Source organism: Vigna umbellata, chromosome 4 (genome assembly GCF_029865625.1).
Source record: "Vigna umbellata cultivar VRB3 chromosome 4, Vumbellata_1.0, whole genome shotgun sequence".
Classification (NCBI taxonomy): domain Eukaryota; kingdom Viridiplantae; phylum Streptophyta; class Magnoliopsida; order Fabales; family Fabaceae; genus Vigna; species Vigna umbellata.
In genome coordinates, this window is record NC_142168.1 from 28,762,646 (window position 1) to 28,832,295 (window position 69,650).

Genomic DNA, 69,650 nt, shown 5'->3' on the forward strand with positions numbered 1-69,650 from the left:
CAGTGTGGAGATTTATGTGTATATGTGTGTGTGTCGAACCTCCCTACAAGGTGCAATAAGAAGAGAAAGAACATGAAGGTCCATTGCTCTAGAGATCCACCCATTCTAGCTTCGTTTTTCTAGCTTCGTGCAGTTCCGGTTAGTCATACATAATTCATAAAGAATTCATTAACTTATCAACATTAAGAGAACTATGTATTATCAATAAAACAAATTCAAAAGCAAGACAAAACCTTATTTAGCAACATGCTTAAGCTGGAGGAAGTCAAGGATATATAGTTTTTTGCATTGAAAACTTCTAATTTTGGTGGAAGTCATCATCCAGGATGCAACTAGACCAGGAAAAAAATGTGCTGGAATCTCCTGATTTTGCCCATACCCACTCCGTCGTATTAGTACCGGTAAAATGAAACAAGTTAGGTATCGTGGCAATCAAAGCAATGCTAATTGGTGAGGGAACACTTTTACATGACAAGGATAAGCTTTCGAGTCCTATAAGATTTTGAAACAACAGTGGCAATTCTTTAATGGAAAGGCCTTGCACTACAATTTTCTTTATGTTTCCCATCTTTCCTAGTATTTCTGGAAATTTCTGAAGATTGGAACAATATGAAAGTTTTAGCTTTTCAAGAGTGGGCAAGTTGAGAGGTGGAAAACTCATAAGCTTGATGCAACCTTCCACATTAATATTATAAGTTTACTCATAAAACCAATTGAGTCATGTGTTGGGAATCCAAGTGTGAGTCCAAGTCCCACATTGGATAGAAATGAGAAAGTAGAGCAGTATATAAAGATGAAAGACCCATTAACTCATTGCCTTAAGGTTTTGGGTAAAGAGTGGTGTCGATCCCTTACATAGTTGGCTTAGATGTTATTGGTGTTTGTGTAACCCACATGGAACCTAAGACATGTTAGTATTTTAAGGTTGTGAAAGGAATAGTTGATGGGATAGAGAAAATGTAGACATAGTGGAATGTAGAAGTATAAGTTGGAAGAAGTGTTGTAGTTGTCTTTAGTTGTAGTAGATGTTGGCTTACATTCTTTTTTTGGCTTCATTTCAAATGGTAGATGTTGTCTACATCTTGCATCAAATGATAGAGTTCATGGCATAGAAGGCTTTACATTCTCTTTTACCGTAGTCTAACCTTTTCCCTCTTTTATGATATTTAATCAACTTTAATAAAATACCAAAAATGTAAAGCCTTCTATGCCTAAAACAGAAAACACAAAGGAATTAATGAAACTGATCAAGGAGTACTCACAATCAGACATAAATGACAAGTCTATTGTAGGAACTCTTATGAGTGAGCTGACTACCAAAAAGTTTGACTGGTCACAGCCCATACAGGACCATGTAACTCGAATGAGAAATATAGCAGCAAGATTGAAGTCTATGGGAATTGAGGTAAATGAGTCTTTTCTAGTACAGTTCATCATGAACTCTCGTCCTCCTGAATTTGGCCAGTTCCAAGTGAACTATAACACTCTTAAGAATAAATGGAACTTTCAAGAAATCAAAGCCATGTTGGTACAAGAGGAAAGGAGATTGAAGAAAATGAAAGATCATTCTATCCATCTCACAACTCATGAAGGTGCTAGCTTCAGTAAAGCTAAATCAGGAAAGAAGAACAAGAAGGACAAATCCCAAATGAAAGTGAATAAGGGCAATATCCAGAAGGACCAGAAATGTTTCTTTTGCAAGAAAGTAGGTCACTTCAAGAAAGATTATCCAAAAAGAAAATCTTGGTTCGAAAAGAAAGGTACTTTTTATGTTTCTGTAAGTTTTGAAGCAAATATAATTGAAGTGCCTAATAATACCTGGTGGTTGGATTCTGGAGCTACCACTCATGTTTCTAATATTATGCAGGGATTCCTTTTCATCCAGGCCATAAAAGGAACTGAAAAGTATTTATATATGGGAAACAAAATGAAGGCACGGATAGAAGGAATTGGGACTTACATATTGATTCTAGACACTGGTTATTGTCTGAATCTTGAAAAGTGTCTCTATGTTCCTGGTTGTGCTAGGAATTTAATTTCTGTTGCAAAGTTGAATTATTTAGGTTTTAACTTTAAGATTGAAAATGGTGTTTTTTATTTGTATAAACTTTCGTACTATTATGGTTCTGGTACATTATTGGATGGTTTATATCGTTTAAATCTTGATGTTAATTTTTCTAAATCCATGTTTAATGTTGAACATGTTGTTGATAGAAATTGTGGTGCAGGAAAAGAATGTTCTGCTTTCTTATGGCATAAAAGATTAGGTCACATATCCAAAGAAAGGATGTGTAGGTTAGTAAAAAATGAAATTTTACCTCAATTGGATTTTGATGACTGGGATGTATGTATTGATTGTATTAAGGGTAAACAAACAAAACACATATCAAAATATCCCGCCACAAGAAGTAGTCAACTTCTTGAGTTAATACACACTGATATTTGTGGTCTTTTTACATTAAATCCTGGAGTGGTGAAAAATATTTTATCTCCTTTATTGATGATTTCTCACGTTATTGTTATATATATCTATTACATGAAAAATCTCAATCAGTGAATGCCGTTGAGGTGTTCATAAATGAGGTGGAAAGACAATTAGATAGAAAAGTAAAATTGGTGAGATGTGATAGAGGTGGTGAATATTATGGTAAAATTGATGAGAATGGACAATGTCCATAATACTTTCTTTCTACGAAGTCTTTGTTGTATCACTGAAATTCCTCTCTGCACACTTGCTAAGCTGATGTCCTTCTCTCCAAGCAATCGAATTATAAACTGCTAGAGAAAGGGTTGTTTTTCCTAACCCTCCCATTCAAAGGATCCCTATCATGTGGACAACATCATCCGATCCAACATCCAAAAGTTTCTTGACTTTCAGCACCTGTGACAGTAGGCCAACTGGATTATTCGCAACATCTAAAGCAGTACCATTAATCACCCTGGAAACCCGTTCAACAATTCTCTGAATAAACTTATACTGGTATTCATCCCTGTTCCAAACATTAAAGTGTAATTAAGCTAAACTAGAAGCATTGTATCCATGTCTTTGATACGTATACTAATTTTCAATGAAATAAAATGATTGGTAAGGTGGGTACCCATCTCTGAAGTAATAGCCAGACAAATCCGCAACTTGACGCAGAGCCATCTTCCATTTATGTAACTTCTCCTTCTGCGCTTTGAACCTCTTTGGAAGCTCAGCCAATCCTTTTTCATAGCTACCTTTCTGACGTCTGACATAAGAAGGATACACATTATAAAACACTGGTATAACTAACAGCCCTTTACTCTTGCAGTGAAGGATGGTTGCAAGTTCATCCAAGCAGAAAAAGGAAGAAGCATAGTTGTGAGAGAGCACAACGATGGCGATCCTAGACTCTGCAATTGCTTTCTGAAGTACTGGTAATATTTCCTCTCCTTTTTTAAGTTCCTTATCGGTGAAAGTGTGAATTCCCATGTTACAGAGAGCTTGGTAGAGATTATCAATGAAACCATAACGCGTGTCTTTCCCTCTAAAGCTGAGGAACACATCGTACGTGCATCTACCTTTGATTCCTGTTGAAAAGAAGTTATCATCAAGGTCGCAAGACAAGGCCGAAAATAAATCTACCTTTGAAGGAACCATTGAGCCTACGTTATCTTCAGCATCTTCTGATTTTACCCATTTCCACCCCTTTGAATTAGTAGAATCAAAATAATACAAGTTAGGTATCGTGGCAATGATACTTGATAAGTGAACATTTTTACATAACAAGTATAACTCTTCGAGTCCAATAAGATTTTGAAAGGACGGTGGCAATTCTTTAATGGGAAGCCCCTCCAATTCAAGTACCCTTATCTTTCCCATCTTTCCTAGTATTTCTGGAAATTTCTCAAGATTGGAACAAAATGAAAGTTCTAGGCTTTTAAGAGTGGGCAAGTTGAGAGGTGGAAAACTCATAAGCTTGATGCAATGTTGCGCATGCAATATTTTAAGTTTATTCATAAAACCAATTGAGTCGTGAACTGCAACTAAACTCTCACACCAGTTAAATGAAACTTCCTCCAAATTTCCGACAACAGACATATCGGGTGTCTGTGTTAAAAATTTGCACCCGTCAAATTTCAAGACAGTTAGATTCTCGAACTTCTGCAAAGAAAATAAAGAGAAAACAAGTTGAGATATTATATTGTTTTTAATAATTTACAAGATGAGAAAAACACTCTTTAAGCTTGCCTTTGATGAGCCAAGGAATCCAAATGACGTAAAATGACTGTGCGGTAACATGCAAGTCAAAAGTTTGCTAGAATCAAAATTTGATGGTAAACAATTTGAAGGATATCCATGCCATTCCAGTACTCTCAAACTTTCCGGAAAATAGTTGGGACCTTTGGAAAATTTAACATTTCTAATGATAAGTATTTTAAGGTTTTTCATCCTTCTGAAGGCGTTGGCATTCCATTCTAGAGTTTCTTCTTTCTCAGACATAGACAACAAATCCAGGCATATGATTTCAGTTTCGCTAGTTCCCTGTTGATGCAAAAGTCACATTCACTAATCTAAAAGATTCACGTGCTAAGAGAACTACGAAAATTGTTAAGAGAAAACAAAACTATGATGTGAGCAGATGATATAAAAACATTAAATCAAGCTAAGAAAGCATAAATCATGGATGAAGCTTACTTACTTTGTTGTGTTTTAAAACATGAAGGATATCTTTCGCTAACCATAATCTCCTGCGCTTCCCTGGCTCTTCGGGTGATTTTTGCCGGTCAATATGTCTACCCATGTCCTCAATCAAGTCGTGCATTTCAATTTCACCCCAAACTTTTATGAGAGATTTTTCAACCAACACCCCAATATGATGTTTCATGTTGTTATCATAAAGAACACCAAGTATACTTTCAACTTCTTTCAAACTACTTCCTTTGAAGCAACATGCGATGTCAAGAAAGACATTTTTTTCTTCTTCCCCCAAACCATCAAAGCTTACTTTAAGTATCTCTAAAATTTCACCGTTTGGAATTCTTTTGTAATGTTCAATCGCAGACTCCCATTCTTCTACACTTTTTCCAACTAAGTTGGAACCTATTACTTCTAAAGCCAATGGAAGACCAGAAGCATAAGTTACTACACGTTTCAACACGTCCTCGTAACTTGGATCAACTTTTTCCCTTTTGAAAGCATTCCATACTAGCAATTGAAGAGAATCATTCTCATTCAATTCCTCCACCTCATAAGTTCTTTCAATCTCATGAGATTTTAGCAGTTGTTCGTCCCGAGTGGTAATGATAACTCTGCTGCCGGGACCAAACCAATCAGATCTTCCAGCAAATGCTTGTAACTGCTTTCTGTTGTCAACATCATCTAGAATCAAGAGAACTTTCTTTCTACAAAGTCTTTGTTGTATAACTGAAATTCCTCTCTGCACACTTGCTAAGCTGATGTCCTTCTCTCCAAGTATTTCTGAAAGAAGGACGGTCTGGAGGTGTTTTAACCCATGTTTATTAGATTCTTCTCTTACGTTTTGAAGAAAACATGATTTATTAAAATCAGCAGCAATCAAATTATAAACTGCTAGAGAAAGTGTTGTTTTTCCTAATCCACCCATTCCATGGATCCCTATCATGTGGACAACATCATCCGATCCAACATCCAAAAGTTTCTTGACTTTCAGCACATGTGACAGTAAGCCAACTGGGTAATCCGCAACATGTAAAGGAGCACGATTAATCACCCTGGAAACCCGGTCAACAATGCTCCCAATAAACTTGTACTGGTATTCATCCCTGTCACAAACATTAAAGTTTAACTATGCTAAACTAGAAAACCATGTCTTGATAGGTATACTAAGTTTCAACAAAATAAAAAGATTGGTAAGGTGTGTTGGAATATAAATTGATTTTGTATGTTGGGCCTAAAAGATAAAAGCCCAATATTAGCAAAGGCCCAAATAGCATTCTAGAAAATCCTATATAGAAGGATTCTAGAATGTTCCACAAAAATATCTAGAGATGCTTATCCATAAGATATCTCTAGATAAGTTTAGAATTATAGGAATGTTTTAGAAAGTTCTAGAGAATAAATTATAACCCTTAGATGAATGTTGTGGTGGCAAGATCCTAACCATTGGTTAAGGAGGTGCCATTAGTATAAATAGGGGATGATTGTATCATTTGATAACAAGCCAAAAAAGTTTAGAAGCACTCAATACAAGCCTTTCCTCTTCTCTCAAAATCTTCCAACCTCTCCCAATCTTAAACACTTCCTTCTAGCCTTTAAAGTTTTTCCCAACAAAGTGGTATCAGAGCCATAAGATCTTCATAGAAATGGCAAATACTGGAGTTCCCTTTCAAGTCCCAATGCTCACTAAGAGCAACTATGACAATTGGAGCTTAAGGATGATAGCTCTCCTTGGTGCACATGATGTCTAGGAGGTGGTCGAGAAGGGCCACATTGAGCCAGAGAATCTAGAGAGTCTTTCTCAAGCTCAAAAGGATAACTTGAGAGACTCAAGGAAGAGAGACAAGAAAGCTCTCTGTCTAATCTATCAAGGATTAGATGAAGATACTTTTGAGAAGATTTCTGGAGTCAAGTCAGCCAAGGAAGCATGGGAGAAGCTTAAGATCTCTTACAAGGGAGCAGATCAAGTCAAAAAGGTACGTCTTCAAACTTTGAGAGGAGAGTTTGAAGCTTTGCATATGAAGGAAGGTGAACTAGTCTCTGATTACTTTTCAAGAGTTTTAACGGTTACTAATAACCTAAAAAGAAATGGTGAGAAGCTAGATGATGTAAGAATTATGGAGAAAATTCTTAGATCATTAGATCCAAAGTTCGAACATATTGTCACCATTACCGAAGAAACAAAAGACTTGGAGGCCATGTCAATAGAGCAACTTCTTGGTTCGTTGCAAGCTTATGAAGAAAAGAAAAAGAAGAAGGAAGAAATCACGGAGCAAGTCCTCAAGGCACACGTTGATTCAAGAAAAGAAGAAAATACACACAACCAATCAAGGCGAAGTTATAGTCAAGAACAAGGACGAGGGCGTGCATATGGACGTGGACAAGGACGAAGGCCTAACAACAATAACCAAAGAGGAGAAAGCTCTAACAGAGGTCGTGGGAGAGGAAATCCGAATTCAAGGTATGACAAGACACGAATCAAGTGTTACAATTGTGATAAGTTTGGACATTATGCTTCTGAATGTAGAGCCCCTAACAAAAATAAAGTCGAAGAGAAAGCCAATTATGCTGAAGAAAGGTGTCAAGAAGATGGTACCTTGCTATTGGCTTACAAGGGCCAAGATAGAGGTGAGGATAATCAGTGGTACCTGGACAGTGGAGCAAGTAACCATATGTGTGGGAAAAGAAGCATGTTCGTGGAGCTTGATGAATCAGTAAAAGGAAACGTGGCTTTTGGAGATGAATCAAAGGTGGCGGTGAAAGGAAAAGGTAATGTCCTCATCCGACTAAAGAATGGAGAACATCAATTTATTTCCAACGTATATTATGTGCCAAGCATGAAGAGCAACATCTTGAGCTTAGGACAACTCTTAGAGAAAGGTTATGATATTCAACTTAAGAATAATAACCTTTCTATAAGAGATAATACAAGTAGGTTCATTGCAAAGGTGCCAATGACAAGAAATAGAATGTTCGTGCTCAACATTCAAAGTGATGGCCCACAATGTCTTAAGATGTGCTACAAAGACCAATCATGGCTTTGGCATCTTCGATTTGGCCATCTTAATTTTAAAGGATTAGAGTTGCTCTTCAAGAAAGCAATGGTGAGAGGACTGCCTCATATTACTCACCCCAACCAAGTTTGTGAAGGATGTCTACTTGGAAAACAATTTCGATTGAGTTTCCCAAATGAGTCGGACTCAAGAGCTCAAAAGCCATTAGAACTCATACACACAGATGTGTGCGGACCAATCAAGCCAAGATCACTCGGTAAGAGTAATTATTTCCTTCTCTTCATTGATGATTTTTCAAGAAAAACATGGGTATATTTCTTAAAAGAAAAATCAGAAGTGTTTGAGAACTTCAAGAAGTTTAAAGCCCATGTTGAGAAGGAAAGTGGCCTTCTGATCAAAGCTTTGAGATCCGATCGTGGAGGAGAGTTTACATCAAAAGAGTTTCAGAAGTATTGTGAAGACAATGGAATCAGACGACAGTTGACAGTGCCAAGATCCCCTCAACAAAATGGAGTGGCTGAAAGGAAGAATAGAACTATCCTGGAGATGGCAAGGAGCATGCTTAAAAGCAAGAAACTTCCAAAGGAGTTTTGGGCTGAAGCTGTTGCATGTGCAGTCTATCTGACCAACCGCTCTCCAACAAGAAGCATTAGTGGAAAAACACCACAAGAAGCATGGAGCGGAAGAAAGCCAGGTATTTCTCATCTTAGAGTCTTTGGAAGCTTAGCTCATGTGCATGTGCCAGATGAGAAACGAAGTAAGCTTGATGACAAAAGTGAAAAATACATCTTCATTGGTTATGACGCCAACTCCAAAGGGTACAAACTCTACAATCCTGATTCAAGGAAAACAATCATCAGCCGGAATGTAGTGTTTGACGAAGAAGGAGAATGGGATTGGTCGACAAACTGTGAAGATCATACCTTCTTCCCGTGCATTGAAGAAGAGGATGTGGAACAACAACAACAACTGCAAGAGGCACCTGCTACTCCACCTACTTCACCAAATACAATCATTCAAGATGATGAAAGCTCAAGTGAAAGAATGCCACGTTTCCGAAGTCTCCAAGAAATTTATGAGGTAACTGAAAATATAGACAATGTTACCTTATTCTGTCTATTTGCAGATTGTGAGCCCATGAACTTCCAAGAAGCAATTGAAAAGAAGAGTTGGAGAAATGCAATGGATGAAGAGATCGAGGCAATAAAGAAGAATGATACTTGGGAGCTAGCCTCGCTTCCAAAAGGGCACAAAGCAATTGGTGTCAAGTGGGTCTACAAAGCAAAGAAAGACTCCAAAGGAGAAGTTCAGAGATACAAAGCGAGATTGGTGGCGAAGGGCTATAGTCAAAGGGCTGGCATCGACTATGACGAGGTATTTGCTCCAGTTGCTCGACTAGAAACTGTAAGACTTATTATATCATTAGCAGCTCAAAATAATTGGAAGATACATCAAATGGATGTCAAATCCGCCTTCTTAAATGGAGTTCTTGAAGAAGAAGTCTACATTGAGCAGCCACAAGGATATGAAGTCAAAGGTGAAGAAGATAAAGTCTTGAAATTAAAGAAGGCTCTTTATGGGTTGAAACAAGCCCCGAGAGCTTGGAATGTTCGGATTGACAAGTACTTCAAAGAAGCGAATTTCATCAAATGTCCATATGAGCATGCACTCTATATCAAAGCTCAAGGTAAAGATATTTTGATTGTATGCTTGTACGTCGATGACTTGATTTTTACAGGGAACAATCCAAGCATGTTTGAGGAATTCAAGAAGGATATGACAATGGAATTTGAAATGACCGACATGGGGCTTATGGCATATTATCTCGGAATTGAAGTAAAACAAGGAAACGAAGGAATTTTTATTACTCAAGAAAGCTATGCCAAAGACCTCCTCAAGAAGTTCAAGATGGATGATGCTAATCCAGTTGGTACTCCTATGGAATGCGGCATCAAGTTGAGTAAGGATGAAGAGGGAGAAAAGGTAGATCCAACCCTCTATAAAAGTCTTGTTGGAAGTTTGCGCTATTTAACTTGTACAAGACCGGACATTCTCTATGCCGTTGGAGTCGTGAGTCGGTACATGGAAGCTCCAACAACTACTCACTTCAAGTCTGCGAAGAGGATTCTTCGATATATCCAAGGTACGACAAGCTATGGCTTATACTACTCCATTTCTAACGATTACAAGCTTGTTGGATATAGTGATAGCGATTGGAGTGGAGATATGGATGACCGAAAGAGCACAAGTGGATTTGTGTTCTACATGGGAGACACAGCCTTTACTTGGATGTCCAAGAAGCAGCCTATTGTCACTTTGTCTACATGTGAAGCAGAGTATGTAGCTGCAAATTCATGTGTTTGCCATGCTGTTTGGCTACGCAACCTATTGAAGGAGTTAAGCTTGCCACAAGTGGAGCCGACAAAGATTTTCGTAGACAACAAGTCAGCAATAGCATTAGCAAAGAACCCAGTCTTCCATGATCGAAGTAAGCACATCCACACTCGTTACCATTACATTAGAGAATGCATCAGCAACAAGGATGTGCAAATGGAATATGTGAAGACACATGATCAGGTAGCAGATATCTTCACCAAACCGCTAAAGAAAGAAGTCTTTATGAAGTTGAGAAGTTTGCTTGGAGTACAAAATCAAGTTTAAGAGGGGGTGTTGGAATATAAATTGATTTTGTATGTTGGGCCTAAAAGATAAAAGCCCAATATTAGCAAAGGCCCAAATAGCATTCTAGAAAATCCTATATAGAAGGATTCTAGAATGTTCCACAAAAATATCTAGAGATGCTTATCCATAAGATATCTCTAGATAAGTTTAGAATTATAGGAATGTTTTAGAAAGTTCTAGAGAATAAATTATAACCCTTAGATGAATGTTGTGGTGGCAAGATCCTAACCATTGGTTAAGGAGGTGCCATTAGTATAAATAGGGGATGATTGTATCATTTGATAACAAGCCAAAAAAGTTTAGAAGCACTCAATACAAGCCTTTCCTCTTCTCTCAAAATCTTCCAACCTCTCCCAATCTTAAACACTTCCTTCTAGCCTTTAAAGTTTTTCCCAACAAGGTGGGTACCCATCTCCGAAGTTATAGCCAGACAAGTCAGCAACTTGACGCAGAGCCATTTTCCATTTATTTAACTTCTCCTTCTGCGCTTTGAACCTCTTTTGATGCTTAGTCAATGCTTCTTCATAGCTACCTTTCTGATGTCTAACATAAGAAGGATCCACCTTATAAAACACTGGTATAACCAAAAGCCCTTTACTCTGGCAGTGAAGGATGGTTGCAAGTTCATCCAAGCAGAAGGAGGAAGAAGCATAGTTGTGAGAGAGCACAACGATGGCAATCCTAGACTCTTCAATTGCTTTCTGAAGTGCTGGTGTGATTTCCTCTCCGCTTTGAAGTTCCTCATCATCCATGAAAGTGTGAAGTCCCGTGACACACAGAGCTTTGTAGAGATTACCAGTGAAACCATAACGCGTGTTTTTCCCTCTAAAGTTGAGGAACACATCGTACGTGAATCCAGGGGAACTTGGAGTTGCCATTAGAACAATGTCTGGAGTGATAATTGTGAGCGTGTTGGGACTCTAAATGTAATCAAACTTGGAATACACATCAAATTCCAAGACTGAATTGTACATTAAACGCGTGGGTCCACTGAATAATATTTTAGAAAGTAAAAAATAATTTATCTCGACTTTAAATATAGGTCTAGAATAGTAATCAAACTAAAAATCCGATCATAGCAGCAGGACCACTGAACCTTGAGTCCGTGTTCATGTTAACATATAATCATTTTTCAATCTTTGACAAACTTAAATAATATTTAATAAAATGCTCTTGTCATTGCTTTTAAACTTTGTGTGGAACTTTGACCACATTTTTGTACTAGAATGTGATTCAAATAGCATATGAATTACGGATTACTGAATTTGTTTTAGTGAGTCCTCTACAAATAACTCTTTAGTGACCCACTTTGGAAAAAAAAAAATTTAATACTAATTTGGTTTCAGTATTTATTCAATTTAATTTTAATTTTTTTAATTTAACCTTAATTTTTATCAATTTTATACAATTTGATTTTTTTATTAATAAAATAATTTTAAAAAATACCATAAAATAATATATGATTAAAAAAAGGGTTAAATATGTTTTTAGTCCCTGAAGTATAAGACGATTTTGTTTTTAGTCCCTACTCAGAACTTTGATGGTTTTTAGTCCTTATTGTTTTGAAACTCTGAGTATTAGTCCTTAAAATTGGACGGCGTTAACTTTGATCAGACGTGGCAAACGGCGATGCTACGTTTTATGCCTGCTGTCCTCTTCACCCTCTGCCACGTTGGTTGTTTAAGTTTTGAAATGAGATTAAGTAAGTTAAATGTGCATTTGGTTCGTCATCTATTATAAATGAAATTTTGAGAAGTTGGGTTCTTCTTCGTCAATGCAGTTGGGGCAAAGAAAGCTGAGGAGGTAGATCTGGGTGGGACTGGTTATGTTTCTTTTATCAGGAATCTCTTGTACTCACTATATGAAAGGGGGAGATGGCTAGAACAACAAAGAAATAATTAAATAAACCTAAAAGCCCAACATATCTATCCCCAACAGTAAAAAGAAGAAACCAGATTCTGTCCGTCTCTCTGTCTCCCTCCCTCTCTCTACTATCTGACCTTCCTTTAAAGCTTGTTCTTCTTTCTCATATTAAGACCCCAGTCATGGATACAACCTCAACCCCTCAACCTCAAGACTCATCCTCCAAGAGGCATTTCCATTGGACCAACAATGCTGGAAATAAAGACATCCAAGTCCCCTCCTCTGAAACAATGTCCAAAATCATAAAGGAAGACGCAAACACAAAGGGAAAAGACGAACAAGAACAAGATGACAAGGGTCTTCCACTCCCAGGCCCTTGTTTACCAATAATTATAATTACAGTAACTAAGTTATGTTATGAGTTATCTGACTGAAGTCGTGGTTAGGTGGAGGCAAATTCGACAAGGTCCCAAATTTCCACTCGTGTATAAATTCAGATCCAGCTCCTGCGACCAGGCCGACGTCGGCCGCGGCGACTTCCAGGAACTCAACCAGATTGAAGCCACCAAGCCTTTCTCCAAACTCTCCGTCAGAGCCTCTCACATCTCCGAAATCCCGGCCTGTGTGGCCCAAGTTTTGGAATGGGCCCAATCAGGCCGGCCGGGTGGGTGCTACTTAGATCTCCCCACCGATGTCTTACATCAAAAGATATCAGAATCCGAAGCGGAAAAACTCTTGACCGAAGTGGAAAAAAACCGCGCGAAACCCGAACCTTATTCTATTTCCAATTCGAAGATCGAAGAAGTTGTTTCTCTGCTTAGACGCGCGGAGAGGCCGTTGATTGTGTTTGGAAAAGGAGCGGCGTACGCCCGTGCGGAACACGTCCTTACGAAGCTGGAGGTGATGGGGAGGTGATGTACATGAGGGCTAATAAATCGTATCAACTTACCTCCTCGAAGACGAACTCCAACCTTCAGATCTACCTCCTCAGTTTTCTTTGACGAAGAAGAATCCATCTTCTTAAAATTTCATTTATAATAGATGACGAACCAAATACACACTTAACATACTTAATCTCATTTCAAAACTTAAACAACCAACGTGGCAGAGGGTGAAGAGGACAGCAGGCATAAAACGTAGCATCGCCGTTTGCCACGTCTGATCAAAGTTAACGCCGTCCAATTTTAAGGACTAATACTCAGAGTTTCAAAACAATAAGGACTAAAAACCATCAAAGTTCTGAGTAGGGACTAAAAACAAAATCGTCTGATACTTCAGGGACTAAAAACATATTTAACCCTTAAAAAAATCAAATTAAATAAAATTGACAAAAATTAAGTTAAATTAAAAAAATATTAAACCTAATTTAAATAAAATTAATATTTAAAACTACTTTTTTCTTTCTAATTTGCATCAATTTTGGTCAATGCTTACAGTTGTTCATTTTATAAAGATTATAGACTGTAAAATCACATAACTAACTAACTAGTTGCTTCTCTTGAAAATGTGTAGTGATGTTTATTACAACTATATTTGCGGGAACATGAAAATGTATTTCTACATCAGTGGTATGCTTAACTTATTCTCACTTTTTTTTCTCACATTTATAGTTTACTCTTTCTTTTTTTTCTCAAACAGTCTTTTTTTCTCTCTACTTGTAAGGATGGCTATATAATGAATAATTTTCAATCAAATTAAAAGTTAATTATGATTTTTTTTTCTCTCAATCTTAATCCAAATTTACCGGGACATCTTACATATTACTCAATTTACGCGCGGATGAAACTTTTCTAAATAAATAAATAAATGCATAAAATGTTCCTTTTCTTTCTTCTCAGTTAACAGTTTCTTATGTAGCTTCATATGCTTATCTTTTGGTGCCATAGTGACATGTATTCGGTAAGAGAAAGAAAATAATTAGTGTTACCTAAGCAATTAATAAATTATTGTTCATGCGACTAACAAAGTTAGTGATAGACCGATGGAAGGATCAAGATGCTTAGCAAGTGAAAATTATAAGGAATCTGAGGTCACGAATTTTCTTCCAGAGACAGAAAAAAAGTAATTATAGTTATAAAAGAATTTAACAATAATTCTTGCAATGACAATGGTAATGATGATGATTGGGACGATGGTATTGGTGGGTAGGAACAAAGGCATGCGGTGTGAACATAAGTAGCATAACATAACAGAGCTGATATCATGGTTTAAATGATTTCTGTTATTTTAATATTGAAAAAAATTAAAAGTATGAATGAAATTTTGTTAAGAATCTTATTATTTAAAACACATAAGTGTATCCTATACTTACTTTCTTAGAGTTCTAATTGTTGAATCATCTAGTTTGAATATCAGAAAGTGATTAAGTAAGGTTTAATAGACAATTTAGTCCCTAGTTTCGATGACAAATCTCAATTTAGTCTCTCGTTATAAAAGTGTTTGAAATGGGTCTTCATTTTTAAAATTGAGTCAAATTAGTTCCTTCAGTTAAATATAACCAAACGGAGTTAATGGTCTGGTGATCTGGCAGCAATTAGTGGTTACGTGTCAAAATATACTTTCGTGTGTGCTGACGTGTTCGTTATAGGGTTTTATTAAGAAATTGGATTTTTTTAATTGGAAAAAAAATTGATTTAGGATTGAATTTTAGAGGATTGGCCGATGTATTGAAGAAGTAGTTGGTGCATGGGATACCAAATATAGAGTTTAAAAAGAAGTTTTGTGAGGACTATGTAATCGAAAAACATCTAGGACAAAATTTCCAAAGACTATTGAGTATCAACAAAGGCACAACTCGGTCTAATTCATACCGACCTGTGTGGACCATTCACCCCTGAGTCCTTCAGTAGCACGATATACTTTATCTCATTCATAGACGAATTTTCACAAAATTTGTGGGTACATTTCTTACGAGAGAAATCCAAGGTGTTCAAGGTCTTTAAGAGATTTAGGAAAATGATGGAGAAGGAGACCGGAGAGTCAATAAAAGTTGTTCGGTCTGATAGGGGAGGTAAGTTCACATAAGGAGAATTCATGATGAAGTACTATGAGAAACACGGAATAAAGTGGTTTTTAACAACTTCATACTCATCGCAAAAAAATGGTGTAACAGAAAAAAAGTATCGAACCATTCTCTGTTGGAAAACAGCGGTAATTGTTTCCTCCTCTGCTAACCCAAAATGGGCACTATGCAGAAGTGTAAAAGTAGCTGTGTATGCATAGGGAAAAATAACACCTGAAATTTTAACGTGGAAAATCCTCTCGGAAAAAACCACGGAACCTAGTCCAGAAAATTATCTCCACTATGAAAGTAGGATTACAGTGTTTCTCTCACTCTCTGAGGATTTATCAATAAATCTCAGCCTCTCGGATGGTATACAAAAACACTCTCTTTTGCACACTCACAGTTTCTACTGCACAGTGTCTTTCACCTCTCGGTGATGTTTCTCTCTTCACGGTAGTACCCGTGGCTTTCTCTCTTTCTCCTCTTGAATTATTTCTTCACCGTTTGATTCTTGGTGAGTTGTGTTTTGCTGCACATTTTGCATTCATTTTATAATGAATGAAGGAAGAAAGGACAAGAAACATGGTTGGTGCATTGGAGCAATTTATGGAGCTTTAGTGAAGGTGGAAGACATTCTTCCTCAATATATGGTATATGAAAACATTGACCCTTCTTTTCAGCATGTGGATGGGTCCCATTTTTATTTTTATCTAACATTCTCATCATGGTTTGAACCATACTCAAAAGTAAGAACATGTCAAAGAAATTTTGGGCAGAAACACGACAATGTGTTGTTTATGTCCAAAATAGATGCCCGCATATGAAGCTAAATGAGAATACATCCAAGAAGCTTAGAGCAGGAGGAAACCAAGTGTAAAACACCTCAAAGTATTTGGCAGCATGGCCTATGGTCACATTCCAACACAATAGAAAACTAAACTACAAGACAGGAGCAAGAAATATGTGTTTATTGAGTATGACGAAAAGACCAGGGCATATAAGTTATACAATCCAATAACTAACAAAGTTTTGGTAAGCTAAGATGTGTAGTTTAATGAAGAAAATGAATGGAGTTGGGATGACATGAAGGAAAATTTAGGTGCAAGCACAAAGCCCGGAAAAGAGAGCCGAACAATTGAAGATAGGAGCTCGGCCAATGCAAACAAGAGCTTAGCCAATGTGAATGAGAGCTCGGCAGGTGGAAATGAAGGCATGGAAGAAGTCTGTGATAATGAAAATACTGATAAAGATGAACCTGTGGCTTAGAACTTGAACTCTCCAGGATATATACAATATTACTAATGAGGTACATGTTATATGTCTTTTAGAAAGTGCAAAGGATATAAACTTTGAGGAAGTCGTGCTCAATGACAAATGGAAGAAAGCTATGGAGAAGAAGATTGACTCGATTGAGAAGAATGACACGTGGGAACAGACAAATATATCCACAGTAGCCTGACCAATTGGTGTGAAGTGGTTGTACAAGAAGAAAACGAATGCAGAAAGAAAGGTAGAATGTTACAAAGCTCGACAAGGAAATGCAAGAGCCCAGCAGGTGAATGCAGACCCGACAGGTAAAGGATGGAGCCCGACAGGTGAAGGTAAGAGCTTGGTAAATGTATATGGGAGCCCGATAATTAATGGAAATAAGAGCTCGATAAGTGGAAAAAGGAACTTAGATTGCCTAGGCGAACAGGTGGGAAGCTCGAACATCTCTTTGGGAAGACCAAGTAGCTTCGAGAAATTTTGCAATTTACTGAATAATGAAAAACACAATCTACAAAATGAAAGGAGTGCCCTGGTATCTCAATTGGAGATGTTGAAGCAAAACTAGGTAACCTAGAAAGAAGGTTTACAAAATTGAAAGAAAAATATGTTGATGATGGAAAACCTAATAGAGAGGATTTTAGAGAAGACCATGTAGCTCTGGAGACAAAATTTCAAGGTTGAGGCCAGAGTATTTTTGATAGTTTCCCATAAGATAGTCGTGGAAGGAAAGGAGAAAATGGAGGGAGCTTGGTTGATCATGGGATAAAGGTGAAAAAGTTACTGGAGAGCTTGGAGAAGTTGATAAAGAGGTCGAACAAACCAGAAAGGTGCCTGGAGAGCTCGCAGAACTTGGTGTAGGGCTCGTTGGAGATCTCGATGAAGAAATTGCAGAGCCCGACAATGTATGTTGATAGCTTGGATATGGAGAAGGTGGAAGATTTGAAAGTTGGGGATTTGGTTCGTTCAAAACCAAGCTTGAGAACTAGACCAAGCTATGACTGGAATAGTGTTGGGAGAGAAAGTTTAGTTGTTGTGCATAGTGTACAAGATTTTGGATACTTGGAGTTAGCTTGTTGTTTTTGCAAAAGGAAGTGGATCACTCATTATACAAATGTTGAAAGGGTTCCTAGCTTTAAAGTTGGGCATTATGTTAGGTTTCAAACTGGTTTGGTTGAACCAAGGTGGGCTGGAGAAGAGCTCAGTCTGAATCTCAAGGGGTTATAACTAGTATTCATGTTGATGGAGAAGTCATGGTCGCATTTTTTGGTCTTCCAGAATTGTCGATAGGAGATCCTTCAGAACTTGATATTGAACAAATGTTTGAAGTGGAAGAGTGGGTGAGGTTGCCAAAAAAATGCAAATAATTGGAAATCAATTGGACCAGGTAGTGTTGGTGTTGTTCCAATAATAGGGTATGAAGGAGATGAATCGGACAAAGCAAAATACAAGTCGGCAAAAGCAAAGAATAAGTCCGCCAGCATTACTGAGAAGTTGTCCACAATGAAAAACAAGTTGGTCATGAACCCAATTGTTACTGTTAATTAAAGGAGTCATTTTGACATGGGTTGATGCAGGAAGAAAGATGAAAGAAAGAAAAATTTAAGTTTATGGAGGAGTTTTGTAGGAATAAACTTTAGATATTTAGGAAAGGTATATCATTAAATCGAATCTGACAAAACAGAGGAAACTGAAAATAAAATCTTAAACTGTTAAAGTATTTAGAAAAGTCCCCGACAAAAACAGAGGCCTTCTGTCCATGTCTTAATACTTGAAATTTGTATGGTCAAGGTTAGCAAGAATTTTAACGTTAAATCATTAGAGAAGGTAAAACTAACTCCAAGAAAAATTATGAAGTAAAATGCATACAAATTTCTGTGCGAAACTTTTGGAAAAAAAATTCTCTCTTTCTAATTTGCTTTACTTTTGATCAATCCTGACCATTGTCATTCATTTCATAAAGATTATACACTGCAAAATCACATAATTAACTTAGTTGGTTGTTTTCCTTTATTTTCACATCTTAATTGGAAATGTGTAGTGATATTTTTGACAACTATATTTCCTGCAACATAAAAATTTGTTTCTGCATCAGTGGTATGCTAAGACTAATTGTGAATTTTTCTCACATTTATCATATACCTTTTTTTTCTCAATCACAGTCTCTTTTCTCGCGTGTATTCTAATGGCTATCAGTTTGCCATTTCATGATTCATGATTAATTTTCAGTCAATTTAAAAGTTAATTATGATTTTTTTTCCCCAATTTTATTCCGTGCCAAAGTGCAACGTCTTTGCCTTCTGCATCCATTGCCAATTTTGTGCAATAAACTATAACAGTATAAACAAGTATACATACATTGCTTTTACTGTTACTTAATATAGATTTTTTGTAATGAAAACAATGAAACCAAGTTAACAAAAAAGGGAAGTCAAATATAAATGATTAATTCATATTCTTTTCCGTATTAATAAAAACAGAATAAATAAATAAAGTATAAGTATATTTTTGCTGTAATTTTTAGTTGTTGTGCTTTTAGATATTAAAGTGAAATGGTTTTAATTTCAATAAACTATTATCTTATCAAAAAATCATTATTGTTCATTTTCATTTTTCATAATACAATAATCTTATAATAGTCATAACATAAGGGATTTGTGAATGTATTCTTGAAAACTCCGTCCTTGCAGGATCTTGACATTGGACCATTAACTCAGGAAGGTGGGAATTATTTTTTAAACTAAACATGGCTCCAATGTTACATAGTTATGTAATAAATAAGTGAATATTTATTGAAGTTTTCTCCAAGATAGTGTTAATAACTAAACTAAGCACGGCTCCAGCTTGTTACATAGTCATGTAATAAATAAGCGAATATTCATTGAAGTTTCGGCCAGGAGTGTTAATATATAAACTAAACATAGCTCCAATGTTACATAGTTATGTAATATATAAGTGCATATTCATTGAAGTTTGGTTCAAGAGTGTTAATAAGTAAACTTTCTTCTTATGGCTGTAACATCACCTTCCCAAGCATACAGCTACGATGTGTTTCTCAATTTCAGAGGCTCAGACACACGCCAAGGTTTTACTGGCTATCTCTACAAAGCTCTACTTGACAGTGGAATCCACATTTTCATTGATGATGAGGGCATTCAGAGTGGAAAGATAATAACACCAGAACTCAAGGAGGCAATTGAAAAGTCCAGGATTGCCATCACTGTGCTCTCTACAAACTATGCTTCTTCTTCCTTCTGTTTAGATGAACTTGAAATAATTCTTGACTGCTTCAAAAGGAAAAAACTCTTGGTGTTGCCTGTCTTTTACAAGGTGCCTCCTTCTCATGTCAGACACCAGCTAGGAAGTTATGGAGAAGCATTGGCCAGACTAGAGGAAGGGCTCCACCATAAAATGAAGAATTGGAAGAAGGCGCTGAAAGAAGTAGCTAACCATTCTGGCTTTCATTTCGAGGATGGGTATGCCTCTTCACCAATCTTTGTAGTTTCTGTTGGATTAAATTTTATTTTTCATTAGATTGGACTCTTTGAAATTCTAAGAGAACATATTTTTTTGGTTGACGTGTGTGTCAAGACATTGATGGATACAACACAAGGCTTTAAGTTTGACTTGGTTGAACTTTTTGTTTGAAGCAGAAAAGAATATGAGCACAAGCTTATTAAGAAGATTGTTGAGCGTGTCTTCAGCGTTATTAGTAATGTTGAAGAAAGATTGCATGTTGCAGATTACCCAGTTGGACTAGAGTCACAGGCACAAGAAATAAGAAACCTTTTGGATGTTGGAGATGATGATGGTGCCAACATGATAGGAATCCACGGAATGGGCGGTGTAGGGAAATCAGCACTTGCCCGCAGAGTTTATAATTTGATTACTCATCAATTTGAAGGTTCGTGTTTTCTTCAAAATGTAAGAGAAGAATCAAACAAACATGGGTTAAAACACCTTCAAAGCATCATTCTTTCACAGGTACTTGGAATGAAGGAAATCAACTTAGCAAGTGAGGAACAAGGAATTTCAATAATAAAAAATAGGCTCAAGCGAAAGAAGGTTCTCTTAATTCTGGATGATGTAGACAAGCACAAGCAATTACATGGAATTGTTGGAAGTCCTGAATGGTTTGGTCCCGGCAGCGTAGTCATCATCACCACTCGGGACAAACAACTTCTAGCATCTCATGAGGTTAAAAGAACACATGAGGTGAAGGAATTGAATGAGATAGATGCTCTTAAGTTGCTTAAATTTAAAGCTTTTAAAATGGAAGAAATTGATCCAAGTTACGATGAGGTATTGAATCAGGTAGTAACTTATGCTTCCGGTATTCCACTGGCTTTGGAAGTAATAGGTTCCAACTTGTTTGGAAAAAGTGTTCAAGAATGGGAATCTGCTATCAAACAATACAAAAGAATTCCTAATAATAAAATCCTAGAGATCCTTAAAGTAAGCTTTGATTCATTGGGAGTAGAAGAGAAGAGTGTTTTTCTTGACATTGCTTGTTGCTTCAAAGGGTATAAATTGTCAGAGATTGAAGAGAAACTTCGTGCTCTTTATGATAACTGCATGAAGTACCATACTGGAGTGCTAGTTGAAAAGTCTCTCATAAAGATTAGTCATGATGAAAGAGTCACATTTCATGACTTGATTGAGGACATGGGTAAAAGAATTGACCGTCAACAATCACCGAGAGAGGCAGGGAAGAGAAGGAGATTATGGTTACAGGAAGATATTATTCAAGTTTTGAAAGACAAATCGGTGAGTGAGTGAGTGACTTATGAATGGTTTTGTCTCTCATCCTTTTCTGTCTATTGAATTTTTTCATCACAGTTGTCTTTTTTCTTACAATTTGGAAATTTCTCTCAATACTTTATTCAGTGTCTTACATATACTTGTTGTTGATTCGTGCATTTTGCTATAACAGGGAACTAGTGAAATCAAAATTATCTGTCTGCATTTCTCCATATTCGACGTCCAAGTAGTAGAATGGGATGGAAACGCTTTCACAGATATGAAAAGTCTTAAAATACTTATTGTTAGAAATGGTATCTTTTCACAACGTATAAATTATCTACCAGAAAGTTTGAAGGTACTAGAATGGGGGGCACAGGTATCCAACTAATTTTCATCCAAAGAACTTTCCATATGGGAAGTTACCTAATGGTTGCATCACATCATTGGAGTATGGTAGGTTATCCAAGGCAAGTTTGAAGAATACATTTCACTGTAAGCTCATAGTAATATTCTAGAGGTGATGTTTGCATGTAAAAGTTTATTGTTAATGGTATTCAAAGATCTCACTTGGTAACAAAATTTGTACTCATTTTTCCGTGTAGTTTGAAAATATTTTCAGAGCATAGAAAATAGAAGAGAGACACCTCTATTTATAGGAGGTACCACAATTTTAAGTACACGAGACCCACTTGTGCAATGTACCATAGATAAGTTCTTAAGTATAGTGTCCATCGACACATCACAAAACCATCTTGTTCTTTTCTCAATTGTTTCCTTATAAATGCAAGGATCATAAGGTTGCTGGTTACTATGAATAATTTTATCATGAAGGAGAAAGACTTAAACCAGTTAAATTTTGTAACTGTAATCTTTAAATCTTCCCATAACACTAGATTGGCTACTTTTAGCATTTTTATTTAGTATGTTTGAAAATTTTGTATAAGGAGAATGGTTACCATGATGCTAATTCACTCTTGAGTCGGAACACAAATAGTTTTGTGTTTACTTGTATGGCTATCTTTCAGATGATGTCTTTGTATTGCATGACAGCTGGTTTGTTTTAGACTTGAGATGTGGAGTTCCAATTCCTCATGTCAGTAAGCCTGCTAAATATCAGAATGCCCAGTCTCTCTTTTTAAACTAAAAAAGGAATTTCATAATTAGCTTTTCATAACTAGAGCTCGTTAAATGTGGAGTAAAAATGTTTTTAAACATCCAGCCACTATTCATATCTTAAACCAGAAATTTATCCTTTTTTTCGTTTGTTATGTAACTTTGTTCTTTCTCAAACGTAAGTTTAAAGACTCAAAACCCAATTGATGAGCATTAAGCGATCTAGATAACCCTGCATCATTATAAGTCAGTCTGAATCTTTCTAAATCCTTTTAAATTTCCAGTCCAATTTTAATTGATTCCTATTTCAGCGCTTTATATGCCTCATTTTTTGTCTCACATCCACAATCTAATTCTTCAATGCTATTATCATCAACATATAATCCCTTCTTAGCTGCATCTGATTATCAATTATATTTTGTTTATTAAATTTTAGCAACATTTTTCAATTGGGTTAGCAACCATCTTTAGTTGTCCTTGTTTTTTTCTTGGTCTCGTAGTATCCTTGCCTTCTCTCTTTCTGAGCATTTTCTCCTCACCATTTACCCTATTAGCTTGATAATAAGTCCATTCACCATTTTTCAATGACACAACATTCCTTACCTGCTTCACTAGTTTACATTAAATCCAGGCTTTCCATTTCGGATTTAATAAAAATACTAATCATGTGCCACAATCGAACAATCTGCTCCTAATACTTCTTCTCTTCTTCAATTTATACAGATCAAAATAATAAGTTTATATAAAATGAGTTACTATGATAAAGTATTACACAGGATAATTCACCTTTCACACTAATTTTACCACTTATAAACTTTAACTCCATCGAACTTCACACCATACACTTGAACAAATACCGTGTGTGAATCTTGCTAGTCTACAAACTTATTACTTTAGCAGCTAATGGTTTTGTGATTCCATACCGCTAAGATGATTGTTCAATTTTCTCATGCTAATGGATAAATGAAATGAATATCTTCCATGGACTACGGCATGACTCCTTTAAGTACATAAACTATGACTCCTTTAAGGATTGAGATTTGTTCACAATACACAAGTTTTTGAATTCTGTTACAAAGATTAGAAAAGAATATATATATATATATATATATATATATATATATATATATGATCTAATTCCATCCAGAACCTGACAAAATCAAGGGAGAATCTTGACAGTCAGTTTATGAAAGCCATGTAAAATCTTGAAATGAAAATGGAAATTCTTTTATGGGAGTGTACTGGAAATTGAGTTCCCATATGTTTTCCAGTTTTTTCCTTATACTTATGGAGAACTATTGAGATATAACAGCACGAAAGATGAAGGTTTAAACAGAGGTCAACTTGACCAGTCGAATACTTCTGAGCTTGGTGCAACCAACAGCACTCATTATTTTAACCATGTAACTAAATTCTGACACTATTCAAATGAAAGTTTCTCCACACTTGCTATCAGATATGTTATATATCTTGGTTAAACCTTTGCATTTGAAAATTTCAAAACTCTTAGATTCACCGACTTCTGCAAAGAAAAAAGAAGAAGAATTGCATGAATAATCTTACAGTGGATTTATCAATTTACAAGATAAGGAAAATGCACTTATTAAACTTGCCTTCAATAAGTTTGTCAACTCAATTGTCGAAATACTACTGCAGGGTAACTTGCATATGGCAAGTTCCTTTGAATGAAAATCAGATGGTAAAGAATTTGACGGATATCTCCACCATTCAAGCAGTCTCAAATTATCTGGGAGATATTGTGGACCTTTGGAAAATCTACCATGTCTAATAATAAGTGTTTTGAGGTTTTGCATATTCTGGAAGGCCTTTCCATCCCATTCTACTTTTCCTTCTTGATCAAATATGGAGAAATCCAGACATATGATTTCAATTTTACTAGTTCCCTGTTAATGCAAAAGGCATGAACCAACCACAATACAAGAATGTGTAAGACTTTAGTACACATATTTAGGGAGAAATACTACAAAAGAAAAAACAAAAAATATGATGTGAAAATATGATAATCAAAAACGATAAATCAAACAAATCATGAATTTAACTCACCCTGTTGTTTTCTAAAAGTTGTCTTACATCTTCGAGTAACCATAATCTCGTACGCTCACCTGGCCCTATCAATGATTCCTGTCGGACAATATCTTTACCCATGTCCTCAATCAAGTCATGCAATGTAACTCTGTCATAACAAGGTTTTGTACCATGACTAAGCTTAACTAAAGATTTGTCAACCAATAAGTCAATGTAACACCTCATGTTCTGACCATAATGAGCTTGAAGTATATCTTCGACCTCTGCCAATTCATATCCTTTGTAGCAACAAGCAAGGTCAAGGAAAACACTCCTTTCTTTTTCCTCCAAAGAATCAAAGCTTGATTTAAGTATTGCTTCGACCGGATTATCGGGACATTTTTCTAATTGATGAATGACAGATTTCCATTCTTCTACACTTTTTCCACACAAGTTGGAACCTATTACTTCCAAAGCTAATGGAATGCCATCAGAAAAAGTTACTGCACAATTCAAGAGCTCCTTATACCTTGGATCAAAGTCATGCTTTTTAAAAGCTTTCCATTTAAGCAATACAAGAGCATCCTTGTTACTTAATTTCTTCACCTCATAAGTTATTTGAACATCATGGGAGGCAAGGAGCTGTTCATCTCGTGTTGTGATTATGACTCTGCTGCCACGACCAAACCAATCAGCTCTTCCAACAACTGCCTGCAATTGCTCCTGTCTGTCAACATCGTCTAGAATCAAGAGAACCTTCTTTTTCTGGAGCCTGCGTTGTATCATTAAAATTCCTTGTTCCACACTAGTTAACTTGATGTCCTTCTCTCCAAGTAAATTCTCAAGAATGGTGCTTTGGAGGTATTGTAACCCATGCTTGTTTGATTTTTCACTCACATTTTCAATAAAACATGAAGCATCAAACCTTTCAGAAATCAAATTATTATAAACATCTTGAACAAGTGTCGATTTTCCAATCCCGCCAGTTCCATGAATCCCGATCATGTGGGCACCACCATCACATCCAACATCCAAAAGTTTCATTACTTCTTGCACTTGTGACTCTAGTCCAATTGGGTAATTAGCACGATTAATCTTCTTGGAGACCCACTCCACAATCTTCCCAATAAGCTCATATTCATAACCATCCCTGTTTCAGAAAAGTTCTAGTTAGTTTAAAGTTAAAGCCTTGTATGAAATAAAGGTTGATAAAAATAGAAGAGTGAAACGTAATCTCATTTGAAAATAGAAGAGTGGCAGGGTGGGGTACCCATGGTCGATATGAAAGAAAAACAAGTTAGCTACTTGATGAAGAGCCATCTTCCATTTCAATGACTTTTCCATGTTATGCTTGAGCCTCTCCTCATGTTTAGTCAAGGCTTCTCCAAACCTGCCTTTCTGCAATTGCACCTGAGTGGGATCCACATAATAAAAGACTGGTAAAACCAGCAGTCTTTCTCTCTTAAGGCAGTCAAGAATGGTTGCAAGTTCATCTAAGCACCAGGTGGAAGAAGCATAGTTTATAGAAAGCACAGTGATAGCAATCCTGGACTCTTCAATTGCTTTCACAGTTGTTGGTGTAATTTCCTCTCCTCTCTGAAGGTTTTCATCATCAATGAAAGTGTGGATTCCACTGTCATGAAGAGCTTTGAAGAGATAGCCCGTAAAACCATAGAGTGTGTCCAAGTCTCTGAAGCTGAGGAACACATCGTAGCAGAATGCATCTGAACGTGACTCCAGTCCAACAGGGTCATTTTCATTTATAGCACATTTCCATTCTTCTTCAAAACAATGGCAGGCAAGAAGCATAAGTTACAACATGATTCAATTTCTAATCTAAAAGGAACTGACAAAAGATCTAGAAGACAGATATGAGCTCCAAATAAAGTCAAGTCAGCAAACTAGTTTGTTTAAAATCTCTTTCTTTAATCTCCGCAACTCTAGTCATATTCAGGTTGTGTCAAATCATGTAGCTTGTAATGATTGAAACGGAAACAAAATACAAAGAAAAAAAAAACTTTGAAACCTGTGGTGAATCTCTGAAAGTTCTTAAAACTGGAACAATTTGAAATTTCAAGTCTTTCAAGAGAGGTGAAGTTGAGAGGTGGAAAACTAATAAGCTTGCTGCAACCAACAACCCTCAATATTTTAAGTCTAGTCAGAAAACCAACTGAGTCGTGAACTGTAATTAAATTCTCACACCCTTTAAATGAAAGTTGTATCAAATTTGGGAGATTAGATACATCAGGCAACTGCGTCAAAATTCTGCACTCGTCAAAATTCATGACGGTTAGAGTCTCGTACTTCTGCAAAGAAAATAAGGGAAAAATAAAAAAGAACCTAATGAATAAATTTGAAGTTAATTTTGTAATTTTGAAGATGAGAAAAATATACTATTTAAACTTGCCTTCAATAAGTTATCCAACGAAGATGGTAAACAATTTGAAGAAATTCTGAACCATATCAGTGCTCTCAAACTTTGAAGAAAATGATTTAAAAACTGAAATTTTTTATCATGTTTTTCGGGGGTTTTCATCCTCTTGAAGGTGTTTGCATACGATCCTACTATTCTCTGTATGGCAGATATGGAGAAAACAAGATGGTTAATTTCACTTTCAAAGATTCTCTGTCAATGCAAAAAGGCTCGAAACAGCCACAACACAAGCAGAATACAAGCATGAGGTGAGAATGTGATAGATAGTGAACAAAGATTAAGATAAGAAACCAAACATTCGGAAGTCTCACTCACATTGTTATTGGAAACATGAATCACATCTTTATGTAACCATAATCTACTGTTATTCCCCGGCTCTTTCTGTAATTCCTTCCAGACAATCCTAGACATGTCCCTTAGCAAGTCATGCATTTTAAGTCTATTATCAAAATAATCAAACTTCAACAGAGATCTTTCAACCAGCATGCCAATGTGATGTTTCATGCTACGATCATAACAAGCATGAAGTATATATTCCACCAGTGTCAGTGCGTGTCCTTCTAAGAAAAAGGCAATATTAAGAAAAACACTCTTCTCTTCTTCCTCCAAAGCATCAAAGCTTACTTTAAGCATATTCAGGATGTCCCTCTTGCGAATCATTTCATATTGTTGGATAGCGGTCTTCCATCCTTCTATACTTTTTCCAACCAAGCTGCCTCCTATTACTTCTAAAGCCAGTGGAAGGCCAGAAGCATAAGTTACAAGACGATTCAAGGCTAACTCATAATCTGGATCAGCCTTTTCATTTCTGAAAGCTTTCCATTTAAGCAGCTGAAGAGCATCATTGTCATTCAATCCCTTCACCTCGTATGTCATTGTAACTCTATGATTTTCCAACAATTTGTTGTCCCGAGTTGTGATTATGATTCTGCTGCCAGGACCAAACCAGTCACATCCTCCAGCAACTGCTTGTAATTGGTCCGGCTTGTTAACATCATCCAGAACCAGGAGAACCTTCTTCATCTTGAGCCTATACTTTATCTTAGAAATTCCTTGCTGCGTACTTGTAAAGTTGATGTCCTTCTCTTCTAATATCTGTGATAGAAGGATGCTTTGCAGGTGTTTTAACCCATGTTTGTTTGTTTTTTCTCTCACGTTTTCAAGAAAACACAATCCATCAAAATTCTCACCAATTAAATCATTGTAGACAGCTCGAGCAAGTATTGATTTTCCTATCCCACCCATCCCGTGGATTCCTATCATGTGAACACCATCCTCAGATCCAAAATCCAAAAGCTTCCTCACTTCTAGCACTTGTGACTGTAGTCCAATTGGGTAATCCGAAACATGTGTAAAAGAATCACGAGTAATCTTGTCATAGACATCGTCAACAATTCTCTTAATAAACTTGTATTCATATCCAACTCTGTTTCAAACAAAACAAAGTTAAAACTAAAAGCCTTGTATTGTCATGGTTATCAAATATTTCTTCTCTCAAACTTAATGCAATACAATGAAAGTTCATGTATAAATATTGGTAAGGTGCTGTACCCGTCTTCGATATGATAGCCAGACAAGTTAGCTACCTGGTGCAGAGCCATCTTCCATTTCTGCACCTTCTCCATATCTTCGAATTTTTTCTGATTCATAGTCAATGCTTCTCCATAACTCCCTTTCTGATGTCTGACATCAGAAGGGTGCACCTTATAGAAGACCGGTATAACCAACAGTCCTTTGGTCTGGCAGTGAAGGATTCTGGCAAGTTCATCCAAACAGAAGTAGGAAGAAGCATAGTTGTGAGAGAGCACAACAATGGCAATCCTAGACTCTTCAATTGCATTCAGAAGCGTTGCTATTGATTCCTTTCTCTTCAGAAGCATCTCATCATCCTTGAAAGTGTGAATTCCCCTCTTACAGAGAGATTTGTAGAGATTGCTAACAAAACTATCGCCTGTGTATCCTCTTCTGAAGCTGAGAAACACATCATAGGTGGATGATGCAGCCATTAGAGTAGGGGTTGGTTGGTATGATTATGGATCGATTGGTCGGTGTGTTGGAATGAAGAATCAAACTTGAATAAACGTGAACTAGATAAACTCAAAGATTAAGCAGATAGCATCAAGTTTTGAGTTGACTTTACTCTAACATATATTACAACGTATAAATAAGTTATCTTAATTAGACAACCTTGAACTTTTCATATTACGACTATAAGGTGGCCTTTTTGTCTCTTTCACTGTCTGTTTCAATTTTATTTTTTTTTTGTGGTGACTTATCACTTTTTATTATTGGAATGTGTTAGGAAGTGTTAGAAATTCAAGTGAGTTTGAGTACTACGATAAGTAGAAATGAGAAAGTTAGGCAATATGTATGGAAGAAAACTTGTAAACTCATTATGTTAAGGTTTCTTGTTCAGAGGTAAAGTTTCTTATATAAGTTGACTGATAACTTAACTTATTGGTGTCAAATCTGTGTTAAATCTTCGTTGAAAAACCTAAAAGATGTTCAAATGTTCAGGTTGGTTTGGATTCAATTTCGTTTATTTTTCACGTATGGTTGACAGCCGGTTGTGAAGAAGTGGAAGTGGAAGTGGCTAAAAGCAGTTAACAAAAGAAGCATGGTGGATTTTTTTTTCATTTACAAACTGAAACAGTTGATCATGAATTGAAAACCTCGCAGGTCAACAATTTAAAATTTGAAGAAAGATCTCTTTTGGCTTTAGGTTTTCTTTTTCTCTTGTTTTAATTATGAGTGGGACTATAAGGGTACCAGTGATCAATCTTTTGTGTGATGTATCTATTTTTGTTTAGTATGGTGTATTCATTTCTTTGTTTCTTTTTACTCTTTTGCTTAATGGATAAGCCAGTTAAGCTAGTTTCGTTTATATTTTCTCATGTTTTGGTGACTATTGTTAGATTATGTTTTTCTCGAGCTTTTCACTTGTGTCAAATGTGTGTGAGAGAGCTATACAAGTGTCGTACTGGTGGGGAAGCAACTTAGAATGTTGCATCTTATTAGATGCCGAGAGTTAAGTAGTCAAAAACATCACTAACTTATTTTCTTATCCGAGTAGCAAGAACCACCTTACAAGACTAAGTACTTCTCGATAATCGACAGTGAAGTAGTCCGGTGAGAAAATGGTGAAAAGAACCAGATTAATTTAGCTACGGAGTACAGCAAGCTTTTCACATTTCAGCTTTACCTTCTCTCTTTTTCAATTTTGTAACTACCAATCAATATTTTCTTTTCAATTTTATTTTTGTGGTTTTCACATCATTATAATTTGAAGAAGAAGAAAACTAGACACACATATTTTTACTCAATTTTAAGTCATTAATTCTTTTTTCAATTTTAAGAAAAAGAAATTAAAGAAAAGTTAAAGAATGGCAGAATTCGAGAAGCAAAAAGGATTCGATAATAGTTCTAATGTATTGAGGAAGAAATAACTCAAGAAAAAGAAAGAATTAAGAATTCAAAAATAAGAAAAATGTCAAAAAGAAAAGGGATTAAAAAGGAAGAAAGATACGAAGAAGAAAAAGAATTAAAGCATTTAAGAGAGAAGAAAAAGAAAAAAAAAATCAAGAATAACTAAGAATTCCAGATGAAGAAGAAGAAGAAGAGATCAATGTTTAACATTTCTGCTGCTGCAAACATTATCTTTTGTTTGTCAATCACGTTAACATTTTATAATTTTTTGTTATTCCAGTGCCAGTTAATAAGACTTTTGGAACAAAAATTTTGTGAAATGAAAATTCTTGAGTGGTAGTAAAAGGATAAAAAGTATGAGAAGAAAAGAAAAAGAATAATAAGATGGGGTATGAAATTAAAACACGGGTTTCCTTCATTTACAGTTTAACACCTGATTCTCACCATGCAACACCAGGAATGAAGCAAACACCATCCCATAGAATTCCTACTCAAACCAAAAAGGAATTATTCTCAACCCAAAGCTAAATATAAAATGAAACTGAATCACAATTCTTTTATTCATTCAATCCATTTCCACAAGCAATAGAAAAATCTCAACTCAACCATAAAGGAAAATACAACTATGGAAATCAATGCTGCTGAAGCTGCTACTAATCGCTCCTATGAAGATTTTGAACCTTATTGCAAATGGCTTACACAGGAAGGACAAGCGATTCTTGAGATTCATTTGAAGGGTATCTGTTAAATTTCCTTTTTTAGTTTCTACTTGTGTTCTCATTTATATATGAATCACTTAATAGTTTTTCCAAAACATTCACATCTATAATCAATAAAAAGTGGGAAAGTATAATATAACTTTATATGATAGAGTTGTTATAAACTATATATAGATAGATTCGATTGGTCTGAATGGAAAACAAAAGTTATCTCTTATGGTGTTACATTTTTACAGGCTTCAAAAAGGAGCAACTTAAGGTTGAAACCGACAACTGGGGAACACTAAAAATTTATGGAGAAAGGCCTGTGAATGCGACCAATAACAAATGGTGCCGTTTCCAGAAAGAAATTAAGATCTCAATAGGGAGTGATACGAAGGCAATTCGTGCAAAGTTTTCTCATGGCCTTCTCTTCATTGCCATGCCTAAAGAAGCAGTAAGGGAGCTTTTCATCTATGGGGCAGAAACAAGAAACAGAACAAATGCTATCAAAGTGGCAATTGCTGTAGTGTTTGTGGTGGCACTCGGGACTTACATAGCTCGAAGAGTATATAATGATGAAAATATTCAGTTAATTAGCTAGAACATCAAAATTGAAATGTGGGTGTTTAAAAATCAGGATATGTATTCTATGCTGATAATGCATGGCAGAGGAATGTTTGCTTTCAGAATGGCTTTCTGTGGCAATGAGAAAAAGTGAGTAAGGTGTTCATATTTTTATGTTTTCTTGTAACATATACATACCTTCGAAGAAGAATAATAATAATAATAAAGTGTGCTTGGGATCACACAATACACTCATGCTTTGTGGTGATTTTAGTGCTTTTTCTGGTGTGTGATTGTGTGTGTGTGACAGAATGAAAAATCAAATTAACTCTTGTCAGCATATAACTAGTTGGTCCAACATTATTGCAAAAGTGTTAACCAAACAAAATAGAATAATCATACTGTGCTATCACTCTAATACACCGATTTCATGATAATTGTCATTACGATTGTTTTTGTTTTGTTTATTTTTATATTTTTATTGATAGTTTTATTATTACTTTTTTAGAAAATTAAGGTTTTTATTTAATAAATTGGGAAATAGAAATATTTTGTTCTTGTTTGTGAAAATACTACAGATAAGTGGAAATCACTAAAGGTCGAAAATAATATCTCAGCAACATCACTCATCACCATATTAGTTTACATCAATTACAAAAACCAAATACAAATTTTAAACTCAGTCCAATTCGAGTGAATTTGTCTAGATACTATAAATAAGAGACTTAACAGTTAGGAAACACATTCTTGAAATATACGAAACTAATTTTAAGAAAGATACAAGATAAACTTATTTTGAAGGTTTTGAAACATTGCTCATTATTCTTTTTTAGTATTCATAATGCAAATGAATAGCTAACTTCCTTATTCACATTGGTGTAATGTATCTTAACTTTGTGGTTTTTATTTATCAATTTATTTTTTTTCCACCACTTTTGTGTTCTTTTATTATTATTAACTGCTTGATTATACATATGTGATAATACTATGTTTTAAATATAAATAAAATTTTAAATTATGTTTATAAACATAAATATATAATTTAATATGTTATAATTTTATATTTATGTAATAATTTAATAGTTTAATATGTTATAAATTCTTATATTCAAAATTAATATTTTTTCTAAAAAAAAATTCATGGGTTGATCCTGATTCATGGGGTTTTGTAGATGTTTTGGTTTCATGGACTTTTTTTTATAGAGGATTTTTTGGTCATGTGAGTTTTTCTGATCTCAACCCACCTGAGTCAGGATTAGACCATGTAATGGGACCAAATTGACAAATTTACTTGCAAATATAGGAAATACAAAGTTTTGTAATAGGATTAGAATTAAACTCACTTTAACTTTGATCCTAACTCACTTGAGAAAGAATTTTTCGAGTTGGATACTTTTTTGACTCGTACTTAAGAAGTTTTCTAAAAATAGACTTTTTTAATAATAAGTTAGAATTAGTTCATAATGTTAAGTTGACAACTCACATTATCAAGTAAACCCTCTTTACTAAACATCAAGATGGTATTAAAGATTTTTGAAAACATATTGTGCATCTCTACGTCTTCCCACTTTAGACAATTTGAGAATCTTGGCCAATATACAAAAAGCAAAGTTCATTTTAGAAAAATGGCAGAAACAATTGATGACCATGCTCAAATTAACAAGGTCAGGATGATTTTTTCCCAAATTTGAAATTGGAAGGAAGAGAACGCGTAAGAAGCAAGCAATCAAACTTGGAAACGGCGTCGTCAAGTGATGAGGGTTGCGAGTGAGAGTGAAGGAGGGAAATGAGGATTGGAAGAAAAGGTAGAAGGAGATGGAAGGAGAAATAGAAAACTTTAACTTTGACAGCCACAATGTTGATTAATTTGATTGCAAAACAAAAATCATAACAAAACACATCATGTATTTAAACTTAATTATCTATTTAAATCCGTAATAAAAGTGTTTTTCTAAACATAGTTAAAAAATTTAACTAAATTAAATAAAAGAAATTCAAATTAAAATCACTAAATATTATACTTGAAATTCTATATAAACAAAATATTAAAAAATTCTTCTCAAAGAGTATAAAGTTTCAGTCTATCCAACTTTAATTTTATAATAAATAAAAAAATCATTTAAAAATATTAATTTTATGGAGTATTTTGGATGAAATTTTGTTAATAAAAATAGATTATTTGAACTGAAAACAAATAGAAAATGTATAGTGATATGTAAATATTTGTAATCAAATATATTGAAGCAATTTAAAGTTTATAATATAATTGTATCATGATGAAAATATATTTATAATTATTTTACAAAAAGATGTTTGGTTTTTAAAATGAACATTAATGTAATTCTCCTATATGCTGTATTAACGGAATTTTGTAAAATTAATAGTTGTAAAATCCTAGAAAGTGATATTTAAGAAGTGGTGATAGTATAAAAATAGTGATTTTTATTCATTTTAATATTAAATAGTTTTATTATAAATAGTTTTGTTATAAATGAGTTTAATTATTCTAAAACGTATATTTTTCTAGAAATTATTTTTCTAAAGTTTTATGTTATGTCTTTGAGAGTTTTATAACTCCTCGATAATTTGTTTAACGAGGTATTAGGAGATCATGGTAGAGCAATCTCCACTTCTACCCAATCAATTTTTTGTTTAGAGCAAATAAGTTTCTATTCCTTTTTCCTTTTATTTTTGGATGATCATGCAGAGAAATATGTTTTTGCATCTATCAAAAGTGTTTTTTCCTTGACTTTTGGTCAATTTGAGGTTCTAAGGTTTGATTTCAATTACCAATTGGTGAGTTGTAGGTTTTTCCTAGAGTTCCTTGCAGTGGAAGCAATAGTTGGGAGTTCTTGGAGCCGTAAGAGTTCTTTCTAAGGTAAGGGAAGCTAGATATTAAATTTTAATTGGTGTTTGTTATTTAGTTTTAGTACTTGCATGTATATCATAATGGTTGAATTATATGTTGTTCATTACTTATACTTTGTTAGTGCAATTTAGTAGAATTTGAGTTGTTTGATTTGGATAAATTCTGATATAATAGCGTTGTAATGTATTTACTTATGTGAATTGTGTGCTTTAAATGTATATTGGATGTATAATTGGTTGAAATGTGTTTGGAGTATTAAGAGACTAAGTCATGAGTTTTAAGGCTAGAAAAAAAAAGGGATTTTACTAAGTGAGTTGGTGAATTAAGTATTGGTGTAAGAAAACGGGAATTTCATGCCTGTTATGGGAACAATTGAAGGTTGTTAGAAGCATGGTTTGGGTGGAAACTGTTTTGGAACTAAAGAGGGTGGTCCATGATTGATGGTTGAGTGGTTTCTAGTGCAAATGGATGATTTGGGTAGTGAAATTTTGAAATAAGGAGTTGAGACCTGTTTGAGAAGTTTGAGGCCTATAATTGAGTCACTTAAAACTTGTCTAGGTCTTTAGTTTGTTGTTTTGGTGTATGGAATGATAGAATTGGGTTTAGGTAGTCTAAAGTCTGAGCGTCCTTTTAGGGGGGTTGAGCCCACTGCATTAGTTTTGGGTTTTTCAGGTTTTAGAAATCTCAAATTTAGCATTGTATATATCAATTTTGGACGTTAGGTTGTTTTGGGGGTTTTAGACCCTTATGAAGTTGTTTATGAGGGTTTCCAAGTTGTTTTCCTTGCCTATTGTAGATATCAACCTGCATGCTATGAAGAAAATTTGTGTTATTGTGTGATTTCTGATGACTTGTAAGAGTGTTTCTAGTTCTTTAATGTATGATCAATAGTTTTATGTATTGGTATACTATGTGAATTTGAAGTGATCTCATGGTTTCAAAGTAGTTATATGAGTTTCAAAGGTGAAACTTCTTGGTGTGATTTCAAGAGTTATTAGTATGAATGCAGGGAACTCAGTCTTGGAGGTTATCCTGACACTCTAATGATCATTCATTCTCAAGTAGAGAAGATCGACACATATGGTGAGAGTAGCATGAGGTCTTAGTCTAGGTGTTTATAGTATGACCTATGACGCAGTACAAACTAACCTAGTGAGTGTGACAGGGTGAAACCTATTGACAATAGCTTTGGAAAACAGTAGAAGTCTCCACAAGTGCACAATTCACCATAACTTGACATCCATACTAAATCTGAATAGTTCAGTCTAGGTCATGTTTAATATGTTTGGTTTGTGTTATGTGATATATAATTCATGTATGAAATGTTTAAGTATATTATGAATTGTTTTATCACTAGCTTATCTTTGGCTTTGGATTGTCTGTCTTTGTGTAAGTTCCTCTTTTACAATTATCACCTTAACCGGTGTGAACTTAAGAAGTAAATATCTCTTTAGTCGTTTCAACGTAAATAAGAAGATGAAGCATAAGTGTAAATAAATTTATTCTTCAAATATATAATCTCCTTCTCTAAAAATCTTCAATCTATATGTAATATTTTATTTTAATAATTTTATATTATTAAAATGGGAATAAGAAGGAAAGATCCCACCTAATAAACCGTGTCATATTTATAAGAAATCGCAAATGAAAAAGTTACTGGAATAATAATTTTGTTTTTGATAACATCCAAATAATATATCACAATAAGTAATGAAGAATAATTATGTTTTATTAACTGTATTTGTTTTCATTTGCAAAATGTAACAGCGGCAATTTTGTTTTCAATTATATTCGTAATTATTGAAACTATTTAAAAAGGTTTTTAATACTAAAAAGATGCTGCTAAATATTATTGTAAAAATTACCTAAACACTTTTTTATGTGCAATTGTCAATTATATAAATAAAATAAAGTAATAATATATATATATATATATATATATATATATATATATATATATAATATGTGCTAATTAAAGGAAACGATATATTTTAATATTTTAATAACTAGTAATAATTGTGTTAATTTCACATGTATTTAGATAACTTGATTGGTTAATTTCACATTGTTAGGATCGGACATACTTTATATATTACCAGAGGGTTTGAATGATTCTTCTATGTGATTTTGATTAGTTGTGGAGATGAAGTTAAAAAAAAGGTGTTTTTACCAAGTTTTATCAAGATATTAGATAACTATTGGACCTCATTTATTATCTATAGTCTGGCAATGTGTTCTTTTCTGTGTTAAATAATAATCATTTAAGTTACGATAATAATTTAATGAAAAAAGATTAAGTTAGTAAAATCAATATTAATGGATAATTTATTTAATCTCACAACATCTCTTGAGTAAATTTAGTAAACAAATCATCTTATAAAATTTCATCTAATCCTTTTAATTTGCTATATCTCCATAAATTTGAAGAATCTGGTTAAAAGGTTTCTTGAACGTAAGATATTCTTTAACTTTGGAGAAAATAATATTTATGATTTCACATTGAAAGTAAAAGAGTAAAAGCATATTTACTAAATATATTTTCTAGAGTAAACGAGTATGGAAATTCTGTTTCTATAAATTCATATTTAGGTTTCATGAAACATTGAAAGTAAGATCTCATCTTGTATTGGAGAGAATTTAGACAAGAGTTATGGAGAAAATTGAAATAAGAAGTATTGGAGTTATGATGGCCGTCATGATTCTATCAAGTTTTGCTGCAGCTCAATCAACGGATAAGCTTTTGTGCTATACCTGGTGTAGAATCAAATGTCTGGAAGAACCAATTCCTGAAGAAAATTGTTTGAAGAATTGTGAAGCACACTGTACACCATCTGATCCACTTTATAGTTGTATTACTAATTGTCAGAAGTCTATTGCTGTAAAAAATGGTATGTATTCTAAAATTATTTTCTCTTCATTTTATATTTTTCCTTTATATTTCATTTCATTAATCTTTTTTTTTTCGAGACTTTGATATTAATTTTAATTTCTTGGGATTTTAACCATTATTTTTACGTGTTTATCAGGTGTTGGTGATCTTGGGAATAATCTGATGAATACTTGTATGAAAGAGTGTAAAAAAATATTTTAATTTGTAACTACAATTTCTGACTGAGAAATTGTTAGAAATAATATTTCCTGCTGAATTATGAGTAATAAATATTAATAAAAAATAAAATTTCTTATTTATTTCTGTATTAATTTTCTTTTCCAATTACGTCCTTTCATCTTTCTTATCTTTTTTATTCTTGTAACTTGAGTATTAATAAAACTTGTTTTTAAAGAAAACTTTATCGACAAATTCTATTAAAGAAGACAACAAGAATCACAAATATAAACGTGGATATGTAAAAATATGATAAGTATATAAATATTTAATTATTTTATACTTTTTCAAGCATATAAAAATATATTTGAATAAATTATTAATAGTTTTTTTAACAAAACTAAAAAACTGCAATCAATTTATTTTGTTCCCATAATTTTATTATTCCTTGTATATTTCATATAGTTGAATGAGGTCTTATATTTAAGGGTTATAAAATAAAAATTATTTTAAATAGACATATTTCTTTTTCTTTTCTGAAGATAAACTTTCTAATTAGTCATGGTAGAGATGTGAGGAAATCACATAATACAGTAGTCCTTCTTTAAATTTCAATAAAGTCGTAGATTATTAATACTATATTATTATATAGCAATATAGCAATATAGTAGACAAGTATGGTGCATAAAGTAAAATGAGACTATTAAAAATCAAGCTATTTACTCTTTAATGTTTAAATTAATAAGAATTAATAATGAATATTAAAAAAATAAGAAATACGAGTATTAATGACTTGAGTCTCATATTTCAATATTTGTTTTTTTACATTATGTTTACAAACTTCCAGAAACAAATGAATATATTATATAAATTTTATTACTTAAAAATAACTAAATATTATATCTTAAAAATGTTATATCATCAATTCTTATATTATAATAAAAAATAAATTATTATATTATAAAATAATACCTATAAATATATTAATAATATCTTATAAATATACACAAAAATATCTACTAATACTTTTCGATCAATTCCTATAAAATCAAATAATAATAATATATTTTTTTTCAATAGAATGATATCGGATGAATATGAAGTTAAGCATTTCATTATTATTTCTGAAGTAATAATTTTTATTTTTTTGTCGACAATAAAAATAAGACAGATAAATATGTAGTTATTTTTTATATTCAATTTAAAAAACTAAAATATTATTTGTATATATATCTAATCAACATAAAATTATCTATAGATTGAAACAAATTAAAACAATATTTATATGAATAAATTTGAAGAAAAAGAAATAACCTACTCCTAAAAAAGAACAGACTTAATTAAAACTTTTTAATAACAGTGAAACTAACTTGAAATAAATAAATAAATTGTTATACAAATAAGTAGTTCAGCGTAAAATCAAATATTAAGAATAATTAAAAGATAGCTTAGTGATTGATTTTGATAGTGTATCATTTGCTATGTACCTTCTCCAGTATTTGTCCCTGTTTTCGTCTGGAAACTCCTCCGTTCCCAAATCAGAACCCTAAATTGACAGCATTCTCATATTTTCCAATGGGTTCGAGAGGAGCCACTGTGGTGCTATCGAGAGCAAACAGGATAAGAACGAAGCTTCAGTCTGCGCTGGAAGCCACCGTTTTAGAGGTGGACGACGTGTCGCACCAGCACGCGGGTCATGCTGCCGTGAGGGGAAGTTCCGACAAGGAGACCCACTTCAACGTGAAGATCGTTTCGTCCAAGTTCGAGGGTCAGAGCCTCGTGAAACGACACCGTCTCGTCTATGACCTCCTCGCCGACGAGCTTCAGTCCGGCCTGCACGCCCTCTCCATTGTCGCCAAGACGCCCAACGAAACAAGTTCGTCTAAATGACTCGTTGCGGAAGCTTGAAACTTTTCGGATGTGAGTTTGAAGCTTCTATCTTCCCATTGTTTTGGACTTGTTTGCCCAATCGGGTTCTTCCTGCTGGGTTTTGAATCCTACTGGAAAATTTAGTTGCAAACTGAGTATAGAACAGATCAAGGATTAGGTAGAACCTGTTAGGATTAATTTGTACATGACTGTATATATAAGAAGAAAATGTGAAGGAAAAACTGAAGTAGGAAAATTAATCTGTTTATAAATTTAAATTAATTTAAAACTAGCAGATTATATTATGGTTGAGTTAATTTTTACTCCTAGATAAATTTATTTCATTTTTTTTCTTTATTGGTCAATATATAGAAAATGCTTGATACCACAACACTAAGCTTCTAAATTTCGGTTACGGTCTATTGGTGATACTTGATATTGTGGGAAATTGCAGAAAAATACATTTAATGTGGCTGCAATTATGATCTCAAAATCCTTGATGTTTGGCTGAAGTAGCTGTTGCTTATAATGTGTTTTCGGTTGTCATGCTGCGACTTTTGCTGTCTTTGTTCGTTATATGTTGCAAAATCAAGGATTGTAATGAGACTGCAACTGGCTGGAACTACGATTAAAATTAGTGGTGACCACTGATTTAATAGCTGTAGCTTGAAATTTAGTAGCATATCTTAGTTTACTTCATTCACCGGTCAAATATGTATCATGTCTGTCAAGATTTGGGGTAATGGTGGTAAATCTTGGCATTTTTTTTTCTTTGATGCTTTGATTGCTTTCAATGAGTTTCCACAATTCCATGTGTGGCTGTCAAACCCCGGGTGTTCAAAAATAAATTCGTCTGAGTTTAAGAGCTTACCTCTCCAAATTGCCCTCACTTGTTTCTGGAACAGTTTCTTGATGGAATTGCTCACTAATTGGGTGGGTTTGTTCAAAACCATGAGCTGAAGTCCAATTTCGTGAGTTAATAACTGCTCTGATTTTCAGCAAAGCAATGACGAGTTATGGCTGGACTCAAACGATTAGGGCTCAGCTCTCTTATGTCTCTCTGTTGCTTGATTCTCACGAAACAGAGTTCAGTTTTTGTTCTGTCAAATTGAAAAAACAGAACCATCTTGTGTTGAAGTCATCTCTCCCCTTCTGATGCCTGTCTCTCCTTCTGTGACAAAGTTGCATCTCTCTCTTGGCTGTATTGAAGTTGCATCTCTCTCTTGGCTGTATTGAAGTTGCCACTTCCTGTGCCATTTGCAATAGGCAAAAGCTCCTTCCTCTGTCACACTGACCCGTTGAGCTCATCCACTTGTATGAGTCTGATTTTGGTCTAATCTTTGCAGTCTTGATCCTGTGTGTGACTTTCATTTCATTATGCCCCGTTGGTAGATATAGTTCTCTGTGGTTTTGTTTCTTTGCTTTGTTGTGAAGTTGAAATATTGAATTATTGTTGTATTAACAGTATTATGTTTATGCATATATGTTATTCGAGGTTTTTTAAAATTATTTTTTAAATTAGGTAAGTCTTACAAATTTAAGATTCAAGTCTATGAAAGCTGAGTTTATAAAGGTTATTTTAGTTTGACACATTTTCTTCTATAATGCCATTGATGGAATCTGACTAAAGCTCCTATGATGAATTAACCTGATGCCATAAAACTTCTTATTCCATCGTTCCAATTCCTGAAGATTAGTTAATTTTTCTTAATAATGTAGAAGAAAGTATAAATCTGAGGAGCTTCTGTCAAACTTTTTGATATTTTTGTCAACGGTTTTTCCAAAAGAAGTGCTTACAGGGTTGTTCTTTGTAACTTCTCACAAACAATAAATATGTAAGGAAAGACATCGGATCAGTGATAACAGTATGACCAAAAGGAGGATGGAAGCTGTCAATCAACCTATTTCTGTAATATTTTTATGCTGATATTAGGCCAAAACATTTAAAAGTCTGTCTGGTTTTCTTCCTACTATTACTTGTTAAATTGCTGTGTGTCACTTCAAAAATTTTGTTTTAAATTTTGAAATGATTAGTGGGACTGATTTATTTGAACTGCTTTTGCTTATTGACTTTTATTTACTTTCCTTTTCAGTTTCATTCAACTTTGCTGGGTGGATGTCTCGGTGGATTTGATTCATAGAAGTATCAACTATAAAGATGGTGGAAACCCCTCCTTTAAGATGGAGAATAGGGAAATTGAATTTCGATACTAGGATTTTTAGTGGAAGTGATTGAATGATGGAATAGATAACAATTATAATATGAAATTTGCGCCTTGATTTTGCATATTGACGCACCATCTTTGTCCTAAGCAAGCAAGCATGAATACCATATTTGGATTAAATTTTGGACATCACGCATTCATTGAAGTAACTTTTTGTTTCTAATCAAAATATAATTGTGTTATCATTGTTGTAATGATGTTATTTGTGGATAAAAGTTTTAGTTAGCATACCTTGTATGATTAATTTACCTATAAAAAAGTGCTTTTAACCTGAATGATTTTTGGCCGTTGGTTTAAAGAAAACTGTCAACTTGATTTATTCTGAAACTTTGTTGAAATTGTGATAGAAAAGAGAGTTTTCATATAAAAAAACGCATTTGTGATTGTATTAATGGTAAATGAATGTTTAAACACAAACAGTAAAGAAAAATGAGTGGCCTAGCTTTCACTAATTCCTAGTTTAAATTTCTGTGATCATGGTTTATAATCAATTTGGTTTGGCTAGCATCTCCCTTTATAGTATATATAGCCAAAAACAATCAGGATAAAATCGTATGTTATTTTTTTTTTTTTTTAAACTTGTTCTTGTGTGTGTGTTTAATAATAGCATTTTTGTTATTTTCAACAGAACAAAATATATTTTACCCCTCCTTCTTTTCTTTTAATTGATGGGATATAATATACATAATTAATTAGGGTAAAAATATATTTCCAATGTTTTTTAGTCTCTATCTATTTTTATTTAAATTTTATTTCTCTTTTTTATTCATTTAGATTAAACAATGTTAAAGTTACATACATTCACTAATTTATTTTCATTTCTTTAAAATGGTAAACTATCTATATTTTAATGTTACTTGTCTATTTTTTTTCTCTTAACTTTTCTTACGAATAATTATATAATTTATTTAAAATAACTGAAGAAATTTAAAAAATTAAAAATTATATAAATTTTTTAATATTATTTTTATGAAATTAGATATTATTTTAATTACTTGTAAAAATTAAGAAAAAATATAAAACCAGTGGAAACGTGTGTACAACTTTTTCTCAACAAACACTTTATTAAACTATAGAATGATTTTTAATTATTGAAATAAAAATTATTAATAAACTATAGAATAATTTTTGCAAAATGGATTATTATAAAAGTAATATTTTTTTTTTAAATTTTACTATAGATGATTCTTTTATTTTGTAAATATTTTTTATCATACATAATATGTAAATTAAAAAAATTAATTACTAAAAAGATAAAAATGGAAAAAAATTATATACACAAAAAAGAAAAATTACCTTTATTAGTTTTTATAATAAAATTATAAAAATAGTAAAATATAAAGTTATATGTAAAAATTATATACACAAAAAAGAAAAATTACCTTTATTAGTTAGTCTGATAAAATTATAAAAATAGTAAAATATAAAGTTATATGTAAAAATTATATACACAAAAAAGAAAAATTGCATTTATTAGTTAGTCTGATAAAATTATAAAAATAGTAAAATGTAAAGTTATATATACTTTTAAAACTATATATTTCAATATATTTAAAATGTGACACATGAAAATGAAAATGTATTAAGTATAGATATAATATATTTGTTAAAAAAATTATTATTGATTAAATTTAGCAAGAAAATTATAAATCCACTAATGGATTTTTAATTATGAATAAAACATAAAACAATTTTATAGCTTTTTTTTTATATATAGATGAACTGTAATGATATATATTGATTTTTTTTTTGTTGTGAGTGATTTTTATCATCACCACTCCATACAGAGTTACAGAAAACCCTTCCTATTCCTAAAGTTTCACTTTGACGGCAGTTTATATTCTCCAGTGAGGCTACTGACAAATCAAATCCTTTGTGCCCTAATTCCTTAAATCGGAACTTCACTCGCCATCGACCCAGTCCTTAATTCCGATCAGCGTCTTTGCAGGTACTTCATCACATCTTTCGTCCATTTCACAACACAGTACCGTATCTTCTATATTTTATTTTCCTGGAATATGATTTTGAGGGTTTCCTCCAAAAAATAATGATGTGGATCTGTCAGTTTGGGGCCGAAATTAGGGAAATTCGGTGAAGTAGCAGTTCTAGAAGCTTCTTTGTTTCTAAACCCTCCAAAATATTTTTTTTTGCCCTTTTGTTGACTGTAATGTTTGCATGCGTTTATATTTGATTGAACTTTGATGCTAGTGTTTTTCATCTTTGATATGGGTTCAATTTTTTGATTTTTTTTTCAATGGGCCTGTTTTTTTTTTTTTTGAAAGAACAAGTTTTTACTTATTGAAAATGCTGCTGCGAGTTCTATATGAGATTTCAGGATTCTGAATTGATAGGAATTGTGCGACTATATGATTAATGTGTCTTTTACTCTAGTGAATTTTTTAATCTTCACAAATTTTGTCTAAGACTAATTGGTTTACTGTACTCTTTTTGGAATTTTGAAAACCGTGTGGATTAATTTTTTGATTTATTCATGAGTGTAGAGGAGGAGCTTTGAAATTTAATGAATGTCATGTTGGCAGTGTTATCAGAAAGTTGTATGTCAATGTTGTGACGTTGGAAAGACTAATTAATTGAATGAGATTTAAGGTTACAACTGTAAAACTAGTTGTTACTTATGATTTTGATGTGTATCTACAGTTTTACTTTTTTAGTCCATTTTAGGTGGGTTGAGGACGTGATGGACTTTGATTGTTCATTGTTTCTGTTGATTCAATTAAGATATCTAATGATGTTTATTTTTTATGCAGTCAGTTGGTGGGAACTCTGGTATTTTGTTTTATTGAGGAATTTCAGATAATGGATGATTGGGGTAAATAATATATTGGCTTCACTTTTTGTTTTTACATCCACATAAGTTAGTTTGATGTTAATGTAATGACTGGAATCTTGCTTTCTTTTATTAAATTCTTTAATTATATGGTATGTAAAAAGTTTCATTATTTTCATTCAGCATGTATTAGTCTTTTTTGTACTTTTTACCTTCAGTGTCCAGACATATTTGACGTTTTCTCTTCTCATCATCTTTTTATTGTTATTTTAGAACCTTTCTTCTAAAGGAGGATCAGGATATTAGATTTGTACGTTTCACAAATTACTAGAGAAAACTATCTATGAATCTGCTTGGTGCTCATATTTTGGTTCATTGTCACTATGTTTTGAATAATTTATAAGGTATGGGATTTGGTTAAGCTATCAATTTGTATCTATGAACTTCGTCATAACAAAAAATGTTTGTAATATTGATTCATGTTTGAATCAGTAAAGATTAAATAAGCCCATTACTTTAACAGTTGGGTTCTATTGTTTTTAATAGTAGTTAAAATGGCTAAACCTATAAGGAAATTTTCAATTGTAAATATGAATTATGAAAACTGTAAGCGAATCACATTACTCAAAGTCAGACACTTCTTACTGATTTTTAAATCTGTCCAACTAAAAATAAAATAAAATGAATTCTTATTTTTGGTGGTTCCTAGAAAAGAAGATTCCATCTATTAATCAATTCAGTTCTCTTTTATTTTAATTTCAAACACAATATATGTTTGTGAGTCTGTATATTATGTTTCTTCTACTATCTTTTGTAGCCTGTTAATTTGAGAGTGTTTGTTGCAGAGGATGAGCAAATTGCATCTCTTGATCTTACATTAAAAGATCCAGTTAAAAGCAAATGGGATGATGAGGATGTGGATGATAATGATGTGAAGGAATCATGGGAGGATGAAGACGAACCTGCTCCGGTATGAACAATTGAACATTCCTGTAACAGCAAATAATCGTTTGTGTATGATTGTACTTGTGTGTGATCTGGGAAGTAAGATGGTCATTTCCTATTCCTGTCAAATAACATTCCTGTTGGCGATTAACACACCTTTTATACTAGTGCTATGCTATGCCAATGCAACTTCTGTTACTATAGTTATTAGCCAATATGATTTATAATTCATTAGTAATTATTAAGTAAAATGCATATTTTCTAGAGTCTGCCGTTATATTTCTTTTATATTTGTTTATCTGTCCATTGTCTTCTATAGAGGGGGTTGTATAAAACTAAAAAAGTTGCAGGTAGTTTCGTGATTACTTCAGTTTTGATTTGGTATTTCTAATAATTATTCTTCTGTTTTCTCCGTAGTTGTTAATTGCCAGATTTTTTGGTTACTTTGAATAATGTTGTCAGGCACCTGTGGCACCTGCGGCACCTGCTGTAAAACCTACTGAAAAGGCTTCAAAAAAATCCTCTGATAAAGCTGCTGATAAGAAGGGTAAGACAATAGAACCCGTAAAGGAAGAACCATTGGATGCCATGGCTGAAAAACTTCGCCAACAAAGGTATCTTGTCTTTTATCCAATTTGATCATTCAGACGTTGTTTTTATGATGTTTGTTATGAGTACACTGACAGGTATAATTTGCTACTGAACTTCACATGTAAAAGTGTGTAGGTATGCTACATATGCTGGTTAGGAAAATATGATTGTGAACAAGGGAAAATTGTAACAAGGCAGGCCATAACACTGAATTTTCATAGTTGGTTTCAGTTACTCTTAATGCAACTTGGCTTTGTTTGCATGATAAAATGGTCTACTAAATATCACTTAATTGTGTTGTTTAAGTACAATTTCGCTTTGTTAGGGCTATATCTCCTTTGACTTTTACTTAAACTACTTTGTTTAAGTGCAATGATATATAGGTTTACTTTTAGTAGTTGCAGTATTTACATAAAGATATCTAAGGGGTTTGTGTCATCTAGCTCTGATAAAGAAAGTCAGCCACTAATTGGAAGCAAGGCATATTGACTACAACATTTAGAAAAAGGCAGATCACTAACTTAGACAATGCAATTTTATCTAGTTTCCTATTTATTTTATCACAGATTAGTTGAAGAAGCAGATTATAAGTCCACTAAGGAATTGTTTGGTGGGGGAAAAGATGAAAAGAACCTTGACACTTTCATACCGAAATCTGAAAGTGATTTCTTGGAGTATGCAGAGCTCATCTCACACAAGCTTCGTTCTTTTGAGGTCAGTTAAATACTCCTACTTTCTTCGTTCCTTAAATATGTGTCAAAAGGGCATTCTAATTTGCTTTTCCGAAATGCAGAAAAGTTTTCATTATATTGGCTTGCTGAAGGCAGTAATGAGACTATCAATGACTTCTCTAAAAGGGGCGGATGCCAAAGATATTGCATCTTCAGTAACTGCCATTGCAAATGAGAAGATCAAGGCAGAAAAAGATGCCAATGCTGGTAAAAAGAAGACAGGTAAGTTCATATTTGATGTCCTTTATTTCTTTTCTATTTTTGTTGATTTTGTCTCATTTCATTTGGGTGTTTTCGTTGTTTTATACTGCAGGTGGAAAGAAAAAGCAACTTAATGTTGATAAGCCTGATGAGGATTTTATACCTGCTGATCGATATGATGCTCTGGATGATTATGATTTCATGTGAAAATTTTTTGTCCAGTTCCATTCAGATTCAGTTACGGGATTCAACATAGGACGTTGGGACAAGACCCTTCGGCATACCCTTGTCAAAAGTTAACGAGTGCTGTCCCGTATTTTGTCTTAATAAGAGTGTGCATCAGTGTTTTGTTTTCTCATCGTCAATTTTGTCACCCCCATATACTTGGAAGTTAGTTATATGATTTAATAGAACTTAAAAAGGTTTGAAGATGAACGTGGCAACATTCAACATTACCTTCAACTTGGACATTTAATGTTCTTGAACTGTACGAATAGAACTTGACTTTTTTTGTTGTTAAGGGAACTTGTCATTGTCTTCTGTTAATGTCGGATTTTTAAGCATTGATTTCTTGTTTGATGTGCACTGTAATGATAGAGATGAATACAAAATGCTTAGTCAAGAGAGTGAGCCACCAAATAGATCTTCACAAATATTTAATTAAGTCCTTATAATTTTATTCAATTTGGGTTTCGGTTAGATGATTTCTGGAGTTTTACTTTTTACGTATTAAGATGATAGTTAGCTTACAACAATCAATCTTTCATAGAAGAGTACAATATCCTTTGAAGGAAAAATATAATTGTAAATGTTTTAATAATGCCATAGTGAAAGTATACCTTTTCCATACTTTTGCATCTATAAAGTTATCAATTTCCTATTCAATCACCTAATTTTCTCGACAACAGTTAGGTTCTCTGTTTTGGTTTTCATAGTAAAATGTAGTAAATCTGAAAGGACAAATCCTTTTAGTCCACTCAAAAACTGAAAAAATCACCATTGACAATCATCCAAATTGCATCAGAAGCAATACGAGGTTGTGAGCTATCCCTTGGGGAAGTTGGTAAAAGTGTGGAAACTAATCTGTTGAACTATGGTTAAATTTTAAGTTGCTTAGACATTCTTTTAAAGGATTAAGTTATATTTTATTTACATTCAAATTAAAGACATTTTTGGATGATCCCATATTTCTTTTAACAAAAAAGTTTGAACATATTTCACCAACATTTTCTTAAATTATTTTGAATGAGATATTAAAAGGCATAATACTCATTTAAACTCATTCATACACAGATGTATGGTATATAAATTATCTAAAATAAGCTTGTTCTTGATCCACATTTGGATAAAAAAGAATGTTAGACACAGAATTTATGAAATATTTAAATTTTAAACTGCCCCTTAAAAAATGTCTAAATTGGGGTGTTCAACTTTTATATATTGTACACAGAAAAAGTTAACTAAGTTCATCCTTATATTATTCGGGAATTTTAAAGAAGTTTTAAAACTATTCTTTTAATTCAATACTAAATTGAAATATATATATATATATATATATATATATATATGTATGTATATATATATATATATATGTATGTATATATATGTATGTATATATATGTATGTATACATAGAGAGAGTGTTAGAATGATTATATACCAAAATATAATTTCTAATACATTATCGAATAATTAAAATATCAAAATTTCGTTTTCTATATTTTTAAAAAATAAAATAAAATGCCAAAATAGGTTTGTAATTGTTATAAAGGAGGAAGTCTTTATTTTGATTTTATAATTTCTCTTCTACTTTCTCTAAAATTAAACAAAAGGTTAAATAACACAGATTAGTGTTATGGTATATCAAAAAACTTCTAATATAAGTTTTCTTAAAATTCATAAAATAAATGTCATTCAGTAGTTTTCAAGTGAATATTAAAAATGACTTAAAAAAACAGTGTTACGAAATTTTAAAAAAATATATTTATTAATATTAGAATAAAAAGTCACCAAGTACAAACAAATATTTCTGATTCTACTAAGGCAAATAAAAATATATATCGGTCAAAATCAATTCTTTCTAATTTTAATTTTACTAAAAATATAGTTAAGATTTAAAAAAAAAAAATCAAGAGAACTTCTCAAACAACGTGGTTGTTATATATAGCAGTCATTGTTGACCTTATATGCATGCCTCTATGGTGGTTTCTATAAGCCACCCAAATTCCAAAGTTGATTATTGGAATCAATCACCAAATCTAGGAACTGATGATTTTAGCATTTAAAGGAACGAATGGAATTGCGTGTTTTCCTCCTTTCAATTCCATCGCAAACCGTATTTCCCTCTGATCTTTTGGAGCCACAAATGAACCAAACCAAACCCCTCATTAAAGCATGAATGATGAGCTGAAAACTGAAGGACACTCTTTTGGGCCATTGTTTCCTCCACCCACTTCCCCTTTCTTCCCTCCCTTTTTCCGTTTGCTCTTCCTTCGCTGTGACACATCAACAAACGGTGAAGGTTTTGCAAACATGAGTGCTAAAGCCTCCGTCTCCAAGGAACTCCATGCCAAGCACACAAAGGTGCAATCTTTCCCCACACCTTTTCATTTTTTCTCAGCCACTTCATCTGGGTGATGATGATGTTGAGTGCTATCAACTATCGACTAATTGGGTTGACGTTGATTTTTTTTCTTTATCATAATGTTTTTGACAATGTGTTTTTGTGTATTGGGTCGTATGAAGCTAGCAACAACTTCTTTTACATTTGTTTTTTTAATGGATGCAGATATTAGAGGCACTTGTCAAGCTACCCGACAACAGGGAATGTGCAGATTGCGGGACAAAGTACGTGCATTATTTCCATAACACATTGTTTATGTTGAGTATATATTTCATGTTTGCTGGAATTTACATAGGCACTTCATGTTGTTTCTTAAAAATTCACATGAGATAAAGTAGTCGAGAGACGTGGAAATAAGGGTATCGTTTCTGAGATTTGTACCTTATTTGCAAGATAGAAGACCCCTAAGTCATTGCTTTTTAAACAAGTAGCACCTGTGATGACTTGATTAAAAAAATACACAATGCAATGTGTTAAGGAATTAGCGGGATGAGAAAAATCTCTGATGGTACAAAAATAGTTAAGGAAATACCATAGAAGGGGTATTGAGTGAAAATCCAAGAAACTATCGGAGTGGCAGTGTAGTTTGCTAATCTTCAACTATATAGTAAGTCTCTTTTGGGGAGGGGGGAGTATTAAACAATTTTGGGTACTTGTGTTATATGCACTTGTGTTATATCCAAAAGTATTTGCGTTTGTGCTTAGTTCAAAGTTTTCCTTTTTATTCACTTTGTTCATATCCTTTGATTTTGGGACCAACTTGGGTTTTAGCACTGATTATTTACTTTGAAATTGATTAGGTTTCTTTCATGGTTTTTAAGAATATATTTTAATATTTCAGGGCACCTCGATGGGCAAGTGTGAACTTAGGAATATTCATTTGCCTGCAATGTTCAGGAATTCACCGGAGTCTTGGAGTACATATATCACAGGTTTATATACATCTCTTTTTCTGTTTCAGTGTTCAAATCGATAATTGGCTAAGCCTTCTGATTTTGCTGCTAGGTGAGATCCACAACTTTGGATACTTGGTTGCCCGATCAAGTTTCTTTTATGCAATGTAAGAAACTACAAAATTTGGTTCTATATTTCTGAGTGAAATTCTTTTTTAAGCATATTATGAGATAGTAAATAGTTAGATACTGTGAGTAACTCGGTTGCCTTTTCAGAACAAGTGAATTAACTAGTTATGTCAGAAAGGTTAGATGTTGGTCTGTCAAAATTGTATTAGTAAATCATGTAAGTGGTATGGAACATTCCATATATATGTATGCAGATATATCATTTATATGAGATTAGGTAACATCCATTTAATTTGTTGGTGAAACTAGATACTCAGAGAAGATAGGATAATTGTTAGAAAAAAATACTGGGCTCTTGAATTCTCTTGCAGCTGAATTCATTTAGTACTTCGGTTGTCTGCAGAATGTGTACCTAGCTCATCTATTGATTTGTTGTATATTATGCAGTAATGGGTAATGCGAGGTCAAATAAGCACTGGGAGGCAGAGTTACCTCCAAATTTTGACAGAAATGGATATGGAATCGAGAGATTTATTCGTTCGAAGTGAGTTCAAGCTTTTAAGGAATTACTGTGAACAACATTGCTTGTTTGTATAAGCTTAAATTTCCATCTAATTTACCATATTTTGATGCTATCAACTTGCTTAAAATCTTCCAGGTATGTGGAGAAAAGATGGGCTTCAAAGGGTGAACTACTACCAGCTTCAAAGTCAGCTGAAATAATCTTTAACCGGAATGAGTCACCAGCTGCTGGGGCCAAGAGTGCTATTCAGAAGAATAGGAGATTGTCTCTTGAGGAAAGCATTTTTGTGAAACATATGAACCATGTTCCGCCTCCGATAAGATCTCCGACACCAGGATCTCAGGAGGTATTCATGTTTAATCTCAAGTTCAATCCTTGATAAAGAATTTTCTTGCACTGATACCTATACATTGGATCTTTTAAAGAACTAATCACATGCAATTTTGTTGAGAAGGTAAGGGAGACTTTTATATGGTTTACCCTGCATATGGGTGGCCATTTACACTTTACCTAGTTTACTGTTAGATACTGTGATCAAAATGATATCTTATTGAATTCAATGTCCTCTTTGTGAAATATTTTTTCCATAATATTCTCTTAGTGCTCTACTCAAAAGATTTGTTTGCCTCCCAATATTTACTACATCACAAAAAGCCGATAAAAGTTTATCTTTTGTAATTCAGCTGTCTCCTGATTTGAAAAACAAGCTTTCACCTCTACCAGTAAGGAGGACATCTGCATCATTTGATTTTGACAACTCCAGAATGAAGAACAATGGTTCTGTTGACCATTTTGGCTTGTTTTCCGCCCCTAATGCTAAACAGGAATTCTCAACTACACCTCCTAGCTGGATAACGTTCGATTGTAAGACGGAAATACTTTTATTGCACATTTTTTGTTCAATATCCTGGCACACTTCGTATTGGAACTAATAAGATGGATTATAAAATTATTAAATCAATATTCATGATTGCAGGAGAAGGCTTATGAGGTATGTTTGTAGATTGTTGAGCTAGCTCTTTGTGTAGATGCCACAGCATTGTAGTTGAAGGTCTTGTAATGTTGCATGAACTTTGAGCTGCATTGATCTGGTGTGTACTTCTCTTTTCCAACTATTACAATGTTGATTTGATGTTTTTCTTTGTTTTCATTCTCAGATGATCCTTATATTTTTATATATTTTTCTGAAATCATGAGATTTGTCATGGTCTGTGTCTGTAGAACTTCCTCAAATAGTTGAACTAAGCTCAAAGTGCATCCTTATACAATACAATGCTTCCATCATTTGAGATAACCAGTTTTGCATGTTGATAAACATTTGAGATAACCATGCTTCCAACTTTCTTAGTTTTAGTGCAAGAGATTGGTCTCACGTGCATAATTTGATACATGGCTTATATATGAAAACAATTTATATTGAAGATTATGTTTCCTCACAGGTTTGATAACAACGTTTGCAATCAAACACACTGCAGCAGGATATAAATTCTGTGCACGTTTGCACTACTTTGGTGTTGATGTATCACTCAGCCTATGGTCGTTCATAAAATGGTTTGATCAGTACTGTAGTTTCTGTCACTTTTTCCTTACAGCCATTGATTGAGGTTATGAAAAGACCGAAGTAAATAACAGTTCTTTTCTTATCAGTGTCAGTTCCAGAGTCTGTGACCGGAGATGCTGTCATATGCCCCAGCCTAATTTTGGTCTTTTCTAGTGCACCCTTTTCTTTAATTCATCAGTGAACATACATAGCAATCTTAACTTTCTTCATTGGATTCTGGGTTGCTTATCAATGGTTCATATGGCCAGAAGCTTTATCTTAGTTGCCTTGAAACTGAAAATCTTGCAGTGCCATTACCGTGCAGGCTTTAATCTTTCTAAGCAGGTAAGGAAATATAATGGTTTAACAATAGTTAAAATTACATTAGTTTAAATAGCTTTATAATAAGTGGTGAATAATAATTTTATAATTACCATACACATAATGTTTCATATTGATTGTGTCTTTCTTGACTCTGAATAGATAACAAATATAAAACTTTTCGTTGCTTGGACTGAATTGTATTAGTTATTCAAAAAAAATTGATAATATAATAAATGGAAGATAAAATCATAATATTTACTATGGTCTCTTTTAAACGTAAAAAATACAATTGAAAAAGTTTTTCTATTTCCTAATTACATATTATAACTTTCTTAAAAAAAATCACAATTTTAGTTAGAGTTTTCGGCTTAGAAAGGTGGTATGATCGTGAGCAATTGGTAATAGAAGAACCTAATTTTTAAAGCGTGAATATTAACGTCGTAATAAATAAGCCTTTAATATGGTGAAAATAATTTAATGATATTTTAAAAAATCAAAGCTGAATAAAATATCTAATATAAATAAAAAATAGGTAACTTTTTCTCCCTTTACATATTTCCATCAGAACATAAAAATATATCAATGGGTGCAAAATCTTCACGGTGAGGCTGCTCGCATTGTAGTTTGCCCTCCGCAAAATCAAAATCTGTGAGTATGAACCTCTCTATCTCTCTTAACGTATAAAGGCGGGAAACACAGAATTTCTCCCTCGGCTATCAAACTCACCACCGCAATACGTAGCTTCAGACTCTACCGCACTCTCTCTCCCTCCTTCGTCTTCTTCAATGCTTTCAGAAATTCACTTTCTAAATTTGCGGTAGCTTCAATTTCTTCTGTTGAGAGGCCATCTCCTCTTTGTGCGAAGCTCAACTCGGTATGGTTCGTATTTTCTCTTTCGTTCGCCTCAGAAATTGAACTCGCGTATTAATAACTTCTTAGTTGTCACATTAATTAAGTTTCAGATTTCGATTGTTGACAACTGCATCCAGCGTTTTCAGAGCTAGACTTCCAATTCTGTATTGCGCAATTCTATTGTCAGTTAGTTAGCTCTGAGTTTTCCTTTTCTTGTTTGATTCCAAGAAAAATGGAGAAACTCAGGCCAGCGTGGGCTGTCAAGGCAATCATCGTCATCCTTTTCACTTCCATTCTTTTCCGATGCGTCTGCGGCGAGAATCATACCGTCGGCGGAGCCTCAGGCTGGGATCTCCGTTCCAACATCCAGGCCTGGTCGTCTACGACGACGTTTAATATCGGAGACGATCTCGGTACGTATCCATATGTATGTTCATCTTCATTAATCCATGCAAACGTGCACCACACACACACACACACATATATATCTTCATCTTAATTAATCCATTCATGCATGCACTCACGCACGAAAGCATTTATCTCTTACGAGAAAATAATTTCTGCCAAGCATAACGTGTTCTTGAAACCTTCGAGTTTCAGATGGTTTAAATCTATCAGGTGTAATGTAATTAACAGCAGAGTAATAGTTAATTAGTTTAAGTTCTATTTTGAATGTTTTTTATCAGAATCGTTGAAAACAAACACGTTTTCTTGTGTACGTTTTCGTTTATCTGGAAGCTAGTTTAGCGAAGTGAAACGAAAACGAAGAAGCAGCCAAGGGCATTTTCGGCATAACGGATTATATATATTTTTATTAATGGTTTAATTAAAATTTCTTTTGCTCTTTATTTTTCTAATACAATTTTGATTTATTTTTCAGTTTTTTATCTTTACATTTTAGAATATATTTTTATCTAATTCTTCATTTTTTTGTGTATTTTTTAAGTTTTTATTACTTAAATTATTTTTGTGGTATTTTCAATACATATGTGAGATTTAAAGTTTAATTACACAAAAAGTAAAAATAAAACATATATGAGATTAAAGATTCAGTTTATGAATCTTGAAAATAAGGAAATAAATTCAGAAACAAAAAATAGAGAAACAAAAATGATATTTTAAAATATCAAAGCTGAACAGAATTTGAAATAATATTAAACTGTGAGCAAACTAAAATAATAAAAGTTTTGGTGTGGTTTGGTTGGCAGTATTCTCGTACACGCCAGTTCACGATGTGGTGGAGGTAAACCAACTAGGTTACGACACGTGTACGATAACCAACGCCCTTGCCACGTATGATAATGGGGAAACCGTGATTCACTTAGGCGGAGCGGGAACGCGATACTTCGTGTGTGGCAGAATGGGCCACTGTCAACAGGGCCTTAAACTCCAGGTCCAAGTTCTAGCCCAGTCCAACAACGGAAGCAACGACGATCAAAACCAAGGCCCCGGCAACACCACCTCTTCTCCTCCGCCTCCTTCTCCTCCGCAGCCTCGTTCTCCTCCGCGGCCTCCTTCTCCCCCGCCTCACGGTGTCGAACAACCTCCTGCAGATGAGCCCTCACCCTGCGACTGTTCCGGTGCAGACGAGCGTTTTGGGGTGGTGCCGTTAATTACGCTCGTAATCGTGCTCGCTTTCGCCCGCGCTCCTTCTTCGCTTTTCCACGCCTCCGTTTTCATCTCATGCGTTTAAATTGCTAGCTTGCTGCATTTTAGTTTTACCTCGGCCTATTACTCAGGGCATATATGAATGTGTCGGTTTGAAATTGAATAATGAGTATGCTTTGTGCGTATTCAATGTGAATATTTCTCGGGATGCATGGTATGTACTTTCCTTTCTTGTAAAGTACTAGTTGCAGCTCTGCAGGCATATTCAAACTGAATATTTTCTGTGGTTATAAATTTGTTTTTTCACTTGGTTAATGTTCTGTCTGTGAATAATAAACGGGATGTATGTAAATTAGATAAGTAAAAAAGGGTTTTGAAAATTGACGTCATCTTTAATTCCAACAATAGTGAAATTATTAATTACTGATTACATTAATTAATCTTAGTTATGTTAATACACACGCATATATATCATATTTTATATAATTTAACAATTTATAATAAATTTAAAAGTTATAGAATAAAATTTTAATTTGTAAATTAATAAAATTTATGATAACGTAATTTTAATATTTAAAATACATTTTTCATTAACTATACATATTCATTAAGAAAAAAGGAACAGAATAACTCGATAAACAAAATTTTAAAAATATAAAATATAAAATTTTGGATTTAGTTAACTAGGTCCCTAGATTTTTAATTGCATTTCCTATCTCAATGACGAAGGTGACTATTACTAATGCTATATCAACATGTATTATTAGAGACAATATGTATTATTAGAAGCAGGGAAATGTTATTTTCTTTCCACAATCTTTGAAAGGTCTTTAACAAAAACTGAACCTTGCTAATCCAAGGCCTAACTGTTGTGGGTTGGGCCTTTAACACCAGCAATTTCTTATCGCTTTTGTCTACAAGATGCCAAGGCATTATTGGTGTTGCGTGATGATCGGGCGGCGTCCATATTACCATATTGCTTAGCCCTTTAGAATACCATCATTAAATTCCAAACCCAGCAAAAAGGAAGGTCGAAGTTTCAAATAATTGACGACGATGATAATGCTGATTGTTTGTAATTAAATTGTCATAGGTACTGATATTTAGACTTTGTATGAATACATGGATGGTGTCCTCGTGGACCTACAGAAGGAATAATAGTAGCCGCTAGAAGTTACAAGTCTACATCAGGGCCATTTTTGAGTGCTGCTTCTTCAAGCTAAATGCAAATTAGCAGCTTTCAATACATTCTTAATCTACGGCCATTTCTTTTGTAAACTAAAATTAGTTTATTCATAGATTCATTTTAAGTAAGATATATATTTATTTCTTTTTGTGAAAATGTTTGTCCAGATTCTTCTCTGGGTCCACAGCTTCCTTGTGCCATGACAACGTGTACAAGGATTTTCTTGGTGGTTTCCATTAGTGGCTAATGAGAAAAGGACCAGTCTTTGATAATGGCAAACAGTGGGTCTTATTCTCAGGTCCTGTAGTTTATACTCTCTTCGTAATCAATATTTACACATAATTATTACCATAAGCAGCGGTTATGCATTGTCACACGCGTCAGTAGTGCCAGTCACTGATAATTCAAATTTCTACAAGAAGAAAATAACCCTACTTGTTGAATTATACTTGACCACTTTGATGGCAGCAGAATTCATTGACAAAAGTAGAAAGCGTCAAAATAGAAGGAGAAGGCAGTATTATAATAAAAAACTGAACTTTCCCAAATGAAGCTAAAGGTATTTTGCAGGCAGAAGATGGGGGTCCGTGTCTGTGGTTTGGTTTGGTTTGGTTTCTCACAAATAAAAAGACTCTCACAACTTGGATCCACTTACATTTTCAATTGTACAAAGGTCCTACTTCTTTATGAAGTTCTGCACTTATACTTCATGACACAACAATAGACATGGGGCTCTTTCTGCTTCAATTTTCACTGGCATGTAAGGGGGCAACGTGCTTTCCGACCTAAGGGTGTCATAATTAAAATGAAGGCTTAAAGAAACAGCAAGTCCCACTAGATCTATAATGATCTATACCATGCTGACAGATACTCACCATGTGCTTCCGTTCACCAAGTTTACTGCCATAATCCCATAATTTCATCCAAAACTAATTGTGCTTTTGTAGACTTTGACAGCATAACCAATCTGCTTAAGCCAACTTATCTCCATTGATGGTCACATGCAACCATGCACAGTTGAAAGGACAACTCACTCCTCACACTACATTCAATTTATCTTCTTTCATCTACTTCAATCCATGTACCCAAAAGAAAAATTAATAAAATAAAAGGCTCAGTTCCTTTCTTGCCCTATAATACGCCAAAGGGTCTGGTCTACCTATGTACACGAGCTGCTATATATCAACTCCTTGCATGATGAGTACGGTTGTCACTTGTTAATGTTAGGTGTATATGATTTGGTTCAAATGGTATGTATCCAAGTTTGTTCCCCCTTCCTTCTGTGTCGGTTCTCTTGTAATTATAAAAGTAAAAAGGGACAACCATTCAGCAAATAGAATCTACGACGTAGCCTTTTTATTTTTTAAAACCATGTTTATTCATCTGCCAAACTCAAACCCACTTTGATCCAACTCCACTCAGACCAACATAGTACTTTTTCGCTCACCAAGCATTTTGAAGCTGGATTAATTGGTAAATTATTAAGTCTGCATAAAATAGCAGAAATTGTACATTCGATATTAAACAATCGCCTCATAATGCTACCTAGGTCCAAACTACATAATCAATACAAACATTAGATGATATGAGAAAAACTAAACTTCTGAATAGTTTAGTAGAACATGTAGAGCAAAGATCTGGAGCAAAGAAAGAGCACAACAGATTGGGAGAAACCAACTTATGCCCACCATGTCACAAGAAACTTGACAAGGGAAAAAGTACACCATGTCTGATACTTGTCTTGGCTTCTTCACAGTCTCAGCAGCAAAAATATGTACACAGCAAGTCCTGCCAATGGAGAAGAAAGAGTCAACATACGGAAACCGACAATTCGAACTTGTATGTGGGATTTTTTTATATATATTACGTACTAATAATGTGGATTATAATTTTCCTACTCTTCAATCAAGTGTTTGGTAGGTGGAACAGTCTAATCAAAGCTAGATTCATTTAATTTCTCCAACCACTACTTATGTTTCGCCATGTGTTGAATGCCTAATGCTTCAAGAATATAATTAGATGCATAGATATACGCACCATAGAATGGCAGTGTCACTTTTTCAGTCACAAAAATACATATATTTGAGTATATAAGAAGCTCTACATAGTCCTTCCTGAGGTCATACCTCGTAGGAAAAAGGATAAAAAGTTCAACAGACATTTGATTATGTTTAATTTAGGTATAAAAAGATTCCATACGAAAGTGCTGTATTTAACTACTATTGCTAATCCAAACACTAATATGTGAACAGTTGTCATCTAGCATATGACAAGACTAACCGTTCTAAAAGCATAAGTGGTTTGGCGAAAAATTACTGAAGGGCTTAATAACAACAAATATGTTACATATACATATGATTACACACATATCCGACAGTGAAATTCTGCATAACACATGGATTTAGTAATGTGCTGCCGAATGCAGTGAGAACTTAAATAAGCATATGTGATAAGTACCTTCAAAATGGTCAACAAAGTTCCATAGATTCTCATCACTTGGCTAAATTTTCACTGTGACTGGTGAAAAAGAAAGAGAATAGCTAGCCACATCAGACACGGCGATTTACCATTTCCTTGAAACGCTGGATAGATTCCAGCCTCTGCAACTTCATTTGATGGTTGAATTTCTTAATGAAAGCTTCTGCCCTGCGATTCAGTTCCTCTAGACTCATGGATTTTTCCCTTCTCAAGGAAGCTCTATCGTTGAAAGTGTCTGACTTTTTGAGCTCCTTCTGAGCCCAAGCCACAGGGTCGTCATCATCATCACCTTCTCCATTGCGACGAAATGGCTCTGCCTTGGCAATCCTTGCGCCCCATGTGTCGCTCTTCTTCAGCTGTGGCCTCATCGTTTCCCCCTGTCCCTCCATGATAGCCTTCCACGTGGCTTCCAGCGTGTCATCACCACCGGAATCCGGCAATAGATAATCATTGGTGCAATTTTCTAGCAAAGGGTGGAGCACGATTCTGTCATAGGACAAATCATTCTCTTCAAGCACCTTTTGCTCTTGCTCTTGCTTTTGCTCTAGCTCTTGTTCTTCTTCAACCTCCTTTTCTTCTTCCTTGGGTTCATTTGTTTGGCTCTCTGGCTCGGTTGGGTGGCTGGCAGTGTCTGAAATGGTGGTTGCGTGCTTGGGATCAGAGGATGCAGAAGAATCAGAGAAGGGTTTGGGGTGGCTATTGCTTTTGGGGTGGAAGTTGGAGGAAGCTGCAATGATGACGATGATGAAGTTGACAATGATGTAAAGGAATGGGAGTGTTAGCCGGCTTCTAACTGAGACCCAAAACTGAGGAAGAGTGGAGAGAAGAAGGTGGAATGTGTATGGGACTACTGTCACTTTAAACAAAACAAGAGTGGAGACAACCCCCATGGACATGAGCACAAGCTTTGCAGCCCACATGGCTGTTTCAAATCTGTTTGACTTGAGAGAAGATGGTTTTTGAAAAAGATCCATCGCTGACATGTTGCAGGCAGCACTACTAATAATCACTCTTCACAACAACACGCAGATTCAAAGAAACAAGGCAAAAGAAAGGACCCTTCTGCTTAGAAAAAAAAATGAGAAGAATAAGACCCAGAAACAAAAACTTCTAGGTGGGTGGGGGAATTTACCAACTAGTACATAGACATGAACAAGCACCAGTTCTTCAGAGGAAAAACAAAAGAAAGGAGCTTTTCTGAAACTGAGGTTTGTGTATGGAAACCAAATTCTGAAAGTTTTTCATCACGGAGAGGAAGCAAGATTTGTGGTGAATGACTGCAGATCCTTGAAAGGTGATGAAACAGAAGAGAAAGAAACAGAAAGAAAAAAGAAAAACTGAAGACAATGTATTGAGACGAAGCTGGCCAGAACTTGAGTCCACTCTAGTCTCTAGAGTACAAAGAAAGAAAGAAGGCTTTTAAAGAAAGAGAGCTTTCAAATTTCACTGTTTCAGGTGCTGTAGTTAGCAGCAGAACCAACAAAAATTCCATCAGTACTGGGTAGGCAGGGTGGTCATAGAGTGGTAGAGGACCACATGAATGAACCAAGCTGAGATTTTAAATGAACACCATCTATCTATGAATTCCCAACCATTTTTCATTCCCAACCAAATACACTGTCTGATGAATTCCCCACCGTCAGATTCTTCAAAAACAGTGAAAAGGGTATGAGAAAGATGATAACTTTTGCACTCTCACCTTCACTCATTGCTATATAGGAGGTGCCAGAGATAGAATAGAACCACCTAAACTTTAACTATTGTTTTATGAAAAAAAACAAAATGTTTGGATATATTTTCAGATTTGAAAAGTCAAGAAAAAGTAAAGGGTTGAATTTGGGTGGAAATGGTACATTTAGTATTAGTTAATTAACCATAATTAGGTTAGTTGTTAGCAAGGTTTATTTTATTTTAAGAAATGTAAGCAATATTTGAAGGTAAATTAAGTAATCTGAATTAAAGTGGTAGCTTCCTTGAGCGGCGGTGGCCACAATTTGCGGAGGTGGTGATTACAACTTTTGGCACCACTCAGATAAAGCTCCTCAACTAACCATAACACTACATGCTGCATGTTTACATCACAAATTATTACCTTAATTTTAATCATTATATCTACAATTTCTACAAAATTTAATTGTTACAAAATTAATATAGTTGATATAAAAATTATAGATTAATTATGTGTTTCGTTTTCAAATATTTTTTGAAATTACGTTTTAACTCTAAAGTATTTTTAGAAATAGTATAAATTATAATCTCCAACAAATAATATGTAAATAATTAACATACCAAGTTTCAGTGTGATTATAATATAACATCGAAAATATCATTTATTAAAAAAATTATATTATTTTCATTAAGTAAAACGATGAATGAGTAGGTTTAGGAACCAAACACAATTTTTAAAAGTATTTAGAAAAAACATATTTACTCCAAAAATTAATTATATTATATACTTATTTATGATGATATTAATAATTCTTCAACATGCATTTCTTATATTTATTTCGAAAATTGCTTTATATCCACGTTAAAGTACCGTCTATCTGTGCCAATTTATTGCTAGAAATAGATTGGTTGAATTTTATTATTTTCTAAAAGAATAAAAGTTGAATTGCTTTATCCTAACAATACATTAAAAAAAAATAAAACAGTCAAATCATTCTTAAATTTTGATATTTTAATATGTTTCGTGCAAACGCAATCTTAGCATTCTTATCTTTTGAACTTTTCCAAAAAAGAAATACAATAATAAATATTTGTGAAAAAAACTGTTATCTAATTATTATTATTATTATTATTATTATTATTATTATTATTATTATTATTATTATTATTATTATTATTATTATTATCATTACTTAAACTCAACATTCCACTTGGTAATAATCCTTAACTTGTTCCATTAAGCAATATTTTGAATTTATACCAATAACAAAGCGAAAAATAAAAACTGTCAAATCAGTATCTTTTCAATTGTTGGTTTTGTTTATTTATTTTAGGTTTAATTGCTTCCTTTTGTTCCCAGTTTGGTTGAATTGTGTCAAATTCATCCTCATTTTTAAAAAAGTTTTATTGTCGTCCTCACGTGGTATAAAAGTGTCAATTGAATCCAAACATAGAAAAAATTTGTGTCAAAGTAGTCATTTTTCCTATATCTCTGTGTCTTCCTTTCATATGTCACTTCTCTGGAGCTATGAAAAGCCTTAAATTGGATAAGGTAAAATGAATATCTGTACTTGATTGTATGAAAGGAAGACACAGATATATAGGAAAAATGACTACTTTGACACAAATTTTTTCTATGTTTGGATTCAATTGACACTTTTACACCACGTGAGGACGACAATGAAACTTTTACACCACGTGAGGATGACAATGAAACTTTTTTAAAAATGAGTATGAATTTGACATAATTCAACCAAACTGGGGACAAAGGAAGCAATTAAACCTTTATTTTATTCTTCAAATTGTTGATAGAAAAAGTTTAATTTTTTTTTTAAATCACGAGTTCTTATTAGGTAAAAATTATATAAGTATATTCTTAACAACATATTATTTAGTAGAAGAAAAGCACACACAAAATATCGATAAGAAATCTTGCAATTAATATTATATTTCACCATAAATCATGGAATTAAGTGATTGTCCTTTCACACACATTGAATTATTATGGTTATAACAGAGTCATAAACAGTCATCTATCAACACCATGGATAATATGAAAAATAAATATCTTTTCAAAAAAAGAAAAAAACAACCATAAATATCTTCACTTACTTTGCATGGTCAGATAAGTGTCATTGGACTTTTTCCTTTTCATACAATCACTTTTGATTAAAAAATTGAACAAAAGATCAATAAAATTAGTTAGACAAATTTTAAAAAAGAACCTTTTCGTTAAAAAATTGTAAACTGAATTTTCAAAAACTAAAAAATATCATAAAAGAACTTTCTCACATGCATTATTCAAACAATCTCCATTATACTATGTGATAATCTTGACGTTGGATTTTCTTTTTAAGTAATAAAATTCAACATATGACTTGGTTCCATGATAGTACTTGAGGGTTTTCTTTCTCAGTGACGATACCCAACATTGATATGTATCAACATGATATGACCATAAATATATATAAAGTTTCTTTGTAATTATCTCTAACATTTCCTAAAATAATTGAGTCAAACATATAGATTTCATTTTCATGGTTTCCTCAATTAAGTCTAATCAACAATAACTTTCTTTTTTCTTTATTGTCTCACTCTTACATATTATAGATTAATTATTAAATGTAAGATTTCCAAACATACTTCTTTATTGATAGCATATCTTCAAAAAGCATTTTGAAAGTGTTAAAACAGACGTACAAAAATTTTGGATACTGAATATATAAAATATATTAAATTTAAAAAATATTTTTTTCTTGTTTATTTATATATTAATTTATATGTGAAAAAGTTGACGGATCAAAATATCGAACCAAACTTTGATCACTACTTTTATGCTGTAACGTCCATTTTGGTGATATGAGTAGTCAAATCACACTTTCCGGGAAAACGCTTAACCATGGAGTTCTTATGAGTCAGGCTACCGAAAAGCAAATGCATTTTGGTGATATGAGTAGTCAAATCAATTCCTTTAAGTTATCCTTCAACCGTATAGTCCCATACCTACACAGTCTCCAGATCCCTCTCATTCCGGTGTATGTTCGATTCGTCCATGTACCCCTTCCACCCGAAGCTGCCAGGAGCCGCTCCTTGTCTGTGCCCCTGCACCATGCTCCCTGCACCGGCGTCACTCCCCGCCCTCGTCAGTGCCCGGGTGTCACATATGCTGAACGAAAATCCGGTGTTAAGTGATATAATATCATATTAAAGTAATAAAGTCTAAGTTAATTTAATCTTATACAGTTAATTTAAAGAAATTTTATTTTATTTTCCACTTAATAAGATTTTCAAATCCAAGACGTCAGGATTCAAATCCAAACATTATTATGATTGTTGTACACTTCAAAAGTTATGAATGTTACTGTGCACCACAAAACCTATAATTGAGTAACAATTTATAAAGGTTTAATGTCTCGGTAGGTCCCTATTTTCGACGTGAATCTCAAATAGGTCCCTTTTCTTTTCGGCGTCTCAATTGGGTCCCCATTTTTGTAAAATTGTAACAATTAGGGGTCTGCCGTCAAATTGGACAAACGGCCGTTTAATTGTTTCTTACGTGGCATGAACAGTGTTTTCAGTAATGACACGTGGCATGATTCCCATCTGACACGTAAGAAACAATTAAACGGCCGTTTGTCCAATTTGACGGCAGACTCCTAATTGTTACAATTTTACAAAAATGGGGACCCAATTGAGACGCCGAAAAGAAAAGGGACCTATTTGAGATTCACGCCGAAAATAGGGACCTACCGAGACATTAAACCATTTATAAATGTTTATAAAGAAGCTATTTTTCATTTTATGATAAATCCATCACCTCACAAAGTACACCTAGATAATAGCATGATGTTAATAAAAGGAAATTACCAACATGGTGCAGCATTGCAAGTTGCAGCACGCGTGTTATGCAATATCAATATCTATGCATGTGTGCATAAAATCTAGTCAATTTCATGATAAACAAAAACAAAACATGCTGAGTTCATTTTTATTTTGAAAGTGATCATATTTTCGACAACACTTTATAAGTGAAACCTAAATATATATTCCACGTTAATATATGTTAATTGACGTCGGATATTATTATTTTCGATGATGATTAACATGAAAAATGTATATTATGATGTCAATTTTTTATCGTATCAAGTTTTAAGAGAAAATTTTTATCTAGTAAGAAAATTAAAGGTCCAAAAATACCATTGTCAATATATTTTAGTATTTGTTTTTAATAGATCCAAGTATATCAAGATATTCATGATTTTTCATTTCTTAGGTTATTATAAGGCGGATTTTTAAGTCTAATTCAATCCCACAAAATGAATTTATAAGATAAGATTTGCATCCATTTATATATTATAATTTGGTCTTATTTTTAATTAACGTGAAACTTTCAATATAATTCTTTCTCGATTAAAAGATTTTTATATATTGGAAGATAAATATTTAGAAAAAGGAATAATTAAATTAGTAGGATATAAAAGTTGTACAGTAACACATTTTGTTGGGACTTAGCATGGGTGTGGAATGGGGTCAGTTGTCTTACCCTAGGGAACCAGCCACACACCGACTCACCCCAACTTGTTTCTACACACTACACTCATCTTTTCTCCTTTTTCTCTTTCTCTCTCTCTCTTCCTCTTTCGTAGCTTAAATGTCTGCTAATCATAACCATGCAGCACCCTTTTTCTTAAACCAAACTCTCATAATCATCATAACAACACCACCTTTTTCTTCAACCTCAGTTTTCAAAATTTCAGCTACAACTTTCGTCTTTATACCAAAACAGTAGCAAAGTCATCCTACACCTTCCTTCATCGTGCTAACAACATCCCAACAATTACATCAAATCAATTACTCTTTCTCACTTCTCACCCTCTTTCTCTTCCTTTTAACATTCTCTCTCATTGCTCACTCACTTCCTTTCTCTCTTTTTCTTCCTTTTCTACAATTTCATGCATTCTTTTCTTTTCTTCTATACTTTTTCTTTTCAAGGTTAGCTTTTACAAATTATTGTTAATTTTAAATCTTTTCTAGATACTAATAATTTGTTGATTTCAGTGAGACTGAGCTTGCTTGCTTATTTATTTATAAAACAGTTTTAAATTCATGATTTTTATACATGAATATATATATATATATATATATATATATATATATATATATATAATTCGCTAATTTATGTAATTTCGTGTATCAAATTTTAATTAACAAAAATATTTTTTTATATTATGATTCTAAATTATAAGATTATAAATATTTAAATCATTTTTGATTTTTTTATTATTTTAAATTAAAATAAAAATTATTAATATATATATATATATATATATATATATATATATATATATATATATATATATATATATATATATATATATATAATTAGGAAAGATTGTTGATTAACAAAATAAGAGTGATAAGTATGCCACGATAATATTGCAGTTACACAAAATATTCTTTCAAAAATGTTAAATTAATGCCAATTGACATCAGCAACTTATTGTTATCGTCTTTATTTTATATTAATAACTGGTGGGTGTGCCTGTGTTCTCAACGATTTTATGTGTATAAAAAATATAACTATGAAAGAATATTTATTTGATAAAAAAAGTATTGAAATTATACTCAATCAAGAAATACTTTATAAGAATATATTTTTTGTGTGTTCACGTTATAATTTTATCTTATTTAAATGTTTTTCTCATTGAGTGTTTACTTACTAATTTGAACATATAAATTAATAAAATAAAATAAAATAAATATTAAATGAAGAATATTAAAAAAATTATAATTGTTGATTATACATTCATTTTGGAGTATTTTAACTACAATCATTTGATAACTAGTTATCCTTATTTCTAATATGCTCCTACTAAAAACTAAGACTTTGGATTTTTCTTTTTTATGTAGAAAATTGGACATCGATAAAAAGTAAATTCAATTTATATCATGTAAGTACGGAAAAATACGACTTTATAACTAAATTTTTAAGAATGATCCATATTTAAATTTACATTTTAATATAATATCAAAACCTATCTTAATAGAATTTGCTGAGTTTACATTATCTTTTTGTTATGAGACCAACCATATCTAATCCCATATACGAGAGATTTATATATCGTGTTAGATATTTTTTTTTTCTCAACCAAAGAGGATACCAATTTATTAGTTTGTCTTTTTGTTATTCAATTAAGAGTGTTATTATTTTTTAATATCTAATGTTTGTGATGACCAAATTAAAAAATTGAACTAATTGTATGATATTATTCATAATCCGAAAATTATTGAGTTACAAATTAGAGAAAATTAGAGAAGACAAATCAATCATTTCTATGTCAAGAGATATGGCAAAGAAGGTTGGTAACAACTCAAACTTTTTTGCTAAATACAAAGTATTTTAGCTACACTAATTCAAGAAACTCAAGGAACTTAGACTCTTTTGTTGAAAAGAAGAGATTGTTAATGTTTTGAATAAATTTATAGGTTGACGATGACATAATCTTGTTATAAGTGAATATGGTGATTCTATGTTAGAAAATTTAATGAAGTTAAATTCCAATAATTTATTTCATTTTTTTAAGACCATATTTTTAGTATGTTAATTAATTGTTGGATAAGATTCACAAGTCAATATTTTTTAATTTTCTTTATCATTCATATGCATGTGTTTAAATTTGGTTACATTGTTTCTATTTCTTCAATTCTTTTAATTTATTAGTTACTGTATTAAGTTTTTTTAAGTATAAAGTTTACTAATCACCTTTTTTTGCTACTCTTAGTATAGATTAACCAACATGTAATACACTTTGTTTTGTCCAACTTTTTCGTGTTTCAAAATTGTCACATGTTTACTTGGTACTAGTAAAAGAAATGTTGTTTTTATTATACATCTTTTAACACTTTCATACTTCTAACATAAAAATTAAACTAATAATAAAATAATATGCATTTACATTTAACATACATTATAAAAATAAAATATTCATAAAAAATATTTTTTTATATTTTTAAAAATAAAAATAAAAAAAATAATATCGAATGAATGTAAAAAAAAATTATTATATAAAAAATGTATTTAAAAGTAAAAATTATCATTAAGATGCATTTAGACATACAATTATTTACATTCAATACTTCAAAATTTAATTTTGATAAGTTAATTTTAGTATAACCCCTTAATGTGTAAACATTTTAACACTTAAAACATCATTATTTAATGTGTAACTATTAGTTTGTCGAAAGAAAAATATTTTCCATTTTTGAATAATAATTCAAGTATTTAATGAATCATAGCTAAATTAGTATCTTCGAAATACAGAGAGAGTTAAGTGTACGATTTGTGAGTTGTCAAAAGCATTTGTCTGAAGAAACTTAAACAGTATTTTAGGATATGCATTATTCCATGTTTTCTAATAAAAATACGTTAGGTGCACATACATTGTTTTATTCCATTAATTGAACTATCAAAAATAATTATAACTTTGAATATTTTAAGTTAACTCCATCCATACAACATTCTTCCAATGAATGTAAGCTTCTGCAACTAATTTATGCAACATTTGAAGAATTAAAGAAAAATTGTTTCCTATGAATAATTATGGTTAGATAATCATTTTGATCACTGAATATGAAAACAATCACTATTATTTTCATAAAAGAACAAGAACATTAATTTAGTCTCTTCAAATCATTCCTATAACATTAACTATGTATATTATTTTCTAACCAGCTAAATATATTATCGTACTAACAAATAAAAAGTTCTATAACATAATATTGATTTACTGATTCAAAATATTGAATTTAATATAATATATCTTCAAATTCAAAATCCAATTATTTATTTGCATAACAATATTGTCATCAGTATCCAATTCTAATGATTATTATTTACATTTCATTACTTTACAAAAAAGAAATTAATATAAAAATAATAGTATCTAATTTTAATATATTTCTTTTAAATAAAAAGAAAAGGCTTATGCACACGAGTTTCAAATTAGTTTCTAAAAGAAAAAGAAAACTCAAACTCATGTATGCTTATGAAACGGCTTTATTATTAAACTTAATAATTAAGAACTAATTTTTCAATAAATTGTATATTAATAAGATTAAGCTGGTATTAAATTATGACATCAAATTATTAAGTTTAGATATATTACATCAAAATATAAATTGTTGCATTTTTTTTATATTCGTAGAATACAAAAATTAAGTTTATTCAAAATTTAATGTTAACTAAAAATAAAATATTTATAGTATTAGTAAGACTATTCTAACATTTACAATATATTTTATAAAAATGGATTAGACTTGTGATTTATTAATATAATATCAAAACATGTTTTAACGAAATTGATTGATTTTATTATATTACTTATTATAAAATTACTATGAAATCATCTAAAAATATTTAATGATGTATTGAATATAAAAAAAATTGTTAAAAATATCCTATCAATGAAAAATAAAATCAATTTATAGAATATAGAAAGAACAATTCTAAATTTATAATCTAATTTTGTTAATTGTATGATATAAGTCATACTTAAGCTGTCTTTCTAATAAATAAACTTTACCTTATGAATAAAAAATAATATTACATCTAAAGAAACAATAACAGTAACGAAAGAAAAAGAAAAGAAAAATGTGTACGGAACTACGTAAGAGATCTGATGATAGGACGAACAAGAAAAGTTGAACAGAGAAAGTCAACAATATATCACGACTGTTTCAAACAAGATCAATCATCATATCATTCACTTTCACAAACCAAAAAATGCTTCAAAATGTCAAACTTTGAAGACCATTTATGTGAAATTACTGTTCGAAAACTGATAAATACCTAAATCTAACAAATTATTGCATAACAGGGTTCGATCAAAAGCCAAAATACTGCTGTGAGAACAACTTGCACTTTTTTTTATTGTTTTGGGAAAAAGTGTCCCTAATTATTTTTATTGTAAACTTGGCCATTGAGAGGCTGAAATAAAATAGTTCAATGATTGGTGAAAAAGGAAAAAGAAAAAAAAATTATACATAGAATAATGGGTGGTTAAGT

At 32.9% G+C, this 69,650-nt stretch overlaps 10 protein-coding genes and 1 pseudogene across 12 annotated transcripts; 7 read left to right on the forward strand and 4 right to left on the reverse strand.

Annotated features, from left to right (window-relative positions):
* The first annotated feature begins 1,237 nt into the window (after positions 1–1,237).
* Positions 1,238–2,267, forward strand: LOC148199786 (uncharacterized). The gene is made up of 2 exons (XM_088112781.1): positions 1,238–2,129; positions 2,215–2,267. The coding sequence occupies exons 1-2, from the start codon at positions 1,238–1,240 to the stop codon at positions 2,265–2,267; spliced, it is 945 nt and encodes a 314-aa protein (XP_087968907.1).
* Positions 2,268–2,374: 107 nt separating this feature from the next.
* Positions 2,375–11,522, reverse strand: LOC124819448 (disease resistance protein Roq1-like). Its single transcript, XM_088113439.1, has 5 exons — positions 10,768–11,522; positions 4,668–5,769; positions 4,217–4,510; positions 3,099–4,129; positions 2,375–2,990 (listed from the first exon to the last, which is right to left on the reverse strand). The coding sequence occupies exons 1-5, from the start codon at positions 11,235–11,237 to the stop codon at positions 2,813–2,815; spliced, it is 3,075 nt and encodes a 1,024-aa protein (XP_087969565.1). The 5' UTR covers positions 11,238–11,522; the 3' UTR covers positions 2,375–2,812.
* Positions 11,523–19,501: 7,979 nt separating this feature from the next.
* Positions 19,502–21,750, forward strand: LOC124839238 (disease resistance protein Roq1-like). Its single transcript, XM_088112782.1, has 4 exons — positions 19,502–19,968; positions 20,143–21,259; positions 21,426–21,611; positions 21,655–21,750. The coding sequence occupies exons 1-4, from the start codon at positions 19,502–19,504 to the stop codon at positions 21,748–21,750; spliced, it is 1,866 nt and encodes a 621-aa protein (XP_087968908.1).
* A 1,560-nt stretch (positions 21,751–23,310) lies between these two features.
* Positions 23,311–26,182, reverse strand: LOC124839237 (disease resistance protein Roq1-like; annotated as a pseudogene). The gene is made up of 4 exons (XR_015785908.1): positions 25,644–26,182; positions 24,413–25,523; positions 23,962–24,252; positions 23,311–23,870 (listed from the first exon to the last, which is right to left on the reverse strand). The product of XR_015785908.1 is annotated as a disease resistance protein Roq1-like (transcript).
* A 131-nt stretch (positions 26,183–26,313) lies between these two features.
* Positions 26,314–28,819, reverse strand: LOC124839236 (TMV resistance protein N-like). Its single transcript, XM_088112783.1, has 4 exons — positions 28,359–28,819; positions 27,099–28,233; positions 26,781–26,999; positions 26,314–26,679 (listed from the first exon to the last, which is right to left on the reverse strand). The coding sequence occupies exons 1-4, from the start codon at positions 28,811–28,813 to the stop codon at positions 26,314–26,316; spliced, it is 2,175 nt and encodes a 724-aa protein (XP_087968909.1). The 5' UTR covers positions 28,814–28,819.
* Positions 28,820–30,812: 1,993 nt separating this feature from the next.
* On the forward strand, positions 30,813–31,749 carry LOC124839239 (inactive protein RESTRICTED TEV MOVEMENT 2-like). Its single transcript, XM_047314988.2, has 2 exons — positions 30,813–30,970; positions 31,189–31,749. Exons 1-2 carry the CDS (start codon positions 30,859–30,861, stop codon positions 31,533–31,535), a joined length of 459 nt encoding a protein of 152 aa, XP_047170944.1. The 5' UTR covers positions 30,813–30,858; the 3' UTR covers positions 31,536–31,749.
* A 7,128-nt stretch (positions 31,750–38,877) lies between these two features.
* LOC148199787 (protein BOLA1, chloroplastic-like) lies at positions 38,878–41,689 on the forward strand. Its single transcript, XM_088112044.1, has 2 exons — positions 38,878–39,333; positions 41,376–41,689. The coding sequence occupies exon 1, from the start codon at positions 38,989–38,991 to the stop codon at positions 39,301–39,303; it is 315 nt and encodes a 104-aa protein (XP_087968170.1). The 5' UTR covers positions 38,878–38,988; the 3' UTR covers positions 39,304–39,333; positions 41,376–41,689.
* A 1,590-nt stretch (positions 41,690–43,279) lies between these two features.
* Positions 43,280–47,309, forward strand: LOC124848801 (uncharacterized). 2 transcript variants are annotated; one of them, XM_047326594.2, is made up of 7 exons: positions 43,280–43,455; positions 44,276–44,337; positions 45,141–45,265; positions 45,703–45,854; positions 46,398–46,545; positions 46,625–46,784; positions 46,876–47,309. In XM_047326594.2, exons 2-7 carry the CDS (start codon positions 44,325–44,327, stop codon positions 46,968–46,970), a joined length of 693 nt encoding a protein of 230 aa, XP_047182550.1. In that variant the 5' UTR covers positions 43,280–43,455; positions 44,276–44,324; the 3' UTR covers positions 46,971–47,309. The 2 variants fall into 2 exon arrangements, with proteins under 2 accessions (XP_047182550.1, XP_087967443.1); XM_088111317.1 differs by having other exon boundaries at positions 44,280–44,337.
* Positions 47,310–48,971: 1,662 nt separating this feature from the next.
* Positions 48,972–52,747, forward strand: LOC124848808 (putative ADP-ribosylation factor GTPase-activating protein AGD15). Its single transcript, XM_047326607.2, has 9 exons — positions 48,972–49,345; positions 49,551–49,609; positions 50,227–50,317; positions 50,391–50,445; positions 50,855–50,951; positions 51,066–51,276; positions 51,614–51,794; positions 51,907–52,021; positions 52,370–52,747. Coding segments are annotated over exons 1-8 (885 nt in total). The 5' UTR covers positions 48,972–49,156; the 3' UTR covers positions 51,909–52,021; positions 52,370–52,747.
* A 618-nt stretch (positions 52,748–53,365) lies between these two features.
* Positions 53,366–55,479, forward strand: LOC124848804 (uclacyanin 1-like). Its single transcript, XM_088114419.1, has 2 exons — positions 53,366–54,059; positions 54,855–55,479. Exons 1-2 carry the CDS (start codon positions 53,879–53,881, stop codon positions 55,337–55,339), a joined length of 666 nt encoding a protein of 221 aa, XP_087970545.1. The 5' UTR covers positions 53,366–53,878; the 3' UTR covers positions 55,340–55,479.
* A 1,988-nt stretch (positions 55,480–57,467) lies between these two features.
* Positions 57,468–60,607, reverse strand: LOC124848805 (uncharacterized). The gene is made up of 2 exons (XM_088111714.1): positions 58,898–60,607; positions 57,468–58,228 (listed from the first exon to the last, which is right to left on the reverse strand). The coding sequence occupies exon 1, from the start codon at positions 59,899–59,901 to the stop codon at positions 58,990–58,992; it is 912 nt and encodes a 303-aa protein (XP_087967840.1). The 5' UTR covers positions 59,902–60,607; the 3' UTR covers positions 57,468–58,228; positions 58,898–58,989.
* Positions 60,608–69,650: the final 9,043 nt, after the last annotated feature.

What these genes read in the sequence shown, in the direction of transcription:
- LOC124848804 (XM_088114419.1), top strand. Translation starts at nt 53,879, where the DNA reads ATGGAGAAACTCAGGCCAGCGTGGGCTGTCAAGGCAATCATCGTCATC. An exon ending in TAATATCGGAGACGATCTCG is followed by an intron (nt 54,060 to 54,854) that starts GTACGTATCCAT and finishes TTTGGTTGGCAG; the next exon opens with TATTCTCGTACACGCCAGTT.
- LOC148199786 (XM_088112781.1), top strand. Translation starts at nt 1,238, where the DNA reads ATGAAACTGATCAAGGAGTACTCACAATCAGACATAAATGACAAGTCT. An exon ending in TTCGTACTATTATGGTTCTG is followed by an intron (nt 2,130 to 2,214) that starts GTACATTATTGG and finishes TGTTGTTGATAG; the next exon opens with AAATTGTGGTGCAGGAAAAG.
- LOC124839238 (XM_088112782.1), top strand. Translation starts at nt 19,502, where the DNA reads ATGGCTGTAACATCACCTTCCCAAGCATACAGCTACGATGTGTTTCTC. An exon ending in GGCTTTCATTTCGAGGATGG is followed by an intron (nt 19,969 to 20,142) that starts GTATGCCTCTTC and finishes TTTTGTTTGAAG; the next exon opens with CAGAAAAGAATATGAGCACA. An exon ending in TACTAGAATGGGGGGCACAG is followed by an intron (nt 21,612 to 21,654) that starts GTATCCAACTAA and finishes CCATATGGGAAG; the next exon opens with TTACCTAATGGTTGCATCAC.
- LOC124839239 (XM_047314988.2), top strand. Translation starts at nt 30,859, where the DNA reads ATGGAAATCAATGCTGCTGAAGCTGCTACTAATCGCTCCTATGAAGAT. An exon ending in TCTTGAGATTCATTTGAAGG is followed by an intron (nt 30,971 to 31,188) that starts GTATCTGTTAAA and finishes ACATTTTTACAG; the next exon opens with GCTTCAAAAAGGAGCAACTT.
- LOC124848808 (XM_047326607.2), top strand. Translation starts at nt 49,157, where the DNA reads ATGAATGATGAGCTGAAAACTGAAGGACACTCTTTTGGGCCATTGTTT. An exon ending in TGTGCAGATTGCGGGACAAA is followed by an intron (nt 49,610 to 50,226) that starts GTACGTGCATTA and finishes TTAATATTTCAG; the next exon opens with GGCACCTCGATGGGCAAGTG. An exon ending in GAGAGATTTATTCGTTCGAA is followed by an intron (nt 50,952 to 51,065) that starts GTGAGTTCAAGC and finishes AAAATCTTCCAG; the next exon opens with GTATGTGGAGAAAAGATGGG.
- LOC124848805 (XM_088111714.1), bottom strand. Translation starts at nt 59,901, where the DNA reads ATGTCAGCGATGGATCTTTTTCAAAAACCATCTTCTCTCAAGTCAAAC.
- LOC124819448 (XM_088113439.1), bottom strand. Translation starts at nt 11,237, where the DNA reads ATGGCAACTCCAAGTTCCCCTGGATTCACGTACGATGTGTTCCTCAAC. An exon ending in GGCTATAACTTCGGAGATGG is followed by an intron (nt 5,770 to 10,767) that starts GTACCCACCTTG and finishes TGTTTGTGACAG; the next exon opens with GGATGAATACCAGTACAAGT. An exon ending in GATTCCTTGGCTCATCAAAG is followed by an intron (nt 4,130 to 4,216) that starts GCAAGCTTAAAG and finishes TTTTCTTTGCAG; the next exon opens with AAGTTCGAGAATCTAACTGT.
- LOC148199787 (XM_088112044.1), top strand. Translation starts at nt 38,989, where the DNA reads ATGGGTTCGAGAGGAGCCACTGTGGTGCTATCGAGAGCAAACAGGATA.
- LOC124848801 (XM_047326594.2), top strand. An exon ending in GAAAAACTTCGCCAACAAAG is followed by an intron (nt 45,855 to 46,397) that starts GTATCTTGTCTT and finishes ATTTTATCACAG; the next exon opens with ATTAGTTGAAGAAGCAGATT. An exon ending in ACAAGCTTCGTTCTTTTGAG is followed by an intron (nt 46,546 to 46,624) that starts GTCAGTTAAATA and finishes TCCGAAATGCAG; the next exon opens with AAAAGTTTTCATTATATTGG.
- LOC124839236 (XM_088112783.1), bottom strand. Translation starts at nt 28,813, where the DNA reads ATGGCTGCATCATCCACCTATGATGTGTTTCTCAGCTTCAGAAGAGGA. An exon ending in GGCTATCATATCGAAGACGG is followed by an intron (nt 28,234 to 28,358) that starts GTACAGCACCTT and finishes TGTTTGAAACAG; the next exon opens with AGTTGGATATGAATACAAGT. An exon ending in CGTTGGATAACTTATTGAAG is followed by an intron (nt 26,680 to 26,780) that starts GCAAGTTTAAAT and finishes TTTTCTTTGCAG; the next exon opens with AAGTACGAGACTCTAACCGT.